The sequence below is a fragment of the Adiantum capillus-veneris genome, chromosome 18, assembly GCF_014529385.1.
Source record: "Adiantum capillus-veneris isolate H3 chromosome 18, ASM1452938v2, whole genome shotgun sequence".
Taxonomy (NCBI): domain Eukaryota; kingdom Viridiplantae; phylum Streptophyta; class Polypodiopsida; order Polypodiales; family Pteridaceae; genus Adiantum; species Adiantum capillus-veneris.
In genome coordinates this window covers 31,838,264-31,910,099 of record NC_140948.1, presented here as the reverse complement: position 1 = coordinate 31,910,099, position 71,836 = coordinate 31,838,264, and the positions used below count along the sequence as shown (strand labels likewise).

At 42.9% G+C, this 71,836-nt stretch overlaps 1 protein-coding gene across 7 annotated transcripts; it reads right to left on the bottom strand.

Annotated features, from left to right (window-relative positions):
- Window positions 1–11,525: 11,525 nt before the first annotated feature.
- LOC147435437 (pentatricopeptide repeat-containing protein At2g33680-like) lies at window positions 11,526–39,083 on the bottom strand. Of its 7 annotated transcripts, none has more exons than XM_086488503.1 (3): window positions 38,923–39,083; window positions 38,416–38,780; window positions 11,526–16,638 (listed from the first exon to the last, which is right to left on the bottom strand). In XM_086488503.1, exon 3 carries the CDS (start codon window positions 16,051–16,053, stop codon window positions 13,474–13,476), a length of 2,580 nt encoding a protein of 859 aa, XP_086344629.1. In that variant the 5' UTR covers window positions 16,054–16,638; window positions 38,416–38,780; window positions 38,923–39,083; the 3' UTR covers window positions 11,526–13,473. The 7 variants fall into 7 exon arrangements, with proteins under 7 accessions (XP_086344629.1, XP_086344630.1, XP_086344631.1 ...); XM_086488504.1 differs by having other exon boundaries at window positions 38,592–38,780; XM_086488505.1 differs by having other exon boundaries at window positions 38,624–38,780.
- Window positions 39,084–71,836: the final 32,753 nt, after the last annotated feature.

Below are 71,836 nucleotides of genomic sequence, written 5' to 3'. Positions count from 1 at the left end.
CACACGATTTGGGTGTTGAAGTTTGGCATCAAATTTACCCTCAACAATCCTTGGGCATCAAAATTGATTGTCGGCATAGGAATTTGATTTTGGGAAGGCCAATCAAATTCCATTTACTCGTTTTCTCTATACCGGCAAAGCTTTGCAAGGTAGCTCTTATACAAGGTACTTCTCTTCTTCACCATGGATTAAAATTTTAGCCTTGTAGACATGGATCTCCTTGATTTAGAGCTGCCCAAGGATTATCTTTTTTATTTCGAGATTAATCCCAGTATATCCTCTCCTCCTCCCCAAAGTGCATTGGATAATTTGGAGGATGACGACGGTCTGCTTGAAGCAAAAGAATATCTTGCCTTGTGCGAATTTCAAGCTTTTGAAGCCCATTTCATCGGTTGGTAGTATGTGTCTCTTTACTATCGAATCAAGTGGAAGACTCACAAAGGAAGAGCCAAACACTATCATCCCAATTACCTAAGGGGTAGCTTTAGCACGTATTCACCCAAGTCCAAATCAATAGCAAATCACCCCTACATCAATTGTGGATGTCTTGTATAACAACAAGGCAAAGAGGAGGTGAAAAAATTATGTTTCAATTGTTCAAGACCGCATCAGAAGAAAGATTGTCAAGAAAGATTGTCCTCATGCGCTTGGTCTTTAAAACCCTCATCCATGAAACTTCAGAAGATGCATTTAATAAGTTGCAGTTTATGCTTTGCAAATAACCATTCAGGTACTCAGTTTTTTGTATAAAATGCCAATTTACTAGTATATATATATATATATATATATATATATATATATATATATATATATATATATATATATATATATATAGAATAATGTTGCAAGGGCTTTGCAAAATATGCGTCCCTCTTTTCATGTTTTCTTCTTCAATACATACAATAATGATTCTTTACCAATGCATTCATTTCCATTGTTTGGAACTTTACTTTCATATAAGTAGGTGTTAGGACACGTAACTTGGTTGAATGACAGGCATGTGTACAATGTTATTCGTTGTAGTTTGGTTCCGAGCCATACACTTTAATATTATATTTGACCTAGAATGGTAGTGTACGTACATATTGTTAAGGTCTTATGCTTCTTAAAATGCATGAGAACTACTTAGGCAACAAGCTTAAATCATACCAACTTTTCATTGTGATGCGTATCTATCAGATGTCTCCTCCTCTATTTAATCATGTGGTAGTAGTACAGCTACGAGCTACACTATTATTCACCCCATGGATAAAGACTTATAAATTTATGCTACACATGCATAAACAATACAATAGGAAAATGTATATGCACGGAAGAACTTTGTATGTTTCTCATGGAGCTATACATTCCATCATCAATATGATCGAGCAACAAGAATGTCATATGGAAATGATGGAACCAAGACATAAGGATAGTCCATGGGTTCACACCATGACCTTAAAATATTCTAGTGTTGAATACAATTCTTGCCTATCTAGCTTTAGTTGTGAATATAATTTCAACTTAAACAGGTCATATGTATGTTCTATCAGCATTGTTGTGCATGTCCGATAAAAAATATAGCTTGTGCAAAATTAAGTTGATGAATTAGGCTTGTCTTTAGAGAGCAGTTCTGAAGTAAAGAGAATGAATCAGGCTTCGATTCAAAGAGAAATTTTAAAGTATACAAGAAGTCCTAGCTAAGACAATTAGGATTCTTAATTAAATATTTGTTTATCTTCATTAATCTCTACTTTTAGTCTTTAACAAGTTAAAGAAATACTAGGCCTTTTGAGGTTGGGATTTTAATAATGTACCTTTGGGGCTTGCAAATTTCCCTTGACCTCGAGGTAAGTATACAATACTTTTCACCTCGTAGTAAGCTTTACAAGTGGGAAGTGTATGCTAGAATGCTTTTATCCACTGAACTCTTTAAACACATGATGTATGAGCAATGGATTTTGGAAGGTGGTGTACCAAGTACCACACTTTGCAACTTGTTACTTTACCTATTAATTGTTCATTCCGATAAAATCAAGGGTTCACTCCCTATTGAAGCTATTATAGGCCTACAAGGTAGGGTTCCATTTGGCACATGTTGTTAGTCACAACGTGTGCAAATGGTCTAGAAACTCATGGAGTTCGGTTTAGCTAGTGTGGAGCAAGATTTATGAGGGTCTTATGTGGATCATCCTAAAATGAATGGACACACCGGACGTGTTAATCCATTGTGCTAGAGGATATGCTAAAAGCATACGTTAGCAAGAAGAAATCTTCTTGGGAAGGCTATCGCCCTATTTGAAGTTTTCTTATATTCATATACAACATGTTAGGATGAGGTTTAGTCCCTTCATGCTTCTATACAGTTCTCAACCTTCATCATCAATCGTAGTGGAGTTGGCTATTGAGAAAATTTATCAGGTTAAAGACTTTATCCACGACGACCAGTACCCTAAGGATATGTTGTTCATGGCTCGTCAAAACGTTCGACAAGCACATACAAAATATAAGAAGTATGTTCATGAGAAATGTTGGCAACATACTTTCAAGGAAAGCTCAAAAGAGGTAATCAAAAACCTTCAGAAAGTTTGAAAATTGGTCATCCATCCAATTTCTTATACAATATTGTACCATCTTCAATATACTCAAAATGAGCTGACAATATGGTCTGCACACTCTTGTATTCATAGGGTATTTCATGTGAGCCATTTAAGGCAATGCTTACTATAAGACAATAGTGAAGTCGATCAAGGAGTTCTTGTTAATTTTATTGAACTCCTTGATTTATCTCATGAATCGAAACAAGTTCTGGATTTTCATGAGTTATGTACATGACATCCAGATTTGCCAACATTCTTTAGGAAAGTGGAAGCACGTACCTGAAGTAGGTGCAACTTGAGGAAAACATTAGCGTTCTTGAGGAGAAATTTGCTGCTTTTGTTTTTTAGGACAAAAAACTCTTCCACAAAGGGGGAGGAATGTCAGGACAAGGGTCCTACAGTTGAGAGTTGGGAGCTAAGAGCTCTATCCTAAGTTCTAAGACTAAGAACAAGAGGCTTAGGGCCAAAACAGTGCCACAGGGAAAGAGGTTCCTATATACAACAGTCCTAGGGCAAGGCTTTGGGCCATATAAGGATAGAGTAGGATGCAGTTTTAGTGGCACAATTTCCCTCTACTTTACACCGCAGGGCTTATTCATAATGGTGATCAATCTATTGCTGAATTTTAGAAATTTCTAGAATTAATCTACACAACGGGTTAGTTTTATATCACTAAAAAATAAGTATCTACTCCTACTTTTCACAGCTTTGGGTTAGTCATCTAGCACTCAAAAATAAGTATCTACTCCTACTCAAATCCATACTCGAGTTGCTTAGAGCATAAGGGTGCCACGAGCTCGCAAAGGAGCTCCCTTTTGTCTCCTAGCTATCCCCTTGGGTTTCAAGATTAGTCTGAAGCAAAAATGGTCTTGGGTGATGGCTGGTTTAGAAGCCAATCTGAATATATGGGAAGGTTTCATGTTTAATATGCCTAGTAATGGGTCTTCACACATGAGTAATGGGTCTCCACACTACTTTTTGCATGTCGCAAATTCAAAAATGTATCTTTTACCAAAGAACTTGGTAGTTCTTTGTCCTTCTAGCTCTCTCCCAGATGTTGTGCTTCACCTAAAGCAAGGAAAGAGAATTATAAAATGGGTCCTAGAACTTCAAGAATATGAATTTGAGTCCAAAATTGATCACACTATGAAGGAATATTTAGCGGATATTTTAGTGTACCGAGGAGAGGAGGTTCCTTCTAATCCATGTGTTGATCACACCTATCAAGATGAGGAGCCCAACGTGGAAGAGGCCTTTATCTTATGGTTCAATGGAGCTTATTGGCATGTGCTTCAAAAGGCAAGTGGAGGTTTTGTCATCCAATCTCGTGAACATCAAACTATTTTCTCTAACACTTATGATCTTGAAGATGCACACACTAATAATGAAGGAAAGTATCTCACCTTATATTTGGGTTTAAAGCAATGTCTTAAGATTGGTATTCATAAACGATGTATAAGGTGATGCTCCTCTTATCATCAAGCAACTTCTAGGGTTATGGTGATATGAAAGGGACTCTCAAAAAGTGGTTTTATGGTATAAAGAAACTCTAACACCAATCAAGCATATTCTAAGGAGTCAAAATCATCTAACAAATGCACTAGCAAGCGGAAAACTTCATCATGCTCTTAAGCTACAACCTGCTTTATATTTAAGGAGGGAAGCTCTCCAAGATGTTCTTGATTTTTTTGAAATAGGGAAATGTGGAGAGCATATGTCCAAGATTCAAAGAAACAGACTTATCACGTGAAGGCCAAGAACAATACCATGGTGGGAGAGGACCTAATAATGCATGGAAAAGATGACATCTTAAGGATGGGGCCTTATGATAGCTCTCAACCTTCAACAATCTCATGAGGAGAGCAGTCATCAAGGTAAAGATCAAGTTACCTTTCGCATCTTGAGGGCTAGTTCTATGTGGCCATCTCTTAGGAGGGATGTGCACTTTTGGTCCAAGACCAGTCATCCACATCAAGAGCACGGTGATCGTTGTCTTATATCAGAGCCTCAAAAGTCCATTATTGCTTATGGTTCTTTTGAAAAGTGGAGGAATGATGGCATTGGTTCTCTACCAAAGTCGAGCAATGGAAAGAAGTACATCATATTCACTATTGATTATCTCACAAGATGGCTCGAAGATAAAGCAGCCAAGGGAATCAATGCAAAGAACGTGGCTTCTTTCCTCTATGATCACATTTGTTACTACTTTAAAGTGCCTTTTGTGCTTATTTCTGACAAAGAACCAAGATTTTTGGGTAAACTAGTTTCTCTTTTGGTTAAAAACGGTAGTTTTCTTCCGTCTACTACCCTCATGTTCTAGTAGAGCAAGCTCATGGAAAAATTATTGAAATGTTGGCAAAAGTAAGCTTCTATGTGCTTCTAATAACCATGAGCAATAGGAAAACTCAAGTAGGAAGAGAAGTTATCGATCTATCTATTGGCCTACTATACCTCTTACAAAGTCCCTACTCACTTCAATCCCTTTGAGTTGGTGTATGGGAAGGAAATAGTCATGCATATTCAAGTTCAAACCAATGCTCTATGTTTTCTATCTCATCAAGTAAAGATGATCAAACTCGCTTCAACAGAGAATGACATATCTTCAACTTGCATTTATGGATAGAGAACATGCTATGGGCTACTTTGCAGATCAAGCAGCTAAGAGGATTGCAAAGTCCATTTCTGTTTTTTCACCCAAGCACATCAAGGAGGAAGATCTTTCCATGAGGTATGATCTCTCTTTGGTCTTTACTTTCAAAAGAAGTTCAAGAACAAGTAGAATATTTCTTATAAATTCTTTAAAGCACACCCTAATGGCACATATGAGCTATTTGACATGGGAGGGATTAATGGACATTAACGCAAGCTATATTGCCCTAGTACTTTCACTATGGATGTCAAAGCCCTTTTGGTGGAGCATTAATGCTCCATATTGGGGAAGGGTAATCATGATGGAGACCATATTGCATGCTACCCATAATCACTCTCCCATCTCCTAAAGCATCTACCTAAAGCGTATGTACAATGTAGAGCATGTGTGTGGCATCTTAGATGCAATCTCTTGCATAGATTTCAAGTGTGATCTTATCTCAAAAAACCTAAACTTTATTTTTTGAGTTAGTTTGTCGTGAACATGAGGATTCAAGCAGGATGATTATGGACAAGTGTATTGGATGGACTGATAACTTGCGATTGGACTACTCTCACTTTTATTTATAGATACTAAAGCATGTTCCAAATACACCTTTGCATAGGCCTTTGGAAAGAGCCTTCGGATTATTGCTCTAGTGTAATTTTCATCATCTTACTTGGCAAATAAAGCATTGGAGTATGCACGTCTGAGCATTATGATCAACTTTTTATGTTTGTGGCTACATTGCTATGCGCCTCTACCTCAACAGGGTCAGTTTTGGGGAAGATCAAATCTAGTACTTTTGCTACAACCTTGCCTAGTGGTGACACATTTGGCCAAGCTGAAACCACAGATCTACCTTGACCAACGTATTTTTCTCGCTTTACTAACAAAGAGAATGCTACTGCAATGAATACCCAACAAGTTCATATGGAAGCCAAGGAGTTATCAACTAACATGTGTTTGTCTGATGAGATGATACATCTTTTGGAATGGGGCAAGTGATTCTCGTGCATTTCTCGAGTTATAGACTAGTTATAGACCAACCACGGTGAATTACCCCTTTATAAATTATTTTAAAATAAATTATGATCAAAGGTCAATTGCAAGTCGTTTTTGGAAGGTCAAATAAGGGCACACTTCAAACTCTTACAACTTTTAGGTCCAAATTTGAAGCATTTGAATGTATTTAGACTAAAACTTATAAGCAAAAATTTGGTTTTCTTAAACGGAAGCTCAAAACCTAGCTGGGACTTTGCAATTTTAGCCCGTTAAAATTTACATTAGCGGGATCTCACATATCATTGGGGAGAAGAGGGGCTACCAGGCTTGTAGTTGAGGGCCCGAGTTGTATGAGGGGCGAGATTGTGTCCAACTTGGTGTTTCCCCCAGTCTTTCATCAACGTGACCAAAAAGATTGCAAATCATCGTAATGGCTTCACACACAAGTTCATCCTTGGTGATGTCCACTAGCTCTTCCAACTTTATGGGCGGAGTCATTGGGAGCCATTTAGAAGGGGGACACACACACACACACACAATGCAATGACATCAAATGTTTATTTCCATATGAAAAAGGCCTGGAAGACCTATGAGACCACAAAATTTTATGATGGTCATATGATTCATATAAGAGAGAGAGAGAGAGAGAGAGAGAGAGAGAGAGAGAGAGAGAGAGAGAGAGAGAGAGATTGTATTATCATCCTTGAAGGTTAAATATGAACTTTGAATGGAACATGTCATCCATAGGTCAAATATGACCTATGAGACCAAATGGAACGTGTTGTGTGCATTGTTTTCCATACGGCAAACGCATACCGATACAAAATTACCAAAATTAGTTTGGTTTGGACCTCTCTCTCTCTCTCTCTCTCTCTCTCTCTCTCTCTCTCTCTCTCTCTCTCTCTCTCTCTCTCCAACATTCCATACTTCATATCATACGGCATGTTAAAAAACAACAAAAAAATATATTTATAATAATTGAAATTGATCAAGTGAAATAGTAGTGACTACACAATGAATATTTAACATTCAATTTTGAAATTTTGACATTTCAACTAGAAAATCTTGATTTGCAAAGACTATGCTATGAAGACAAAAGATTGAACTCAAAAGTTGGAATTAGGAGCCGAAACTCAAAATGTTCAATGAACTTTGAAGAAGTCCAAACTCAAGACTCGAGTCAAAATCTGAAAATAACATGGGCAAGACTCAAGACACCGTACAATGTAGACTACTACAACGAATTCTGACGACTGAGGATTAAAGTCATGACCTGTGGACATATAGTCACAAGCAAAGATGTCTTATATGAGAAAACCAATGACCACAAAAGTGGAGCCATGTCACTACCCATGAGAAAAGACATAACTCAATGAAGCATAAGTTGCAATGGTGCACAAGTCAAGAGTCAATACTAGACTCAAGTTTCGACAAGGCTCACTACCAAAAATAAGAATGCATCAAGAACTCTAGCTATTATCGTAGCTCTCCTCCTCGGAGTCCCCACCCTCATTTGCAAACTCCTCTTCCTCCTCCTCCTCCTCCTCGTCACCATCATCATCATCATCATCATCATCATTGAACTCGATAGCCTGAGTAGCAACCGAACATGAAATTCCAACATGATTGGAGGATGGTTGGCCACCTATAGACGGTGCATGGATGGCCAGAGGTTCAAAAGAATAATCATCTTTGCAATATCCTCTTGCAATTCTTGCAAGGCAACCAATCGTTCTCCATCCTTTTCATTGTTAAAGCATCTCTAATGTAATTTCCATTCCCTCAAATTCTCACTTTGATCTTGGAGATGAGTCTCAAGTTTGTGTATATGAAGCTAAGCTTCTCCTATGACAAGGGACCTATTTCTTCTTTGTATGAATTAGAGAAAATGTGCTTCAATTCCTTTCACATGGAGAGACAGATGTACCTTGGGAAAGCACTCTAAGCGCAAGAGCCTATAACCTAGGTGTGCTTGCCTTAAATGTCTCCCACCACTTCACACACTCCTGAAATTTTTTCTCCTCTTTTGCAATGGGCCAAGCAAATGTAACACTTTTAACACTAGAATGGTAACAGGACACTTTTATGTCCTTGGACACTTTTGTGTCCTGTTAAGTGACCATTTTTCTTGAATTATTTGAAGAGTATGAAAATGAATTTCTAGGTGCTATATATCCACAAAGTTGCCTTATGATTTCAAAAAAACTTAGCATTTTTTTTGGAGTATCGATCTCACCATTAACCTTACTCGTGCACAACATTTTTGAACCTAAATTGTGTGAAAAAACGAGTCCTGTTTTTGGCTTTTTTTCAATTTTTGGCAACAATACCACTCTAAACTTCATGTTTGTGAGGTTTAGATGGCTAGAGGTTAGCCCTTCGTAGCTCTCAACATGTTTTGATGCTTGTAGGGAGAGCTAAGTGTTAAAGTTGAAAGTTATGACCAATTTACAAGAATTGCATAATCATGTTTTTTGGCCAAAATTAGCACTTTTATGATTTTTTTGGTGGCTTTCTTGATGTCCAAATTAAATTTTGATTGTGTAAGTGTAATGTATAACATAAAGCTAATCTCTTTTGAGTTTTGGGGGACCCAATATGCTATATAGCATAGTATATGATGATGGTTGAGTTTTTTGATTGCTGAAGAATACGATACATTTAGAGTAGCAAGTATAACTTTCTCAATATTGCTAGTTTCTTAGGCCAATTGTGTGTATTTTGTAGGTAGTAACCATATCTAATCATAGACTACAAACTTGGCTAGATATTGAGTAGTTTCTATGGGTTTCTAGAGGTCATAATGCTAAACCCAGTTTTTTCATGTTTGCTGTATTTAGCACTTTATCATTGCCCCCAAGGTTCCAATTGTAAGAGATCCATTATCCTTTTGACATGCTCCATGGCTCCTTTTGGATCCAAAGGCCCAAAGGGAACTAAGAAAATATGTATATAGTATCTGTATTGAGTGTGACTATAAGAACTTTGATGATAGTTCCGCAGAATGGCAAAAATGCAACTTTTTTGTACCTTTTTCTTTTGCCCAAAAAAAAAATAGTGAGGTAAAAGCAACCATATGTTTTGGTCACCAACCCATTGAAGTTAACGGGGCATTTTATCTCATGTCCTACAAAAATCCCCACTCTTATTTATATGCAATCAACCGTAAGAAATTGCTGTTTTGGGCAAAATGCACTGGTCCATCAACTTTGGAGGCTTGTAGTGACCAAGGGATGAGAAAAATTACAAGTTTCTCATTTTTTCCGTATGTAGTAGTTATTGAACTATAAGCTCATGAAAGGATTTTTCAAAATGAGTGGATCTACTATGGTTTTGGAATTTTTTCCCAAAACCCTGAAAGGACATTTTTATGTCCTGTTAGGTTACCATTCTAGTGTTAAGCCTGCACTCATCCAACTCATCAACATCTTGCAAGTCCAAGTCTCCTTTATACTATCTCTCCATCCCTCCCTCAAACATCTATAGATCAGTATCTTGCCCTCTTCCTTTCCGCATTGGATATAGATATATCCCACATCATGCAATGGTGTGTGTATCATCTCCCATCTATCTATGGATAAATCCTTAATCTCATTTAATTTTATCACATCTATACCTCAAAATCTATAAAATGGGTGCACATATCTTCACAATGAGCCTTGCCTCTTGCCCAGAAAAGAGAGAAAGCAAAATCACATCAAAAGCCACGGGAGTCCTGGAGCACTTCATCCTCACAAATTTCTCATCAACCATAAGCTTAAGCGCAAAGACCTTGCATACACCTTTCATCCAAGAGATTTTGTGGCACAATGAAGTAGTATGCAAACTGCATAGTTATAGGCTTCACCAAATGTTTTTTGCTAAGATTTCTAAAAAAATGCCAAGACTGTGGGTTTTATTGTGAAAAATGTTACAGATAGTTGTGGCTTGGAAAACCAATTTGCAACCCAAGAAAGACTTCCAACGTCCTCAAGCAAAAGGTTCAAGCAATGACACGCACATCTAGTGTTGAAAATTATTGGCATGCTGCTCAACCAATTTCCCAGCACGAACACAATTCGATGCATTATCCATACACACTTGCACAACCTTTGCAAGGCCAACGTCATTTATGCCTTGCTTTAGGTGCCCAAAAATGATCTCCTTGGACCTTTACTCTCCCAAAGTGTCCACCTCTTTGGTACGCAATGCATAGTAAGATGGAGGCGCATGCATGTCCAATTACCTTCACCATGTCCAAAAAGTAAGGACTTCTTACTTTCGAATAAGCGATTTTCTCTCCATAAAAGAAGTGACGCAACGCAATGTCTGATTGCTTGCATGCTTCCAAGTCCCAAACCCCCTTTGGCCCACTTTCTCTTGTGCGCTTGACTTGATGATGCCACATTTCCACTTGCATGTGCACTTCCTTGTGTGGCCATTGACGCAGATTCCACACCTTGAGATAAATTTCCACCCAAATCATCGACCATAGAATCAATTATAGCCTCTTGGTCCTACGCTTTACTACCAACATCCATGTGCAATCTTCTAAATAGGTCTTTTACATCCTCTGAACATTCATTACATCTATCACCACCAAAGCCACTCAAACCAAGCATGTGTGCACTAATGCGTCGAGGGCCTCCATCCGATTGACACAAGCAAAAATTGCATTTACATGTACTACTCGAGAGCACCATTATAGTGTGCACATGCCTTTGCCCAAGACCCCCCTTGTAGCATGTAGGGTAAGGAGACCAATAAAAAGCCACCTTCCAATGAAAGGACAATGACACCCCCAATAATAAGACAAAGTTGGACTTATTTTGTACAATTCAAAAGGATGTTGAACAGGTCAGTTTATTTGAATTGAAGTCTTTTCATTGGGCAATGGGTGAGTTCAAGCCTTGTTGGCACCCGTGTCTCTCTATTGGGGTTGGTGTGTCTCCCTTTTCACACCCATTTTTGTTACACAGGATTGCACAAATGGAATTGTAACTTACAACTCCGATTGTCAAAAAATTTGAGATCAAACTTTTCGGAAAACTCTTGATGAGAAGAATCAAATGAGCTACTCACTCATTATAATTGATTTCGGAGACGAGAGATATAGAGTCCACAAGTTACGTGGGCTTATATTGGCCCCTTTACCCTAGGCGTTGTCATCAATGCTCCTGCACGCATCAAATTCCCCAAAGCAACAAGGGATGTGTATGAAAAAAACCAAGGAAATTACCAAAATACCCCTCTAATTTATGGAAATTCCCAAAATACCCTCAATATTTTGTTATACATTCCCAAAATGCCAATGAATCTTGGACACGCATGAGTCACGAACCTATGCACAACCCTTCAGTCGGCTCGTCTGAACCCGGTCTATGGTTCCGACTCGCATGGTCTATGTTGAGCTAATCAATGACTGTCAATCTTGGAGGACTGTGAATATGAGGATGGCATTTGAGAGTCTATGGAGTGGCTGGAAGAGTATGGAGTGGTCCACGTTGAAAATGTGAGGAAAGCAAGCTCGAATGTGATCAAAAGCTGAGTACTCAAGGAGGGTAAGCTGAGTACTCAAGTAGGGTATGATGCTCTAACTCTTGAGCTTGCAAGGGGCATCATAAACGATGTGACTATGCCCAAATGCTCCAATGCCCTTTCTCACATCCAAGGAGTGTGAGCTAAGCAGAATCGTTGCTTTGGTATGAATTGCATTTATGGGCGTGTACAATCTCCTCTCTCAAAGAAAACCACGCTTTTGTAATTAGGGACATTATGTGGTGTAATATAGAAAGCAAAAACCTCCAAATTTTTTCCTTGAAGCAAGTGTGTTGCATTTCATCTTCCAAGTCTTCTGAACTTTGTTATTGGTCTCCCATGCAATTCTAGGAATCCAATATGGCAAGCTTTGACACAACTTTATCATGTACTCCACAACCCTCTCCATGCATATAACCTCAATGAGAAGCGAAGCTCTCCGTTTGAATATAGTGAGGAAAACTGGAAGCTGTAGAGAGGGTCCTACCTCTACAAATGTAGGCATTTATTCTGAGGGGATCAACAGTTTTAACCTGCTTATGGCCTTGTTTGCTGACATAATTTAATGTGTGACCTTGACTTCTTGCAATCAAACCTTGCAATGATCAAGGTGCCCTATTGAGCACAAGAGCCATCCAAGAGTATATACATCCTTCTCTTCGGTATATGCATTGTGCATAGTGGATTGTACATATTTGGGGCCATTCATGGTTGCGAACTTTGATCCCCATTTTGCTGACAATAATTCTTGTAAGGACAAGTTTTAGATGCTCCTTAACTATCTTTGCATCTTCCATGAGCTTGGTATTTGTCTCCATATCCTGGTTTGTTTCGTAAAGTTATATATTGGCTTGTGTTTTACCTTGTCCATACCTCCAAGGTATTAGTAGAAGAATATGTTTACCCCATTAGAAGACTTCTTATGGCAATGAAAATTCTCTTTTAATGTACAGATCCGAAGGCCCTGCTCAAGCCAAATTTGCCTCCCAAATCTTAGCTATGTATTTGGTTAGGTAAGGCAAGCCATGTACCATAGGGCAAGAGCCGAGGATACGCATATCCCTTGTGCTCCTAACGGAATGCAATGGCAACATACAGATATGATCAAGACATTCACCAGGAGCCCCCCTCCTCGGGTCATCCTCCCTAAGAACCAAAATCACTCAATTACTCAAGGGTAAGAGCCTTGGAATGGGATCACACCCAATGAAAATAGGTGTCCATTCCTTGATGAGAGAGTTCAAGGGAGCCTGACCCCACAAACTTGGAGTTATGAAGCACTGTCGTCCGATTTTGTCCAACAATTATACTGTGGCTTATAACAACGGCCATTTCTCATATTGATGATTATACCGGTGCCACTTCCACCGAGGCCCACAAGCTTTTCATTTTGCATATTATGGTGCATATCATTTCCCACCTCTCATTGCTCATCACCTCTACCCTGTTCTATGGGGAGATCTGTCATAAATTTCACCATTTTCTCAAGCTTGATATTGTAGGCTTGCCCTGAAATGCGTTACTTGCTTTTTGGCAGACGAAATGTATCGAGACTCCTTAGTATAGAATGCATGTAATTTAACTTGTGAATTCCATTGTAAAAGCATACAAAACTCCTCAAATGGGGGTGTTTCAGTGCAGCCAGATCACCCTTCCCAGTGCTTCAATGTGAGATCACTTTCTTGATGGGTCTCATGCAATACCTCATTACCGTCAGACTTTAACCTCATGCCCTCTTCTGTGTCAGCCAGCATCTATATAGATGTTCGACATTGATATGTACGACGAGACATCCATTTCATCCAAAAGCATCACATTTTGAAAGGCCTGCTTACCAAGGTTTACATTACCTGACCTTCGACAAGCCCCTAGAACACTATGCCATACATCAAGGCCTGGAAAGAATGGAAATTTCCTAATTAAAGCGACTGCAGTGTCATCACGACCTAAGCGACCTAGCAGATCAACTAGGCAACTGTAATGCTCTGGAGACGGGTCCATGTTGTAAGTTTGCTTCATTGCTTGAAAATACACACACCCTTCGCTTAGTAGACCTGCATTGCTACACACGTTCAGCACACTCACAAATGTTATCATATTTGGCTGTACATTTGACTCTACCATCTTTTCGAAAAGTGAAAACACAGCTTCACTCTCTCCAAGCTGTGAATTTCCTGATATCAGCGTATTCCAAGACACCTCATCTCGTAGAACAAGGTTATCGACCACCACTTGCAATTCCACTAACAAACCACACTTGGCATACAAATCAGCTAAGCTGTTGCCAACGATAGTGTCCATTTCTAGGCCATGTAGAACAATCTTCTCATGAAGCTTTTGACCAGTATCTAAAGCTCCAATACTACCACAAGCTTTCAAAGTGCATAAAAATGTGACTGCATGCAAAGAAACTCTCTCATGCTGCATCCTTTGAAAACAGTCAAGGGCAACCTCACCATACCCATGTTCCACGTACCCTCCCATAAGTGCATTCCATGCTACCACCGTCTGATCTGGAAGCATGTCAAAAACTTGCTGTGAGTCCGCAAGCAAGCCGCACTTTCCGTACATTTCAACTAGGCAACTGCCAACAGAATAGTCTCCTTCAAATCCCTTCATAACAAGCTCACTATATATTTGCTCGCCCTTCTTTGCAGCCCTCAGTCCTCCAGAGGCTTTCAAGCTGCAAACAAAGCTGACAGCATCTAAAGAAACACCCTCATTATGCATCTTGTCAAAAAGCTCTAATGCCTCACGAAAACGACTGTGCTCCACAAATCCTGTCATTAATGCTGTCCAAGATGCAACATCTTTAGTTTGAATGTTGTAAAATGCTTCTTGCGCCTTTAAAAGCAGGCCGCACTTAGTGTACATATAAATCAAAGAGTTTCCAACAAAATGATCTTTCCCCAAGCCTCTTTGCATAATTTCATTATGTATTTCTTGGCCCTCATCCACTGCTCCTGCATTTCCACAAGCTTTTAGACTGCAAGCAAATGTCACAGCATCTGGGGAGATTCCTTCTTCTTTCATCTGCTCATAACACTCCAGCGCCAGGTCACTTAACCCATGTTCAGCATACCCATCAATTAAAGCAGTCCATAACACTACATCTCTAAGAGTAAGCCTGTTCAGCAGATCATAAGCCTCTGCAAGCCAGCCAATTTTGGCATACATGCCAACCAGGGTACTTGAAACGGGTATGGTTTCAAGTCCTCTTTTTATAATTTCTGCATGTATTTCTTGGCCTTTAGACAAGGCCTCCATGCTTCCACAAGCTTTCAAGGTACAAATATAGGTAACAGTATCTGGAGATATACCTTCACCTCGCATCTCTTCAAAACAGCTCAGCGCTTCCTTGCCACGGCCATGATCTGCATACGCTGATATCAAGGCAGTCCAGGAAACAGTTGTTCGAGAATCTATATTGTCGAATACCTCTTGAGCTTTTTCAAGACACCCAAACTTAGCATACATATCTATCAGAGAATTCCCAATAAGATGATGCTTTTCAAAACCAGTCCTGGAAAGTTCCAGATGTAACGTTTCCCCTTTTTCAATGGCCCTCAGGCTGGTGCATGCTTTCAAACAGCAAGCGTAAGTGAAGGTGTCAGGCAATACACCCTCATGTTGCATCTGTTCGAAACAGGCAAGTGCATTCACACTAAAACCATGTTCTACATAGCCGGTAATTAATGCAGTCCATGCCACAGTTTCGCGAGCTGGAAGCATATCAAGCGCTTGATGTGCCTCAGTAAGCGATCCGCACTTGGCATACATATCAACCAAAGCACTACCAACATAAGCATCCTTTATCAAGAATTCCTTCTTGGCAACATCAGTGTGTAGCTGCCTGCCTCTAACAAGATCTTTAAGCTGTGCACAGAACCGTAACAATTCCACAGCAGTGGTACTGCTCAATCGAAGCGTAATATCCAGTTGCATTTTGTCATACAGGAGAAATGCCTGTTTTTCATCCCTGTGCTTGATATAGCCAGAAAGGAGACAGTTCCATGAACACTGATAAGGATGTAAGAGCTTTTGAAAAACATTTTGAGCATCCTGTATACATCCAACCTCCACCAACACTGAGATGAGATCATTGCCAAGCGATGAACATGTATCCAGGCCATTTTCAGTCATGTAGGCATGCATACGCGATGCAAAAACAAAGTCCCTCCCCTTTCTGCATTTTTTCAACATGTAGGCACAGTCATTGACTGCAATCAAGGGCAGAGTTCCTGCTTTTAAAGAAGCAAGGGCATCTTCTACACTAGAGATGTTTAAGCCTACAAAAATGGCGTTCTGTGCTTGTGTCATCATGTAAATTCTTCCCAGTGCTTTTTACTTGACCTTATACCCATTCCGAATCCAGTTTACGGTGCTAACTCAATCCAACCATAAGCACTTGACCCTGAATAGATCCTTGAAATCTGAGGCCATGGGACTTGTCTGCAAACAATCAAAACCTCTCCCTCTCCACTTGCATTCTGCTCTATCTGCATGATCAACCCCATCTCTGCTCATTAGCACCTGTGCTCTCAACCAGGAAACCTGCACAGATTACCCTACTCTGCTCATCCAGACACATGCCAGCGCGCATAAGAAGATCCCTTCATTGCTTGCAAACAAGCAGGTCCCCATTTTGTTCGATAAGCAAGGACATTACCCTTGATAGGACTTAATAGCTAGCTACCACCACGGATTTCAAAATCATCTGCAGGGCACAATTAAGTATATTCTTCCTACTAGTTTCTGTTCATCTGCACCTCCCTTGGCTAGGTATTAACAGCTCCCTCTCATTTATGCTGTGTACCAGCACTACTGAAGTTATCTCTTCTGTTTCATTCATTTCAGCAAGTCTGCTAGCTTTTCAAGCACAGAAAAAATCACTGTCTATTTGCCTACCTGCAGACAAATTATCAATTAGTTACTCTGGAGTCTGCGTCGACAGTTGCAACGTAATTTACATGACATATTTTGGTCTCCATTAGTTTCTAAACATACCTTTTGGTTTCACTAATACTCCACCTACTTTCACAACAATGATGGGTTGTATGTTTTGGTCATATGATCAATTCATGCACACTTTCTTTAGATAACCTGATTGTGTCTTTCCCCATCTGAAGCGGAGCACATAAAAACATTTGCAGTATGTGTTTTTGACTCTGGGGAAAGAGCATCTCGTCATCAATGGCAAGAAGAGTAAGTCCTTCATGGAAACACTTCTTGGGTAACTCACTTTCAAGGGATGGAATGCATAAAAATGTTGATAATATGAAGGAAATAGAAGATTGGCCAGAACCTCAAAATGTTCATGAAGGTGGTAGTTTCTTGGGTCTGTGTTTACATAGGATTTCATCAGAATCTAGCAAGAATGGCATCACCTTTCCACAAGCTGATAAAGATGAGAGCCGAATTCCACTTTGAGGATCAACAATTGGATTCTTTAGCATTGCAAAAGGAAAGCTATCGTAGAGCCAATTCTTACATCCAGATTTGTCAAAATCCTTTCAGATTGTACCTGTTGATGGCAAGAAGAATGTGGTAGCAAATGCTTTGTTCAAAGAGTCACATTTTGCAGCCGTGCCCAATGATTACTAATCTAGCAAGGAGAGACTTCTTGTTGCGGCATGGAAAGATTGTTTTTATTGGATATATGCCATCACCAGACAGTGGCATCCTAGGTTGTATGTCATGTTTGTACGGCCATCTTGGCCCTGCATATGCATTTTGGTCCATTCTGGTCCACTATTATTGTCTTGGACCTTTTATTGGTCAACTAACCCTTTGTTGGTCCAGTTGCCCAATTTAAGGTGGCACATTTATTAGTTAGGCGCCCTCCATTTCGCACACATTTAGGTCACCTTTACTGGTATAAAGGTGACCTCTAAAAGAGGAAGATACCAACCTACAATCAGAGATATTGGGATACGTTCCTACGAGTGGCTTCTTTCTAGAAAATGTCCTTGCAGGAGCAGATTGAAAGATATTGTTGCGGTCTACCCAAAGAAATTCAATGATACTATCTGAAGAAAAAATCTGTGAGCAGTCAACAACTTATGGATCATTCTCTAGACAGTTTCTCAATGATGTTGACTTATTCCATAAACAAGCCAGTGTTCAAGGCTGCTCAAGAAGTTGGTGTAGAAAAAGATATCAACAACCCATCAGTTGTCTGCCAAGTAGAAGGTGAAATAATAGAAGCAAGGAAAGTGCTTTGAGTGTGGGTGTGTCACAAGACGGGCACCACGTGCCAATAGAAAAGAATAGACTAAATAGATTTTTAGCACTTCAATTACAACTGAACTGAAAGAGGCGGAATTCCACCCCAAAGAGTATTGGCCCCAAACCTGGTATTTCTTTATATTGCATCAACACAGTACAGGCCGGTGCACCAAGATCTGCACCTTCTTTCAAAAGAGTGCCAGAGAATGAGCCCTAGCCTCATATTTAAAGGCCCTTGGCCATTAAAAGCATTTTCAGTGAAAAGCTTCAAACTCAAAAGCAATTGGCCCAAAAGCTGGCGCTGAAAATCAGCCAGCGCAAATCACGGAAATCCGTACAGGCTGCCACGTCATCAGTCAACGTGAAACGCAGAAATCCATACAGTTCTGCCACGTCAGCAATCAACAGAAAATCCGGGATTCCATACAATTGCCACGTCATCAATCAACGTAAAATCCGGAATTCCGTACAGTTGCCACATCACCAATCTATCCACGTGTGTGTGTGGCCTTGCTTTATTTTAATGCCTTCATGTCACTTGGGCCCCATCGGACGGGGTCCCATAAGTTCGTGGGAACTTCAACTTCTTCAGCTGCTTCTTCTTAGGGCTTAGGCCCCTCAGCCAAGATCTGCACAGTGGCTCCGTTCTTCAGTGGCTTCACACGTCAGCAGTTTGCAACAGGGTGCTTTGAGTAGTGCCCTAAAAAAGAGGAGAAGACTGAGGACAAACTAGAAACTTCTCAAGAAGCAGAGGATAAAGAGCTAAGACCATGAAAACGAAGGACTAACTTGTGCCAAATTTTATGGGGATGCCCGAGGACCACAAGGATGCGAACACATAGCTCTATAGGGTGTGAGGCAAAGTACAAGATCAAAAAGCCCTAATTCTTTTTCACAACGGAGCCAAGGCTACTTTGATGGAGATGGCGGCTCCCTTGGGAATTTGCCACAAAGTGATGACATGACGTGCCCAGCTGAAAAAAACTAGCCAAGGGGACGAGGAACTGAACCCAGAAAATGGGCCGAGGGGCCTAAGGGGTTAGGGATTGAAATCTAACCCCTGTATATCTAACCCTATGTGCACGTGGACAAGCTGTAATTCCTATTTCTAGGGTTTAGGACAACCTAGGAAGTGTTCTACCACCCTTGTGAGCCTGTACGCAGGACATGCATGTCCAGGCACTTTAGAGTAGTTGCATACCCTCTTATTGCACATAAGCACACTTAGTGTCTACTAGATGTGGGCGCTAGGGAGTGTTTCCATACAATTGCACTAGTACTCAGCCTAGGAATTTATCTGCATGTAAAGCACCTCTATAAGCGAGTTTATTAACTCATTAATGAGTGACATTTTTTTAAATCGTGGGAATTTTATTGGCATTGCCCGATGTAAGAAACTTGGACACCCCAAGTCAAGATTCTACCGCGACACAATAGAGACTCACTTCAAAACAGTCCCCAATTCACAATTAGGTCGACACGGCCCGGCGTAGTTGTAACAAACTTGGACACTTTAAGTCAAGATTCAAGCACGACACGGCCTGTAACAGACTTGGACACAGCAAGTCAACAATCTACCGCGACACAGCAGAGATTCACTTCAAAACAGTTCACAGTTCACAATTGATTCGACACTGGCCCCACGGAGTTCTGTGCCTAGAGATATTGGCCCCAAAGACTTGCGCCCCTTTCGGTATTTCTTTTTGTATTAATTTGTTGCACAAAGTACACTGAGTGGTTGGGACTCACTCTCAGACTCTACATACCGATGCTCTGAGAAGTAAGAGCCCAACAACAAGTATAAAGAGATTACAAGGGATGCCAAAAGCAAAGCCCCAAAAGCTGTCCCGAAAGATTTCAAAAATAAAGCATGTTCTCTCTCTCTCACAAGCTCTCTTGGCAAAGCTTTCAAAAGTATAGCTCTCTCTCTCTCTCAAGCATTGCGTAAACAAAAGCAAAGTCAAAATGCTGCACCAGGTTGTCGTAAACAGCACCGCAAAACGCGTCGAAAATCGCAGTGTGTCCGTACGGCAGTGCCACGTCATCATTCACCGCATTTTTCGGAAATGTTGCCACGTCAGCAATGCTCAAACTTCCGCCACCACAGCCACAACTAGTGTGTGTGTGTGTGTGTCTCTCGGGTAGCCACGTCACCAATTTGTGACAGACCCCCCTCTTGAAAGCATTGTAATCGCACTCGATTACGCCTGCAAACAGACAGAAGCCATAAACTGTCTTAGCAGACACTGACTGTTAGTACCGACGCACTAAGAACACACATCTAGCACATGTACCAATCGACAGTCACATCACTTAGACATCACAAGACATCACATGACAAATCACATTCAAAATTCATTCGGATCTCAAACCATGATTTATCGGCAACGCAATTAGCAATCGCATCTAGATCCACTCAGAACCTCATAGATGCCCGATTGACTAATCCCTATTGCAACATGTCTATCGAGATCATTTAGACCAAAATGCTGCAGTCATTTCGTCTATCAGTTCCTACACTTAAACAAGTCAAGAACAAATCAGTATCATATTATCGGGAATTCCAGTTCATAAAGTCATTACAACAGAATATTGTTAGCTCCCAGTATCCCCGAAACTCAAAGAGATATCAGTGACTTTAATATCAAAAATCGAGGCAATCCGTTGACAAAGGAGTAGAGGGACTCCCCTCTTGTGCATACCCACTGCACCAGATTCCACCAAAGCTGAGTTCGGGGTTCCATTTAGAATAGACTATGCTAATCCAAATGCTTCAAGGTAAAGATTCACAATCTGAGGAGTATCTGCTAGGTCCTCCTCCTCTGTCCACTTCGCATCCAATGCAGGATAGTTCTTGAATTTAACCAAGAACCGCCTTATCATTTTACCTTTCTATCTTTATGTGCCGAAATCTATTCTAGAACGAGTATCTCCTCGTTTTCTTCCACTTCAGATTGCTCATCAGGCTCCCATCATCGGGCACATCGCCTTTAAAAGGCTTTAAGAGACTCACATAAAAAGCATTGTAGATTCTCCAAGTTTCGGGCAGCTTCAGTCTAAAGGAGACATCATTTATCTTTTCGAAAATCTGGAAAGGTCCGTAGTATCGCATACTAAGCTTTGGAAAAAGCCTCTCCTTTCCCTTTTTCTTTCTGAGACGTACCTTCTCAAAACGTAAGAGCACCCAATCGTTCTCCTTCAATTTCAAATCGCCACGATGGCGATCTGCTCCCTTTTTCTGTCTTTCTTGAGATTTCTGCAAAGCCTCGCGGACCTTGGCAAAAGTCGTGTCCAAGTCGCGCGTGTACTCTTCGGCTTCAAAAATCTTATCTTTCGAGCTTAGGAAGGGTGGAACCTTCGTAGCACCTTCAATACTTTCAAATGGCGCCTTCCCCGTCGAAGAGTGTATCGTGTTATTGTAGGCAAATTTTACCAAAGGTAAATACTTTTCCCATTGAGTCTTCTGATCCGAAATGTAAGACTTCAATAAATCTAGTACCATTGAATTGGCAATCTCAGATTGCCCGTCAGTTTGTGGGTAGAAAGATGACGAGAACTGCAACCGCCTGCCAATGTTCTCCCAAACAGCCTTCCAAAACAAACTCGTAAATCTGGGATCCCTGTCGGAGACAATCGTCTTGGGCATGCCATGTAATCTGAAGATCTGAACCACAAACAATCTCGCTAAGTAATCCGGCTTGATTATTTTCTTCACTGGTATGAAATGAGCTTGCTTGCTAAACCCAGGGGCGGGTGGGTGTGGGTAAAGGCTGTAACAATCCCTGTGCTTTATGCCTGTCAAACTTTGACCTTCTGGCATACCAAGCAACTGCGTACAAAATCGTCCACATCCTTCTTGAGTCTCGGCCAAAAGAAGTATCTCTCTACCCCTTTCAAGGTGGTAACGATGCCGCGGTGACCCGTAAAAGGTGGACAACAGTGGCATTCGGTCATAACCTTTTCCCTCAACAGCTGTGTAACGCACAACATGGTTTTCCTCATCAAGTAGCCATCTCGAATAGAATATCCCGCTACTATCTCCCCATTCCGTATCCGAGTGAAAATATCTGCAAAATCTATATATGTGGCATACTGATCGACCATATCCTCGAAGCTCATATGATGAATCGCGGAAATAGCCAGAACCAACGGCTTCTGAGACAAAGCATCTGCCACCAAATTCTTCTATCCCTGCACATGGACAATTTGGAAGTGAAATTGTGACAAGATGTTCGCCCACCGCATCTACTTTTCCGATAGCTGCTTCTGTGACAAGAAGTAGCGTAAACTTTGATGGTCTGTGAAGATAGTAAAATCCACTCCGAGTAGGTAATGTCGCCATTGAGTAAGAGCATGGATAACCGCCAAAAGCTCTTTCTCATGAATCTGTGCTATCAATTCCGGCCTTGAGAACAATCGGCTCTCGTAGGCAATGACATGGCCGTCTTGCATTAAGACCGCACCCAGACTACGACCACAAGCATCACAATGTACTTCAAATGACTTCTACAAGTCCGGCAAAGTCAAAACTGGTCTTGTAGTCAATTTCTCTTTCAGTGTCTGAAAGGCAGTCACCTCTCTGGGTCCCCACGAGAAAGGGACTCCTTTCTGTGTCAAGATATGCAAAGGGGAAGCAACCTCTGCAAACTTTCTAATGAACCACCTGTAGTACAAACACAAGCCCAAGAAGCTTCTAACTTCATGGACATTCTTCAAATAGGGCCAATCACGGATAGTCTCTATCTTGGCCGGGTCTATCTGCACTCCTGCTGCCTGCTGACACAATGTGTCCCAAAAAGTGTATCTCTGGTAGAAAAAATTCACTTTTCTTCGCATTAATCACCAACTTGTGATCTCGTAATGCCTGAAAGACCTGTAGCAAATGTTCTCTATGTTCTGCCTCATCCTTGGAGAAAACAATTATGTCATCAAAGAAAGTACCAACAAATAGTCTGTTGTCACGAGGACGTGGCAGTTATTAACCATGTCACAAGGATGTGGCTACTGCTAACCTTGGTTGTTGGTTTCTTTCCAATGGGGTTTATTTTATTTGTTTTGAGACCCTCTTTTTGAAGTAGCAAACGGTCGGACATTGTATGGCCAATGTGAACGGTAGATTCACCCGCAGACGGGAAGTGGTCGGCACTGGAATTCGTATGGTAAGAGGATGTCTAGGCTCAGAGCAAGATCATATAGGTCCCCCCGTCGCACTTAGCAAGTTGGTGATACTAGGAAGTGAACTCAATTAAGGCGTAAAGTCAAGGTGGGACTACCAACAAAAAGTATCCGAGAGTTGGGCCACATATCACTTTTGGATGCAGCTCCAATGAGGATAGATGGTCAGAAGACCAGTGGGAGCCCAACGGAAGCATCTCCTAAAATTTAGGGAACTGCTATTTTGGGCCGTGAAATGTTTTCGCGTCATTACCTCCGGTATGACTAGGGGAACACTTTATAACTCTGCCGCGAAGTCAACTGGGTAACCGGTCAAGATATTTTTAAGGGGCGAACCCGAAACGAGAAAATGCTTGTAAATGCGCCAAGTGTCACATTTTCGTGAGCTTGCCTCTTCCAGAAAAATGGGCGCTGAATTTTTAAGCTGGGAAGGCCTCATTATGCAATCTGTCACACAGGTTGAGAGCTATGGAGTGCTTCCTTTCCCTCTCATGTACAGTGTGGTGCTAGGAGTGATGCCCTGCACACTACACACTGCTCTCTCTCTCCCCTACGTGCAGTTATGTGAGAGGGCTACTCATTTGACTGATGTACATTTGTGTGGGTTCATGCTTTTGTGTTGAGGCAAGAGCCTCCTTGAGCAGGAACAGGGGTAGCTAGCTGCTGCTCCAAAGCAGACACTGGTGAGGGTCATAACCTCACCGTACAGGTGCAAAATCAGCGCTGTGTATGCGCTGTAATTTTACTGTTTTTCAGCCATACGGACACCAGGACCATTGGGAATCGTGCCCCACTGGCAGAGGACAGTTCGGGGACTGTTTGGGGCTGAAAACAGGGCAAAAACCAGTAATTACAGCGTGCTGAATTTACTGTCAGCAGCCAGATATCGCACCTCTGACGCAAAATGTGAATGGCCAACACGTGCCGATCATGCCTACTACAATGCCCATGTTGCAGACCATTCCGTATGACAATTTGGGGGCACTAGAGAAGCCGAAGGCTTACAAAGAAGGTGGTGCAACGGTAAAGTTCAGTACCTTCAGTGGTTTCGAGGATAAGACAAAGGCACTCACTTTCCTCCAACAGTTTGATACAGCTTATGCGGGAGGGAATTTTACAGAGGCCTCGAAGGTCAAGAAAGCTGCCACTTTCTAAAGGACAATGCGCTTACATGGTGGACCACATTGTTAATGCAAGGACAGGCACCCGCCACTTGGGTTTACTTCAAGCAAATGTTTGCATCTGCTTGGCTGTCAAATGAATTTGAAGGCGACGTCATGACAGATTGGCACCAGCTTACTGCAGCTTCGTGCAAGAGCTTGCTGGAGTACAATAGGAGGTTTTGTAAAGCATTACTCTCAGTGACCTCCTACAGATTTGTGCCATTGACAGAGCAGATAGAGAAGTACTGTTGTGGGCTGCCTAAAGGGCTTCGCGATTACTGTACAAAGAACAAAGTGGCTACCCTTACTCAGCTTATGGAAGTTGCGAACATTGGTCTTGCCTTGTTGAAAGGAGAGGACAGTGGATTTCCGAGCAATGACAAAGAAGGGCAGCAAAAGAAAAATTCAGCGAAGAAGCCCTTTGTGAAAACAGCTCCTGATGCGTCACAGGGGTCAGAAAAGGCCACCAAAGACAAGGATTCAGCCGGGACTTCTGGAGCGCAAGCAAAGAAACAGAAAAGGAAGCCTTTTGTGCGCAAGTCGCTCGAGGAAAAGAAGGCCCTAATGGCTGAAAACAAATGCTTTATATGCGAGCAGCCTAGTCACTTTTCTATCAATTGTCTACAAAGGAAAAGGCCAGCTGACTCAGAGGATAAAGAAGATCAGAAAGGCAAAAAGCCAAAACCCACAGCAGGTTTAGTGCCAGACATGGTGGGTGACAGACCCAGCACAGATGCCAGTGAGTTATGTAGGGCATGGGGTAAAGTTAGGGATCAGACGGCACTCATCTTCTTTGAACCCGGTGCCAAAGCCAACTTTATCTCACCAGAGTTAGCTATGAAGCTGGGCATCAGAGCTAAAGAGATGGGGTACACAGCAGAGGCAGGGTTGGCATGTCCTGGCCACTCAGAGTGTGTTACTCCCATCATTGGAAAATTGCGTCTGCATATTCAGTCGTATGTGGACACTGAAGAGTTTTACATCATGCCGCTAGAAGGTTGTGACGCCTTGTTGGGGATCCCGTGGATGTTCCGAGTGCATGGAGTCTTGGATGCCTACAACAAAAAGATCATTGTACAGCATAGGGGCAAAACTCACATCTTGGATGTAAAGCTTAAAGGAGAGTCAATCCCTATTGTATCTGCTTCTGCTATCACTTCTGTAATAAAGAATCATCTTTCTGTGTACTTGATTTTTGCACGTGATGTCTCAAATAGTGATCAGTCAAATTTATCTGTGTTAGATAAAGAAAGGTCAGCATTTTTGCAAAAGTTTAGTGACTGTTTTTCTTATTCATTATCGTCGCAATTGCCGCCAGAGAGACCTGAGGACCATCGGATAGATTTGGTGCCAGGGTGTAGCCCACCAAATAGACCTCCCTACAGGGTTAGTGAGGCGCAGCAGAAAGAGATTATGGGCCAGGTTGAGGAGTTATTAGAGAAGGGGCTGATTCAGCCTAGTTCTTCACCCTTTTGCTCCCCAGTGCTCCTAGTGCAGAAGAAGGATGGCTCATGGCGCATGTGTATTGATTACCGTGCGTTGAATAAGAATACCATCAAGAATAGGTTTCCTATTCCTCGCATTGATGATATTCTCGATCGTTTAGAGGGTGCTGCAATTTTCAGCAGGATAGACCTTATTACTTAAGAGTGGATACCATCAGATTCGTATAAGGCCAGAGGATGTGCACAAGACTGCGTTTAGAACGACATTTGGTCTTTATGAGTTTCTAGTGATGCCGTTTGGGCTAACAAATGCTCCTGCCACGTTCAACAGAATGATGGACCGGATTTTCCGCTCGCATCAACAGTTTGTTGGAACGTTCTTCGATGACATGATAGTGTATTCGAAGAATGAAGAGGAGCATAGGCGTCACTTGACCATTGTGTTTGAAGAGCTGCGCAGTCATAGGTTACTTGTCAATCCTAAGAAAAGTGAATTCTTCCTCGAAGAGATCCACTTTCTGGGCCACATAGTCTCAAAGGATGGTGTTAGAATGGATCCCGCAAAGGTCGAAGCTATCAAGACATGGCCAGACTTGAAGACTGTGCGCGATGTCAGAAGCTTCTTGGAATTGTGTTCCTACTATAGAAGGTTTATCAGAAATTTTGCAGAGATAGCATCGCCTCTTCACGCATTGCAAAAGAAAGAGGTCACTTTCAGATGGACCCAACAAGAGATTTTAGCTTTTAGTCTCTTAAAGGAAAAGTTGACTTCAGATCCAGTTATTGTTTTGCCAGATCTCAGGAAGTCATTTGTGGTCCAGTGTGACGCGTGTGGCAGTAGCATCGGAGCAGTGCTAATGCAAGATGGACGGGTAGTAGCTTATGAAAGCCGAATTTTGCAAGGGCCAGAGAGGACTATGCAAGTCTATGAGAAAGAGCTCTTGGTCGTGATTCATGTGCTTTCTAGTTGGAAGCACTACCTCTTAGGTGCTGATTTTGTTGTCCAAACAGATCACCAGACCTTGCGATACTTCTTGACACAGTCAAAGTTATCCGAAAAGCATATGCGATGGGCAAACATTCTTTCCATGTTCCACTTCCAGATTATGCATGTGGAAGGCAAGAAGAATGTTGTGGGTGATGCGTTATCAAGAAAGCCACAAATTTCAGCTGTGTCAATTCCTTATCATCATGAGTTAGATGACATGAAGGAACAGTATACTGCTGATGAAGATTTTGCAAGGATCTTTGAACAGTTACAAGAGGGGCAACATCACGAGCACTACCTCCTCAGAGATGGTTTTATGATGATGCATGGCAGACTTTGTGTCACTAGGCCACTACGACATAAGGTCATGGAAGAGAGTCATGTCCCACCGTATGCAGGGCATCGTGGCATTGATGCAACAGTTAAAGTGGTAGAGACATTCTTCTATTGGCCTACCTTGAGGAGAGATGTGGATGCCTTTGTGCGAGTATGCATAGTTTGCCAAAAGGTCAAGTTTGACAGGCAAAAGGCACCAGGGTTGTTACAACCACTGCCGATTCCGGATAAGCCATGGGAAAGCATTGCTATGGACTTTATCTTTGATCTTCCAAGGACGCCAACAAGGAATGAAGGTATATGGACCATTATCTGCAGGTTCAGCAAGCAGGCCCATTTTATCCCTGTCAGGAAGAAGATAAAATCTTATCAGATGGCACGCTTGTTCATGTACAATGTGTTTAAGTACCATGGTATGCCACAATCGATTATCAGTGATCGTGATCCTCGCATGACCAGTTTGTTCGGGAGAGGATTGTTTGAGAACATGGGTACTACGCTCAAGTTCTCGTCTTCGTTTCATCCACAAACTGATGGACAGTCAGAAGAGGCTAATTCTATTGTCTTAGATCTGCTGAAATGCTATGTGTCAGATAATAAGGGCAAGTGGGAACAATATTTGCCTATGCTTGAGTATGCGTACAATAATACGGTGCATTCGTCTACTGGCAAAGCACCTTTTGAGATTGTTGAAGGCGGCAAAAAGGTTCCTCCCATTTTGCATACAAAGGACAAGATCTTTGAGGCAGATCGATATGTTGAGAACATGGATGAGATGTATAAGAAGATTAAAGTTGCCTTGGAGAAGACTCACGCAAAGCAGAAAAAGGCTGCTGATCGTCACCGTCGTGAATTGCTGTTATCACCTGGTGATTGGGTTCCGTTAAGGTTCGAAAAGGCAAGGTTAAAGAAGATGAAGGGCAAGGAACGGTTGTTTCCTAAGCTCAGCATGCGTTACTATGGGCCTTTTCGAGTGCTTGACAAGATCAGCGATGTGGCTTACAGGCTGAAATTGCCTGATGCATGGAAGATTCATAATGCGTTTCACGTGAGTCTTCTAAGACCCTTCGTGGGTGATGTGCCAGAAGATATGCCAGTTGAGGATCAACCAGAAGTTGAGGAACTTGATGAGATCCTGGTACCTGAGCAAGTTTTGGCACATAAGGACAGAAAAGTTAAAGGACAAGTTGCAAGACGCTAATTGGTGAAGTTCAAGAACTATCCGCCTATGGATGCAAAGTGGATGGAAGACCATGAACTGTCAGAGTCACCAAATGTATTGCAGCTTTACCTTGAAGCCTTTGGGTTACAGCCTACTTATGCCCCAACCCAACGTGTGCAAAGGAGGGGTAATGATAGAGCTAGTACATCAAATGTACATATGAATTCAGTGCCATAGATGGAAATGGCAAAAGTATGAAGGCCTCATTAAGTCATTTGTATCTATGTATGTTACGACCTTCCTTGCGGATACATGCGATGATAAAAGAGTGTTAATAGCACATGATCATCAGTGGCGTGTATTTATGGTATGCAATCGAGGACGTTTGCGATTTCAAGAGGGGGGTATGTCACAAGGACGTGGCAGTTATTAACCATGTCACAAGGATGTGGCTACTACTAACCTTGGTTGTTGGTTTCTTTCCAATGGGGTTTATTTTATCTGTTTTGAGACCCTCTTTTTGAAGTAGCAAACGGTCGGACATTGTATGGCCAACGTGAACGGTAGATTCACCCGCAAACGGGAAGTGGTCGGCACTGGAATTCGTATGGTAAGAGGATGTCTAGGCTCAGAGCAAGATCATATAGGTCCCCGCGTCGCACTTAGCAAGTTGGTGGATACTAGGAAGTGAACTCAATTAAGGCGTAAAGTCAAGGTGGGACTACCAACAAAAAGTATCCGACAGTTGGGCCACATTGCACTTTTGGATGCGGCTCCAATGAGGATAGATGGTCAGAAGACCAGTGGCAGCCCAACGGAAGCATCTCCTAAAATTTAGGGAACTACTATTTTGGGCCGTGAAATGTGTTCGCGTCATTACCTCCGGTATGACTAGGGGAACACTTTATAACTCTGCCGCGAAGTCAACTGGGTAACCGGTCAGGATATTTTTAAGCGACGAACCCGAAACGGGAAAATGCTTGTAAATGCGCCAAGTGTCACATTTTCGTGAACTTGCCTCTTCCAGAAAAATGGGCGCTGAATTTTTAAGCAGGGAAAGCCTCATTATGCAATTTGTCACAGGTTAAGAGCTATAGAGTGCTTCCTTTCCCTCTCATGTACAATGTGGTGCTAGGAGTGATGCCCTGCACACTACACACTGCTCTCTCTCTCTCCCCTACGTGCAGTTATGTGATGCCCCACAAGAGGGCTACTCATTTGACTGATGTACAGTTGTGTGGGTTCATGCTTTTGTGCTGAGGCAAGAGCCTCCTTGAGCAGGAACAGGGGTAGCTAGCTGCTGCTCCAAAGCAGGCACTGGTGATGGTCATAACCTCACCGTACAGGTGCAAAATCAGCGTTGTGTCTGCGCTGTAATTTTACTGTTTTTCAGCCATACGGGCGCCAGGACCATTGGGAATCGTGCCCCACTGGCAGAGGACAGTTCGGGGACTGTTTGGGGCTGAAAACAGGGCAAAAACCAGTAATTACAGCGTGCTGAATTTACTGTTTTTGGGCAGGAATCAGAGGGTATTCGCCAGTGCAAGTGAGTTCTAGCAGGGGAATTGGTTTCACGCAAGTTTTGGGGCTGTTATGCTGCCAAAATTTGGCCAAATCAAATGGTATCTAGGTGGATATACGTGAAGGATTCCCAGGACCTTACCTTGTAATTTACCCTCCTAAAGAATAAAGAAATACCAAAAGGGGCGCCAATTTTGGGGCCTACAGGTTGTCGGTGTCTGCTCGGAGCATTCTAGCTTCCGAGCTGTGTGTGTTCAAGTGTTAATTCCCGTCGCAGGTTTCCTTTGCAAGGTGCTTTGTGTGTGTGTTTAAAGTAAAGAATTTCGGGTGAAAGCCAACGCCTACCGCCCTACGGGCCGGTTTCATCTGTACTCTAGAAAAATATTGTCCATCATCCGGTTAAATGTCGCAGGAGCATTGGTTAGGCCAAAAGGCATCACCAGAAACTCAAATAACCCAAAAGTCGTCCTAAAAGCTATCTTGTAGACATCTCCCAGCGCGGTTCGGATCTGATGATATCCACTCTTCAAATCAATCCTGCTAAAGCACGAGGATCCCTGTAGTCGGTCAAGAATATCATCGATCCTAGAAATCGGAAATCTGTTATTGATGGTGATTTTGTTGAGAGCTCTATAATCGATGCACATTCTCCAAGATCCATCTTTCTTCAAAACCAACAACACTAGAGAGCAATATGGTGAAGTACTAGGCTGGACAAGACCCTTTTCCAAGAGGTCTTTCACTTTGTTCATAGTTTCTTCGATCTGGGCTCGGCTCACACGGTAAGATGGCCGGTTTGGTGATGTGCTTGTAGGTATCAGATCAATGGTATGATCCTCAGGATGAGCGGGTGGTAACTCGCCTGGATGGCCCTCTGAAAAGCAATCGGCATGAGTGTGGAGAAAATCCTGGCGTTCTTTATCAAGTTCTGACATATTTGTCCTATACTCGTCACTCAACTCTCTCAAAAAGATCTAGTAGACAAACAGACTAGATTTCATTGATTTTGAAACGGCCGAAGCCGATACAATAGGGACAGACTCGCCCTTAAGTTTCACATCAAGTACAATGGTTCGGCCCTTTTCTGTAGTCAAAGTCGCTTTTCTCGCCCGATAGTCAACCACGGGATTGTTCTTATGGTACCAGGGAATTCCCAAGAGGACATAATAACCTTCCAAGGGCATTGTGTGAAGTCCTCGTGCCCCAAATACCGAGTGCCGCTAGAACTGCCTCTGCTAGCGGTCCCATCCGATCGGGTGTGATCTCGAGCCGCGCCGCCAATTCACGTGAAATGAAGTTGGCCTTGGCTCCTCCATCAAAGAAAATCATGGCTTCTTGCTCTTTCACTTTGCCCCAAGCTCGGCAAAGTTCTGTACTCTCGTCAATCGTGCTTGGGTCAGTACCCATGCAATCTGGAACCAGTCTTGCTTTCATCTTGCCTTTTCGTCCACGTTCCTCAACTACTTTCGAACCCTCAGGCCTATCTTCATCTTGTTGTTTTGTTCTTTCGGTGCCTTTTTTGGCACTTCGCGGAGATATGCCCAATTTCCCTGCATCCAAAGCACTTCTCCTCTTTGATGTAGAGAGCTCTATCTCGAAGAGTAAGCTTGGGTCATGCATCTTTTTCTTTCTTTTCTGGGTTGCTCTTCTTCTTTCTACTTTCATTGTTCGAAGTCTGTTCGGTCCTTTGCATCATGATTTCATCTGTGGGGTAGGTCAAACTGCCTGAATGAATGGCAAAACCCCGTTTCGCATGACTCATCAGTTCCTGAATGGATTTACTGGGATTGCTATATAAGCAACCCCTTGCCTCCATTGTATACACATTCAGTTATTCATTGCCAAGGTTGATCGGTTCAGGACTCTCTCTCTCTCTCTCTCTCTCTCTCTCTCTCTCTCTCTCTCTCTCTCTCTCTCTCTCAAAGTTACCCGGAACGGGAACGGGGAACGGGAACGGGGGCCCCCCGAAAAAGCGGAACGGGAACGGGGGCCGGAACGGTAAACTCGAATTATGCTTAAATTAGGGTGGATTCAACCTATATGTTAGTAGAGAGCCACACACACTCATTACTCCAAGTAGAATCCTATTTAGGCATGCTTTGCAATGATGCTTAAGTCTTAAGGTGCGGTCATGACTCATGACACGAATCCACCATTCACATGACACAGAAGCATCTTGATTCTTCATAGAAAGGACATTAACTTAACTTAAAATTAAAAGAGTCCAGCCTCAACACAAAAGCTTGGAGCAAAACAATGATACTAGATAGATCATGACGATGGCTTACAAGGCCAGCCAAGGCGCTACAAAAAGATATAAGGAGCAATCAGTCATGACTCATGAGTCATGCTTGAGAAGAGCCTCCTGCCTCCCAATCTGTAGTGGTGTCCTGGATCTCATGAATATCATCCCAATCCTCCTGCATAGGCTCATCCTCATGTGTAGATGCTGCCGCCTCTCCAAGCACCTCTGCCTCTGCCTCCATCTCCCACTGTAGAAAAGGGTCTGTCACTTTAGATGCTGACTTGCAAAGCATTCGTAAGTTTGCACTGACAAAAACAAGGTCATTTGCTTTCTCCATTCCAAGTCGGTTCCTCTTTCTAGATGCAATGTGGCTGTAAACACTCCACAATTGCTCCAAGCAAGAGGAGCTAACCGCTTTGCTGAGAATGCGGACAGCAAGTCGCTGAAGATCGGGACCATCTGAACCATTTTCTTGCCACCACAAGACCGAGGAAATCTTGGTGCGATCAATTTGGGCATCGGCAGTCCCAAATGATCCTCGCATGTCCCTGTAAAATGCAAGCTAATCCTTGATTTTGCGCTGCATGTCTCTATCAGGGTGAAGCCTCTTCAAAATAGTGTTCCAATGTGTATTTACCTCTGAATCGTGCTCCTGCACCTTGGAACTCTGGATCCAACACAAAAGCTGCACCATGAAGAGGTGAACTATAGGAGTTCCACCTGCTGTTGCATAGGTCTTTGATTTCTTCAAGCCTATCTGGGTCCTTCTCAAGATCTCCAAGCGCCTCCACCATGCGATCCATTGCTTCATAAACCTTGCTAACACAAGGTTGCATACCATCTATCACTCTAAGCAAGTGAATCACTGGTTTTACCATTTTGTCAAGAGTCTTGAGAGACTCCCAGAACTCTGGATCCTCTACCTTCTCTGTACAAATGATCCCTGCTGCTGTACGTGCATGGGAAGTCTCAGCAAACTCTGTACTGATGAAGAGCTGCCGCACTGCACTCTGACACTCCACAAATCGGCCTACCATAAGAAAGTTGTAGGCAAAGCGGGTCTCACAATACTTGAGAAGAACTTTCCCCCCCCGACCGCTTCAAGAACTCTGCTCGAAGGACGTTGTGGTTGTTGACAAAAGAAACCACTTTGGCTGTAGAGGCAAAGAGAGGCTCTATCCAAGGTAGTTTGCCAAAATCCTTCAGGAGGTTGTTAAGGCAATGCGCCATACAAAAGGACACCGTGATGTGGGGGTATGTGCCTTCTAAAATAGCCCCAGCTGCCCTGTTCGATGCCTCCCCATCAGTGACTAGCCATATCACAAGTTCGGACCCAATGGTCTCTATGGAGGAGGCCCACTATCCTGCAAGGACATCGGCTGATTTTCCTGTTTCTGTAGCATCATGGGAGTGGGCAAAATACATTTCCCCTTTGGAATAGGCAACAATGCCATGAATGGATCTCCTCCTGGTGTCACTCCATCCATCCGCAATGAGGGTCACTCCATACTGGTCCATTGCCTCTTCATGTTAAGGGTTGCCGTCTCCACAACGGCCTTCTCTCTATCGAGTAGAGTAGTGCGGAGAGCCTCGGAAGAGGGTGGCACATATCGTGCCCCATACTCTCCTATCCTTGTGCACATAGTCTTGAAGTACTCCGACCTACACATAAGAGGTAACACATAGGTATTAGGATTCAAAGTTAAATTAATAAACTGGTCAATATATCTAAATCCAAAAATGAAGGAATGTCTTACCGAGCCTTTATGAAGGGAATGTGGTCATGATAGAAGAAGCGTGCAACACTTGCATCCACATCCTCCTTCCTTTTCGGATCCCAAGTTGCATGTAGAGTGCGTTGGTGCAGCTTGGGAGTGGAGACCGGCGTAGTATTAGGGGTTGAGAATGGCGATCGAAATGATGTCGCCCCCATCTCCGCCGTCGCCGCATTACTATTACCACCGATGGATGAAGGTGTAGAAGAGGGAAAGAGCAAATCGTTGGGGTCGATTGCGGGGCGCTTCGGCTTGGCCGCATCCTTCTCTTCCTTGTTGGCTTTGATGGCGGCATCCTTGGCTTGAAAGACCTTCAACAAATGCTCGTTGACCTCCTTGCATATTGCCACTTGTTGTCCCTCTAGCTTAAGGAGGTGAGCGCGGACTTTGGTTGTGCCGGATTGCCTCTCGAAGCCGCATAGTTTGCACTTCCATGCACGGGCACCACCCGACTTTCCCAACACTCGGGAATTCACTTCGTCCCACCATGATACTTCCTCCTTCTTCTTCTTCGCACCCAAGGGCACACGTTCACTTGATGCGGAAGCTTGCGCCATGTGAGACTCGAGAGAGGGAGGGAGCTTGAGAGAGAAAGGGAGAGGGACTCGGGAGAGATAGGGAGAGGGAGAGGGAGAGATGGAGTGATAGGGAGAGAGAGATGAGGGAGATATGTATTATGGAGAGATGGCGAGCCGTGAGAGAGAGAGGAAAAGGGAGAGATGGAGAGAGGGAGAGTGAGCTTTCACTTGAGCCTTGAGGCTTAAAGCCTTGAGGCCCAAGGGAGAAGGAGAGAGAGCTTGAAGCCTTGAAGGTTGAGCCTTGAGGCTTGAGGAACTTGGAAGAGGCTAGAGCCGACGTAGAGAGCTTGAGCCTTGAGGGAAGGATGAGGCTATGAGCTCTCAACCTTGCCCTTGAGGCATTATATAGGAGTTAGAGTCTACCCCTCCCTCAAACGTTCAAAAACAGTCCCTAAACGCCCCCTGTTTTTTTTTAAAAACGGTCATTTTTTTCAAAATTTGAAATCTGCCGTTCCCGTTCCGTTCCGCTCACGCGTTCCCGTTCCGGTTCGTCTGTTCCCTGCCCGTTCCGCCCAGCCGTTCCGGTTACACCCAAGAACGGAACGCTGTTCCGTTGCCGTTTCCATTTCAGGGACCCAAGTTGGCCGAGAACGTGTTCCGGGAACGGGAGGGGTCCGTTCCGCCCGTTCCCTGTTACTCTGCTCTCTCTCTCTCTCTCTCTCTCTCTCTCTCTCTCTCTCTCTCTCTCTCTCTCTCTCTCTCTCTCTCTCTCATGAACTGCTCTCTCATGAACTGTAAGGTGCAGCGGAATGAATGTTGTATTTTCTCAAGATTAGTGATCTTTATTGCTCAAGGTTCCTTTTAGTTCTTAGGGAAAGAGAGAGCTTTCCATCTTATGGAGAATGCTATGATCACGAACAAAGTGAGTGGATGTTGTGCGTGCAAGTGAATGAGACTGAGAGAAGGAGAGAGAAGAGATACGACACCGAGGGGTTGTAAAACCCTCCTCCGGAGGACCCACTCTCGTCGGCGAGAGTGGTCTACTTGATTGCACAAAGGTGTACAATGCGTATGCAATGGACTGATGCAATGGGACTATGCCGATGACGATGACGGTGATGACGACGACGACTTGGGCTGAAACTATGAATCTTCTATATGCTGGATTCCTTGGACTGTTTCGGGCTGAAAATGGACTGTTTTCGGGGCTGAAGATGGACTATTCCTTGCAGTGTTTATGGCTGCAAATGACTGCTAGAAAAACGTTGGATTTCCTGCACCTTTAGGCTGCGTTTTTGGGGAGGATCTTTGGCTGAGAAAACGCTGCCACAGCAGTGAATTTCTGGCTGAAAAACGCTGGCCCAGCAGGTCTCATAAGGCTGAAATCGCTGATCTTTGAAGGGGTTCCAAGGCTGATCAAAATCGCTGATGAAAGGTCCTGCTAGCATTAGTGACTGATGGTAAAAACGCTGGAATGTAGGGACAGAAACGCCAGCATACAAGGGTGATGGCGATGCTATGATGGGGCTGATCTGCAAGAGTTCAAAAACGCTATGCCTTTGGGCTGATCTGCTACTGTGTCATAGGGCTGAATTAGCAAAACGCTATTGCTGATGAATTCTGGCGATGGATCCACAATCTGCTAACGCTAGGGTGTTGAGGGTGATGGCGAGGACTGCCGGTGAGGAAAACGCCAGAGATGGGGTTTTACTGCTGGGAACAGAAAACGCTAGAGGTCTTTGGGGGGGGGTACTGCTGAGAAGTTGCCTCTTGAGCGGGAAGCTCCTGCTGCCTCTTCTGCCAGAAAGTGCTAACTTGGGTTTGCTTATATCTTAACTTAGCAAAATTGCCCTACCTACTTTCGTTGGAAAGTCACTTAAAAATAATAAGTGAAAATCCAAATAAATAGGAAAATAGGCTAAATGCACTGGAAAATTCCCCTAACTGATGCTAATGGATTCCGATGGGAATTCCGATGATCATGCTGTGTGCAACCGGAGGATATGCATCTATGCTAAGTGACTGAGCATGCACGGTCTACGAATAGACTCACAATAGTGCCAGATCACTGCTAATCTAAACTGACTGGACCCTGCTATGGTATAGCTTGTCCATGGACACATAGGGTTGGGATGTGTCACGTGACATGAACCTTCATTCACAGTATCATTCTCTCCTCTCTCTCTCTCTAGTCTTTGCACATCTCTCATGAAGTAAAAGGAACCTTGAGTACACACTGAGCACTCAAGCATTCACCATAAATCACTTCCGTTGCACGTCACATACTAACTTATGGAGCATCGGTCGAGGGGCCTAAAACCTAAATATCAAAAGCTTGAACTTTGGGCAAGATATTCGTAAATTGCGCTGACTGTGCTGGCGTGGCACTTGTGTGGATTTCCACATTTTGCGCTAGCTGCGATTCGACAGTTTTTATGCAATGCTAGTGCATGGTTTGAGTCGTCAAATACATGTACACATATAGTCATTGTTTAGTGTCTATGAAGCTATTTTATTGCAGTAGATTGTTTCTACTTAGTATTTAGAGAAAGATTGTCAGCTTCCTTGTCCTTGCAAGGTGGGTGACAATCTTTCTCTAAATACTAAGTAGAAACAATCTACTGCAATAAAATAGCTTCATAGACACTAACTAACTGCTTTTGGTGACAATCTGGTAAATTACCTCCCGCTGAACGGTGGATCTTTTCGATTTCTAGCATAGAGCACACACACCAACTCATCAAGAACTTCGTATGCTCTTGTAGAGATGGACAACCGACATGCGCCAAAGTTGCTTGCGGTTATGCACCTTCAAAGCTCGACCTCTAGCCCAACTCTGGGGGATCCTAGTCGTGCTTGGAAAAAAGCTAGGTTTAATGTAACCCCACCTTAAAAATTATCTAAATTTTCAATTTACAGGTGGAAAAACCTTTTAAAAATTGAAAAAATTTGGTGTAAAACATTCACTAACATCTTCCATGTATAGGTTGTTGAGGTTTTAGAATAAAGTTTATTTCGAGCATTTGATCATGTTGTGTGGCTATGGCGAGATCCCTTTGCCTCTCCCAACCACTAAAGGATTCTTTCAACTTGACTCGGCAGGCAAATATTGATGTCCACACGACAATAGCACCAACATGGCTCACATATGAGTTCTCGCAGATTTTTGAACTTGGCTTTGGTCTAGCCACCAGGCTCATCGGACTATTGTCTTTCAATGGCTAGTGACGCATTGAAGGACCACAATGGGGATCTAGCTTGCACACAAAGGACACTCCTTGGTTTGCCTTGCTGCAGGAATCCTTTGGAAACCCAGAGGCACTGCCTATGGGATTGCCCACAGCTTGAGTAGATTTGGCTCAAGATTCTCTGGGTGATGCCAGATGGCCTCCCTTCTGCCAGGGATGATTTTCACTTGGGGAGTAGTAGCATAGTTGACCTATACAAGGCCAGCTCTCGGATATGAAACAGGAAACAATCATTTTTGGGGTCCTGTATTCCCTTTTCCATTTTCTATGCCCCTTCCATATGACAATTGTGAGTATGCTGTCACAGAGAAAGAAAACTCTTGCCTGTTCTCTTTCTCGTTCCACGTTCCCTGTTTCGATTTTGTGCTCCATGTGGCTATGCTCTCAAGATGAGTTAGGCTAGGATATTTTGCTCTGCCTCTTGCAGGCGATGTCCTAGTGAGATTGAAATAGATCATTGCACAAAGGTATCAAAATCTCAAATGGCCAACATGGTACAATTGAAATTGAGAAAGGTTTGAAAATAGAATATTGCAAAAAGAAATTTGGCATAACAAAACAATTAATACTAGCTGGGATAAATATTTTTAAAAGAGTTGTATGCTTTAGCCTTTTTCAATATATGTATCTCTCCTAACGGCTTCCAAACGAATAAATTCAATACATAACATAGTACAAGAAACTCAAAAGAGGCAAGCAATAAGGGAAAGGTAAACCACGCATTGCATGCATGCTAGCACCAACTTTATGTAGCGAGTACAAAGTCTTTTAACTTTCCAATGTCGTGAGGCTTTTCATCTCTACACTATCACCCTTCCATTTTGCATTTCAGATGTTTTGGAAAAAAAAAATATCCTCCAGTATGGTAGAGACCTACTCACATAATTGAGCTTTTTCTTGAAGTTAGGGAGGTTGTTTTTTGACCAATAGATCTTCTCACAGTAACTATAAATGGCATCCATTGTTTCCCAAATCTCTTAAACAACAATTACCACAAAAACACCTCCATGCACGCAAAGATTGTAATGGCATGGCGTTATCAAAATCAGAAGTTTACAAGGGATCTGCTCTGATGCAGAATTTCAACACCTCACACAGATTTCATAGAAAACCTCGTGCTACTTGCACACGATTGACCGTCATCATCATCATGTTTCGGATGTCATTGTAACATGCGGTGATGCTTTTACAGAATGCAAACCTCCTGCTACGTTCAACAACTCCATTGTTACGCTTCAAATGAAAACTGTAAAAATGCAATGATGGCGTTACAAGAGCGTCTCTCTCTCTCTCTCTCTCTCTCTCTCTCTCTCTCTCTCTCTCTCTCTCTCTCTCTCTCTCATACATACATACATAGATACACACACACACACACACACAGAGCGCACCTTGAGGCCTCAGTTTTATGAGGAGCGATCGCGTGCGGTCGAAAAAGTCGCTTAACCTGCTGCCTGTGTCACACACGGGCGACGCCAATTCATGACGGCGCACATGAGGCAGGCATGTTCGGTGAAAGCAATAGAACAAGTGATAAAATCACAAGGCCTACCTGGGCTAATCCCACCATTGCAATCTTTAACAACTGATAAATCACAAGGCTTGCACATATGTACATATGCTCACATCTTTCAGTGACATACATAAATATCATCACATCTATGCTTCATATTCATGCATTGCCCACCTGGGATTTATAATAGGCCATACGACCAACGCGTTGAGCTCCATTCTCCAACAAAATCAAAGCTTGAAAAGAGTGGTCATGCATGCGATGAACCTAAGCACAAATGGAAACAAAGGTCGTGATGATGGAGATGGAGAGTAGTGCCTTTCCTCGATTATAGACGAGGCATGCCCATATGATTGTAAAAAGGTGATAAAGGTAATGAACAAGTTACTCAATGACAACGCATAACACCATGCAATCCCCATGTAAAGACATTGATCTAGTAGTAGTGCCAAGTACATTTTCAAGTGTTTTTTAAAACACCTTGCTTAGCGCCTTGCCTTTCAGAATAAAAAATGGCAAAGTAGAAAATAAAAGGGTTGATCAAGAATTAAGAATACCATTTCTTCTTCTTTTATATTCTTTGATATGAAGCCAAAGCCAACATTGAAGATTTTCTCCTTGGCAATATATGCAACTTTAGGGATACTGCCTCGAAGGGACGGAGCAGTAAATCACAACCCTATTTTAACCCACTTCGATCAAAGAAACTTGCAATTGCATCTAGCTCTGGACTTGTAGTCACACGACCAATGCCAAAGAAAAGAAAAACAGAGAGCCTAACCACACTTCACGTAAGAGCGACACCTCCACAAGGAGAAATCCCTATCTTCTTGAGAGGGCCAACAATCCCCTTGTTTATCACCGCCATTGTGCAACCCTTCCAGCATCATCGTGCAACACACCAACCCTTTTTCTACAATGATGACTCATGCAAGGGTGTGTCCTTAGCATGGATGGCATCTCAGCACAAGGAGAGAGGAAGGGACGTTGATAATTCCTCACAGCTCACTCTTTTTCTACAATGATGACTCATGCAAGGGTGTGTCCTTAGCATGGATGACATCTTAAGCACAAGGAGAGAGAAAGGGACGTTGATAATTCCTCACAGCTTAGTAGTCTCGACCAACTTTCTAGATCAAGCAAAATGTTATATATCACAACTCGCACGCACGCACAGCTCTTTGTGTGCAAATCTGTAGAGACTCGTCAGGTGCATGTCTGATGGGGTATGAAGGTGGAGGGCGTCAGTTGCTTCTTGATACTTCCTCTCGCAAAGATGGTGTGGATGTAAGCGAGTACCATGAAGCTGGAGCATGTCAGTGGGCCAAAAAAGTTGAGAGAGGACGGAGATAGCATTGTGGGAAACCAACTGTTTTCCCCTTGCAACCAAACAACAGCTCCAACAACAACACAATCATCAACAACATCATCAATAGCACAAATTGCAACGCTATATTGAAGGGCAATAAAATGCAGCATGCCTACAAATGAGGAATACAAGGCAATTGAAAGGGCCACTATTTAAAGAGTCCAGATTCTCAATATTCAAAAGGATTTATGACTTGAAGCCCATCTTCTCCTTTGTTCTAGCAAGAACCATTTCCACTCTGATCCCATGACCACTATATTATGCGCTAAGAAGATTACAACGCATGTCGTAGCCACTCAGTCTGTTAACTCAGGCCTAACCCTCACAAGGGCAAGTAGTAAATGTTGGTCAACCTGCTCACTCAGGCCTAACCTTCACAAGCATTTTGGAGGGTGACCATATGCTCTTTTGTCTGCAAGCCATGGAGTTGGATGTCATTCCCGGGAGTTGGACTTGCCTAGCAGCATACGAAGAAACCAAAAGGGTGATAGGGAGAGAAACCAAAAGGGAAACAAGGCATGCATCGCACTACGGGCCACCTCTATGAAGGTGCCATCGACATCATCCTCTAGACTCGTAACATTGAATTCCATAAGCTGGGGTAACAGTTTGCCACACAGCAAAGAGGCGGCACACATTGGCATGGTGGGAGAAGAGGAAGGGGTCAAAGCTCAAGATGTGCTAGCTGACCTCCATTTCCACCTGTGGTACTGTGCACCAGGTCGTGCACCAACTCTAGGGAGGAGAAGTGCCCGAGCTGCTTGGGGGACTTCTCCCCTTTGACCGACTAGTAATGGTAATTAGAGAAGGAGAACCAATCTATATGGTGGAAAACCGCATAGACAATATTGTCGATCATGGTGGTTTTTGCATCGCAGAAGAAGGTGAGATTGAGCTTGTTGTTCTGGGTGGTGTAGGCTGGGTTGACATGGCTGACGGTCGAGTAGCCAAGCGGGGTGAAATTCCATAGAGGACTTTGGTAGTGAGGCTTGGCCACAAGGTTGAATAGGTTGGAGGAGGCTATGGGGTTGCCCAGGTTCTCAAAAAGGACGAATGACTTGCAGAGCGGGTTGGGATGGAGGGCAGGCCAGAAACTTCCAGGGGTAACCCAGAGCAATCTTGATGGTGGTGAAGACGTCAGACACACCGAGGATGCGGCTAGTGCTATCTGCCTAGTCTCAATAGGGGAAACGTAGTTGGTTAGCTATCTTGGCAACCTCCTTCTTCTCAATGGCACGGAGAGCAACACCGTCACAACCAGCTTGGCCGCACTTCACAATTGGCACACAGGACCACCCCGACCCCTTTTGCACCAGCATTGTTTCCTGATTGACTCCTCCTACACACAAAGACGTGAATGGAAAAAGGCCCACTGGAAGGGTTCAAAGCTGCAACGTGCTAGTCCTATTGGTCATGCCTAGCATTTTGATAGGCTCCCACCATGGCTGTAGTCGCCGAACAGTTTCTCTTGTGGCGTTTTGAAGCACTTCAATGGCGTGCGCCATGCAACTTCACAGAGAGAGAGAAGAGAGATATATGTTCAGAGAGTTTATCAAGAGGTTCACCAACCCTCGGGAGTCGGGACTCTGTAGTCTGCGGCCTTCTAATTTTTCAAGCCTTCTAACCTTCAAGGCGAAGAGAGATGCTGGTCAGCCCGTCAATTAGCAATGCCCAACAAAGTTGGAAGGGAGATGAGAGAGAGTGAGCACTGAGCACAGAGATTCTCAGAACAAAGCAACATTGGTTGCTAGCCTGTAAGCCATCATCCATGAAAACACGAAGTTTGAGTAGTGGGAGTAGGGGCATGAGCTTTGGAGAAGACTGCAATGCAAGCTGTCTATTGTGCCCTCTGCACCCTGGGTCGGGACTAAAGAATCTCTTTATGTCTTCAGCAAAAGTTCTTGCATGGTTTTCAATATAGAGGACAAGGTCTACGCAAACATCAAACTTCAACTGCCACTTGATTTTTTTCCTTCTTCAGCTTCTCTATTTCATCTGGAAGGGAAGGGCCCCGCGCACTCCTCTCAGATGATGATATGAGAGAGAGAGAGAGAGAGAGAGAGAGAGCAAGCTCATTGTAATGTCGTATGCTTGCAGGCTACAGCTCTCTCTCTCTCTCTCTCTCTCTCTCTCTCTCTCTCTCTCTCTCTCTCTCTCTCTCTCTCTCTCTCAACACGCCCTGCAGCTTCAAATTTAAATTCCCTGGCTACGCATCATCCAATGAAGAAGGTGGTGACGGCTTGGAGAGCGAGAGAGAGAGAGAGAGAGAGAGAGAGAGAGAGAGAGAGAGAGAGAGAGAGAGAGAGAGAGAGAGAGAGAGAGAGAGAGAGAGAGAGAGAGAGAGAGAGAGAGAGAGAGAGAGATAGGATGTGCAGCTTTCGATGCAGAAGGTGGCAACGGCCATAACTCCCCCGTCCCTAGTGAACCAGCGGCGGGGCAGACTCTCACGCAGAGAGAGAGAGAGAGAGAGAGAGAGAGAGAGAGAGAGAGAGAGAGAGAGAGAGAGAGAGAGAGAGAGAGAGAGAGAGAGAGAGAGAGAGAGAGAGAGAGAGAGAGAGAGAACATGACAGGTGCAGCGTGCTTGGGACACTCGGAGAGAGTCCAACATCGATTTATTATGGCCAGCTCATCTTTCCTTGGGGGGAGAGAGAGAGAGAGAGAGAGAGAGAGAGAGAGAGAGAGAGAGAGAGAGAGAGAGAGAGAGAGAGAGAGAGAGAGAGAGAGAGAGAGAGAGAGAGAGAACATGACAGGTGCAGCGTGCTTGGGACACTCGTAGAGAGTCCAACATTGATTTATTATGGCCAGCTCATATTCCCAGGCGCTCATCTTTCCTTGGAGTTTAGCCTTCACAAGCTAGGATATCCTTGGAGTTTAGCCTTAATCTCTCTCCCTCGGAGCCTCTCTCTCTCTCTCTCTCTCTCTCTCTCTCTCTCTCTCTCTCTCTCTCTCTCTCTCTCTCTCTCTTTCAAGCTCAAGCTGGGATATGTCGACATCTAGGCCACCACACCCACCACTCATTATTTTGATGAGTGTTTTATTTATTGAGAGTATCAACCAATTCCACCCAACCATAAAAACATCATTATCTTATCTCGGAGGAGTCTTCCTAATGAGAATATTTTATTTCTTTCATCTAAAAATAATTTGTACAAATTTCTAAGAATAATCTTCCCTTTTTCATTAGCAAAAAGGGAAACCATCACTAAGGCCTTCCCCCTTTGGGGTAGGCCAAAAAGAATGAAAATATTCCACGTTGCAAAAATTTGACGAATCAGAAATGTCAAAATGCTTCTAGTGAGAGGTACTCCGGATGTGTGTGAGAAGGAGTTGGCCTCAACAAAGCGTCAAAAAGAGGCGTCCATACGTGTCTACATGGGCCCAACTCTTGAACCCGTTTCTTCTTTCAAAAACTTGGTTCGGTGTCGGCGGGTGCTAGCTCAATTGGTAGAGGCATAGCCTATGTGCCTAAGGTCTTGGGTTCAATCCCCCCTTGGCGACCTGAAGACGTGATCTAAGTCCTTAGGGATTGTTCCCATATGCGGGTGTGTGCGTGTGATGGGATGCCTCTCTCCCTACCTGTGAGGCCGTTGTACATATGTGTGTGTTTCAAAGTTCTTGTACTCTCCTTTTTCTTTTTTTAACTTGGTTTGGTCACTAGGCCCATTAAAATGGGGGAATGAGTATCCAGGGAAGTCATCGTGTGTGTGCTATGGCACGGGCAATCCCCCGATGGTTGAGGTAAATGGATCTCTCCGCATCATCCGAAGTTTTTCAAGCGGGTAATGACTCCAATAGTGATGTGGAGGTCATAGGTTGAGCCTCTCCTTGATGCAACATGTCACGAACCCAAAACAATAGGACCACTCCTTTTCGCTTCCGTAAGGCCTTAGTAAAGCACTAAACTTTTGGGAACGATTGTAAGCCATTGGTTTGTTATGATATTGTCCACCCTCCGGATTTTCATGTTCCATGTGGTTAGCATCAGCATGTGTATCGGATAGTTGGGCTTTGTAATGGTAAATTTCTCTTTTGATGTCTTGTTAAACTAGTGGTTATCTAATTGTGAAATTGATGTTTGTGTAGATCGAAGTTGAGAAGACGATTGCAAAGTCAAAAATCTTAGTCTTTGGTATTTGATTTTTGGTTCAATAAAGTCAACCTAGAATCATTTTGTACAGCCAAGCTAAACACGATATCCGATAAAGTGGAAACCAATCCTTATGTGTGAAGCCCCTAGTGGGACTGCCTTGGAATGGTCCTCCCAACCTCCCTTTATATAGCCCCCTTGGCCTCATTCCCTATCCACACTAGCAGCCAGCCCCTTGGGCCTTGACCACCAGGCTTTATGCCCTTGGCATGACATTACTCCACCCCTGAAGAAGCATTTTCGTTCTCGAAAACAAGAGTGGTGATACACTAATGTGCTCCACAGTGGCATCCTTCATGGATCCAGCTGTGCATTTGACTGGAACATGTTTCTGCGGGAGGTGCAACGAAATCATGAATAACATCTTGATTTTCCACATTGTTGTCCCTTTGTAACCATCTTGGTGTAACCGTCTCATGTACAACATAGCGTATAAAATCCATTTAGAACTCAGTTGAGTATGCTAAACGAGTTATCACAACTAAGATGTACCCGAAAGAGTACCTCTTTCTCTTTCCATGAAAGTAACTTGCTGACGTAACTCATCGGCCAAGTTTAAGTCCTTCACTTGTTATCTTCTCGTATCAGTAAACAACCACACCATTATCGGTGGTTAAGGTTGAGAACTTGAATTATACTGGAAGAGACTAAACCTAGTCGCAAACGTGCTTTAATTTATAGTAAGCAAACTCCAACTAGAGCAATACATGCTTACTAATTGGATTGCTTGGTGATAATGACCCACTTTGCATATCCTTTAGCACAAGATTACGCTTTGTAATCTACCTAATTTGCCTATCCTCGTGGATACTGACAGTAGCATAACGGGTGTAATATATGCCTATCCCCTTGGATATTGACAGTAGCATAACTGTTGTAATCTATATATCCCCTTGGATACAGACAGTAGCATAGCTCTTGTAATCTTCCTATCCCCTTGGATACTGACAGTAGCATAACTGTGGTAATTTGCCTGTCCCCTGAGATACTAACAATAGTGAGGTGTCTAGGATTCCCCACGGCTTACAGAGAGTCTTCAAAATGGCTGGTAAATAAGGATCACAATGTCGTACAAAATTGCTAAGAAAATGACAATGGCATGAATAACCATCTTGGTTAACTTGAAAGATCCACAAGCACCCAAACCAAGCCATGACCTCTATTGGTGATTGGTAGATCCAAACATAATCTCATAGAGATACTACACATAGAGTGCAAAATACTTCATAGCACTACGGTGATGAATATGCATGCCGCTCCAAATTAGCCTTTGCTAAACACTAGGGCCCATAACACCTAGTGTGCATGCATTTAGCAAAAAACAGATCCAAACCTATATATTCATGACTATCTTTGCCAATACTTATGGCCAATGTGATGTTTCTAGCACACATAAAAGAGGAGTGTAAATAGTTCTGAAAAGAAACTAAATACTTTCTGTTGCAGTTATTTGCAAGCCTTGCTAAAACGTTTGAACCATAATAGAAGGTGAAACATTAATCACTTCTAGGGACAAGAATGAAACCTTTTCATTAACAACTCATATTATTGCTATATGCATAAACAACTATCCGTTAATGTTGTTTAGCAACACTTGTACCATAACAAGTCATTCTGTGTATTCGACAATTTCTAGCCACTGAAATTGTTCCTGACACGTCGTGTTGAAAACGGTCTATAAAACGAATTTGACTAGCACCTAGGGACATTGTCGTGACACGTACTTGAAATAGTGGGTGCCAGTGTGATTCCAAGAGACTCATATTCTCCACATGTGGAATATGTCTCATGTAAGGGGGTCGGAAAAAAGAACAGCCTTCAGGTACAAGATGCACTTGTGCGTGGAGGTAACTGCAAACACTCTACGATGGGAGTGAGAGGGACCCTCATTAACCTTGCTCCACAATGGCTAAACCAAACTCCTTGAGTTCCTAGACCATGTTGTATCTCATGTGGCAACATGTGCCAAATCAAACCCTACAAGTGGGTCCGTAACTATGTAATGCAAAAACTTATTTTGGACACTACAACCCAAATTGCTTGGCTTTTAGATGCATCACCTTGTCATTTCTCTTAGGAGCAAAAATGGATGAAAACATAGTTTATGCATCCTAGGTGGAAAAGCAAACAAAAAGAAACAAAACCAAATCAGACGTGTACCTGGAGGTTTGAACATAGTGTTCACTTATTCGTAGCGAAAGGCACCTGCCCAAATTTCCCGCCTGCAAAGGCCTATAAACACTAATTGAAAATTAGTGAAATGCAAGTAGTATTCCACATGTAACCTTGGATGTTGCCTTTACAATCCAAACCCCTTGATTAAAAGGGGCCATGGCAAACCCCTTAGTTAGACCTCAGTATGGAAAGTGCTTAACTAGCAGCCAATAGTATCTGAATTCAACTTTGGAAGTTGGAATTATCCACTAGCCCTTAGCAGCTTACGGACCTTTCCTTGAAAGTGCAAGTGTGAAGATTCCAAGAATTGACCATCACACTTAATAAGTGATTTAGTAATTACTGGTTGGGTCTTACCCCCAAACTATATGCATATAGACACTCTTAGTGCTATAGATGAAATAGGAGATCCACTGAAGATGGAATCGTATTCACCACTAGGTCTTTTTCAAACCTAAAAAATTGATAAGCTTGGTTTTTTTGTGAACAGTCGTGTTGTCTAAAACGATGGTTGCATCTATACACCTTGGTGTTGGGGTGTAGGCCAGGTGGCCGTGGGAAACCACCCTTATACACTTGCTTTCCCCTATTCAATATAGGGAGAGAAAGAAGAAGAGTTGACTCTTCTCTTTCCTCTCCACTAACCTACACACAGTGGCTGCCTGTGCATCTCCCCCTTCCCCATTCTCTTCTTCCCTTCTCTTGCACACACTCCGTACACGCACACGCGCACTCATCAATTGGTATCAGAGCTACGATAGCAAAGCGTACGCGTGACCGCTCTCCGACAATCGACTCGGAAGCGATAGAGCTCGCCGGCTATGGCGGAGCTCGGAGCTCAAGCTTGAGCTTGGCAGTGTGCAGCAGATCCGAAATTGCGAGCTTGGCTTGGAGAAGCAAGGAAATCAAAGGCTTTGAAGTCGAGCAAAGCAAGGAGTGAGAGCTTTGGGAAGCTTTGCAGCTTCTGCAGGCAAATCGGAGCCATCAAATGGTATCAAGGCACCCCGATCCCGAGCCCCGACTACCCCGTGTGTGTAGCTCTCCTTGTTGAGAGGAATCTTTGAATGCTTGGAAAGCTCTGCATAGCAAGAAATCGACATCAGAGGCAGTCTGTTGAGAATAGTGCAGAGCTTGGAGATTTGGGACACCGAGCAACTCGTCGAAAGAAAAGTTGAGTACTAGCTTGGGAAAGCCCTGAAGAGGAAGCAAAGCGCTGTACAGCTAGAGGGGCATGAGGAGGAGAATAGAGTCGAGGGGCTTGAGTGAGCAGGATGAGCAAAGTCGAAGCACATTTGCTAAGCATTTGAAGCATTGAGTGCAAGCAGAGTGAGCATTGGAAGTCTTACAATCTTGAAGCTCGTAGACAAATTAAAGCTGGAAAATACTACAAGCTCGTGAAAGAGGACAATCAAAGCCCATAGCGCTGGAGAGAGCTTTCGGGTCAATACAGCCTGCCCGATTGTGTGTGAGTAGGGGGAATTCTGTGTGTATCCTCACAAGGCAAGCCAATTGAGCCCAGGTAGGAGCGCTCCCAGATTCCCAGTGTGTTGTCTCTCTCTCTCTCTCTCTCTCTCTCTCTCTCTCTCTCTCTCTCTCTCTCTCTCTCTCTCTCTCTCTCACACACACACACACACACACACACACACACACACACACACACACACACACACACACACACACACACACACACACACTCTCTCTCTCAAAAGAGCCCGCCGAGGATCTTGGAATTGAGAGCTGTCGGCAGTCAAGAGCTAAACTTGTGAGCAAGTCAGCAGTAGAATTGGGGCCGCCAGAGAGCATCAAGAGCAGGAGTCATGGCAGCGCTGAGCAGGGAAAGCTTGAAGAGGCAAATATGGCAGGCCCTGACACTGCTTGAAACAAGCGAGGCATAGCAGCTTGTGGCAATCAAGGGTGCAATGAGACCTACGCTATGCCTGGAGGTAGCGCTGGACGATAGCCAATTCAGGCAGCGCTGGTAGGCTGCAGATCCGAGCGCGAGCATCCACACACACAAACATTCAGGGTCGACTCTCTGCAACAGGCAGTCGTCAAAAAGCAAAAAAAATAAATTGATTTTTGCTTGTTTGTTTGACACATTATAGTGTGTGCAAACACTTGTTCCCACAAGTAGTGGCGAGCCACAAATCAAAAATATTCACAAGCTGCAATTGAATGTGTGTGGTAGTGTATACACACACACACACACACACACACACACTCAAGAGTTGGAGCTGCAGTGAGTCCATTGGCTTGGGAATTGAGCACTGAGCTGAATTGGGTAGCCTTTAGCTTGTAGCATTGAGGAGAACGTACAACCATTCTCCGACTTCGTCATCGACTTTTCTTTTTTTTTTTGACATCGTCATCCAACGAGCTTGGAGCGATCTTGACATATTGGCTTCGAGCATTAGCGTTTTACGGCTACTCGGCTAGCCACTTCCGCCCGGCGGCGGAAGGCGACATCAACATCGACACCGCTCATGCGCACCGGCTCGACACTGCTCATTGCGACGGATCTCCGACATCCAACCCAGACACCGGGCGTTTTTCCCAGACGAGTGCATTCCCGCGATCAACGATCGAGCTTGCGACATGCGCGGGTGAGGTACCTCTGTCATAGAGGAGTGACACCCGGCATCGGCACCGAGCACACCGATCGCTCTGTATGACACAGTTTTTCGGATACGACACCTTTGGCGGCTATTCGACTAGCATATTTCTGCCCGGCGGTAGAAATCGGCACATACACCGACACGCAGGTTACAAGCTACAGGGGGGTTTTTTAGCCCATTCACTCACAGGTTCTCCAGGTTACCAGACACAGTGCTTTGACGATTTGGCAGTCATTTTGACATCAGATTCTCTGCAGACACATGCATTGACAGATGCATTTTGTTGTGAGCAACCTAGTGCTACTGAGCTCTTTTGAGAGCAGATATCCCCGCAGGGATCACTTTCACTGCATGCAGCAGTTCTTGGCGCCTGTTTGAGCGCGATTTTACTCATGTACGTTGAGTTGCAAACATTGCCCATTGTACTACGTGTGGAGCCATTTTTGGCTATTTTGGCAGTTTTTCCTGGCCGTTTCTGAGACTCGGACCGGAAGAGCCCTTTCTGAGACTATGGCTAGTCCATTTGTGTTTGCATTAGCCTTTGGAGGGTCGATAGTGTGAGGTTTTCTTTGAGCTGGGGTGTGCTCGAATGTTGAGACACCTTCCGTGATACAGGTAGTTGGAGTTCCCCTTTTCGGTACCCTCGCCATAGGATATGTATCTGGACGGTTATTTATGCTTTTGACGCCGAGTTGGCACTCACATAGCAGTTGTTTTGTGCAGCAGATGCCCAGTTAGTGCAGTTGGCACATTTATATGCATTTTGAGTTGAGTTTTGACTCCTCATACAAAGGAGACTCTGCCGGATTTACTTCCTGCGAGTCGTGACTTCCATTGTTGGCACTTTTGAGTCTATTTCGGTTGAGATTTTACTCCCGATACAAAGGTTACTCTGTCCAAATTTCTACAGCTTCTCGCCATAGTTTTGGCACCTCTCAAACCCTCTTGTCAGCGATGGCTTCTTCTTCAGAAAAGGAGGAGTATTTCATTCGGAAGTTCGATGGCAGCAACTTCACCATGTGGAAAGAGCGCATGAAAGATGTTTTGATAAACAAAGGACTCTCAGAACCGTTGAAAGAGCGCGCAGAGGATGATGATTATACACAAGCTCAATGGGAGCTTTTGGATGCAAAAGCCATGGCTACTATACGTCTACATCTAGCCGAGTCAGTCTTCTTCACTATCATCGGGAAGAAAACAACCAAGGAACTTTGGGATAGCTTATGTTCAGCATGGGAGAGCAAAAGTGCATCCAAAAAAGTTTTTCTCATGAAAAAGCTTATGAAGCTCAACATGAAAGAAGGTAGCACAGTTTCCAGTCATTTAAATGAGTTCAACTCCTTGTTCAGTAAGCTGACATCTCAGGGCTTTAAGGAGTTTGACAATGAACTCAAGTCTATCTTCTTATTATGCTCTCTACCTAGTTCATGGGATATCTTTTGCACAGCCATTAGCAATTCGGCTCCGAATGGCAAGTTAGAATTCAATGCTGTCACAGATGCATTGCTCACCGAAGAGATTCGTCGTAAATCTCTCGATAATACTAGTCATGGAGATGCATATATGGCTGGCAGTTCAACAAAGCCAAGAGGCCGTGACAAGAACAAATACAAAAGCAAAAGTAGAGAGCGCAATCCTCGTAGTCCTAGCAGACACAGGAACCAAAGTAGAGACCGCAATGCCAAAAATGTCGAGTGTTACAATTGCCACAAGAAGGGTCATTACAAAAAGGATTGTTGCAATTTCCTAAGAGATAAAAAAAACATGCAAAAGGAAAATTCTGGCAAAGGAAAAAGTACAGTAAAGATTGAGGAGCTCAATATTGTTGAGTCTCCCATACCTACCACTGCAGTAGAGGATGCTCCTCCTCCAGTGATGCTCATATGCCCACAGAGATTCATCCCGAGGTGACAGCAGATGCCTCCGATGTTCTCATTTTCACTTCAGATCTCACTCCAGATGCTTTGGTTGCACAGGATGAGGGTTATGCACATAATTGGATCCTTGATTCTGGTGCAAGTTTTCATGTCACACCGCATAGAGAGTGGTTTTCCTCTTATGCATCCATGCATGAAATAGTCAAGCTTGGTGATTCCTATGAGCTTGACATTATTGGCATTGGTGATGTGAAACTTCAGATGCATAATAGCACTACTTTTGTGCTGCAGAATGTCAGACATGTGCCCAAGCTTACGAAAAGCTTGCTTTCTATAGGGCAATTGGATGATCTTGGCTACACTACAGTTTTTGGTAATCGTTCTTGGATGATCCGCAAGAACAACCTTATCATGATGAAAGGCAATGAAAACGGATCCCTGTACTCTTTGTTTGTTTCGAGTGTCGACGAACACTCTATCTATGTTGCCAAGCTGCCGTCTCCTGAGTTGTGGCATAGCCGGCTAGGGCATATTAGCCAAAAGGGAATGAAAACACTTCAGCGTTTTGGCTACTTACCTGTGTTAGATTACACGGACTTTCCATTGTGTGAGCATTGTCTATATGGCAAACAGACTAGATTGACATCTTCGCCATTGAATAAGAAACTAGGCGAACCTCTAGACTTGGTACACAGTGATTTGTGTGGTCCAATGCCACATAAAAATCTAGGGGGGGCGAACTACTTTCTCACATTCATCGATGATTCTACCAGAAAGGTGTGGGTGTATCTCCTTAAGCGTAAGGAAGAAGTTTTTTCGACATTCCAAAAATTCCTCGCCATGGTTGAGAACCAATCAGGAACAAAGCTCAAAGCTTTTCGCACGGACAATGGTGGAGAATACGTCTCCACAGAGTTTAAGGATTTATGCAATAGAAGAGGCATTCGGCGGCACTTTACTGCTCCATACACACCTACACAAAATGGGATAGCTGAAAGAATGAATCGTACGATTCAAGAAAGAGTTGTCTCTATGATGTCTATGGCGAAGCTTACTCCAGAGTTTTGGGGGGAAGCTGTTCTGACAGTAGTGCACATCATCAACAGGTCACCTAGTTCTCCTTTGAATTTCAAAATTCCAGAGGAATTATGGACTGGCAAAAGGCCCAGCTATGAGCATCTACGTGTATTTGGATGCGAGGCATATGCACATGTGCCCAAAGAACTTCGTCAGAAGTTAGATCCCAGATCACACAAATGCATCTTTATTGGCTATGGTGCAAACAGAGAGATGGGATATCGTCTCTGGCACCTAGAATCAAACAAAGTCATTTGTAGCTCACATGTTATTTTCAATGAATCAAAAATGCACAAGAAGCCCATCAAAGATGTTGAGTACAGACGTGTTCGTTTTGAGGATGTAGCCTCCAAACCAACTCAGTTCAGTAGTGTTGCACCTACTCCTCAAGTGCAAGATACTACTATTGCTCCGGACAGAGTAGAGTCCAGCAGTCAGGCACTTAGACGCTCTGAGACAGTATCACGTGCCTGAGCGGTTTGAGCCGGGTATACACCACATTTTGGTCACTGACAGGGGAGAGCCAACCTGCTACAAAGAAGCTATACAAATGGAGGATAGCGTTAAGTGGGAGCAGGCTATGCAATCAGAATACAATTCGATTGTGGCTAACGAGACATGGGATTTGGTTAAATTACCAAAAGGCAAAAATGCTTTACCTTGCAAGTGGGTATACAAGAAGAAGTATACAGCGGAAGATCCCGAGCCTAGATACAAAGCTCGTCTAGTTGCCAAGGGTTTCAAGCAGCAAAAAGGTGTGGATTTTGATGAGATTTTCTCTCCAGTAGTCAAGATGACTACACTTCGCACCGTGCTTGGCTTGGTTGCTATCCAGGACATGGAACTTGTCCAAATGGATGTGAACATAGCATTTCTTCACGGGGATCTAGATGAAGATGTCTACATGAAACAGCCAGAGGTCTTCGTATGTGAAACCCAAAAACCAAAGAGGACAGAATTGGTTTGTAGACTTAAAAAGGCACTCTATGGCCTCAAGCAAGGTTCAAGGCAATGGTATCAATAATTCGACAAATTCATGCAGTCTCAGGGTTACATTAGAAGTCAAGAGGATCACTGCTTATACACAAAAAGGTTGAACGATGGTTCTTTAATCATCTTGATCTTGTATGTAGATGATATGCTTATCGCAGGCAAATCAATTGATGAAATTAATCAGTTGAAAAAGATACTAAACACTCAGTTTTCCATGAAGGATTTGGGAGATGCCAATCACTTTCTTGGTATGCACATCAAGAGAGACAGGCAACGTGGAATTCTTGAATTATCTCAAGAAAAGTACATTCACAAAGTCTTGCAACGTTTTAGTATGCAGGGGGGGAAGTCATTGAGTACCCCAATGCAAGCATACTCCAAACTTAGCAAGGAAGACTCTCCCAAGACAGTGGCTGAGAAAGAGGAAATGGTGAAGGTACCATATTCTTCAGCAGTTGGCAGTTTGATGTATGCTATGGTAGCCACAAGACCAGACATTGCACATGCAGTGGGAGTGGTTAGTAGGTACATGGAAAACCCTGGCAAAAAGCATTGGGAAGCAGTGAAGAAAATCCTCAGATATTTGAAAGGTACAGCTAGCAAGTGTTTACGCTTCGGAAACAATGATGCATCTATTGTAGGTTACACGGATGCGGATTACGCGGGTTGCGTGGATCGTAGAAGATCCACATCTGGCTATGTGTTCATGTTTGCTGGAGTAGCTATCTCTTGGAGATCGTGTCTCCTAGATTGCACGTCTTCATCTACCATTGAGGCAGAATATGTTGCTGCGTCTGACGCCAGTAAGGAAGCCATATGGTTGGCTCGTCTAGTGGGAGATTTGGGCATTCACGAGGTTCCAATACTACATTGTGATAGTCAGAGTGCCATTGCTTTGGCAAAGAATCCAGTGTTTCACTCAAAGTCGAAACACATAGAGGTCAGATACCATATCATACGAGATGCATTGGCTGGCAAGCGTATCGAGCTTGTCAAGGTTCACACTGACGACAACCCCACAGATGCTCTCACAAAGAGCCTAGCCTCGGAGTGATTTACACATTGTATAGAACTTATGGGTGTAGGATGAAGCCTCGGCAATGCTTCATCAATTTTGTATAGACTAACTATACTAATGCCACTATTGGCCACCATGACCTTCAAGTGGGAGGTTGTTGGGGTGTAGGCCAGGTGGCCGTGGGAAACCACCCTTACACACTTGCTTTCCCCTATTCAATATAGGGAGAGAAAGAGGAAGAGTTGACTCTTCTCTTTCCTCTCCACTAACCTACACACAGTGGCTGCCTGTGCATCTCCCCCTTCCCCATTCTCTTCTTCCCTTCTCTTGCACACACTCCGTACACGCACACGCGCACTCATCACTTGGTAGAGATAAGCCTTACGAGTTTAAGACATTCAAAAACTCCACTTGATCCTCACACTTAAGGTGTGTAGTGCGACAATCATGCACAAAAAATCACTAATGGTAGGACGCTTGCTTGTCCATTATAATTGATGGGTACTCCACCGAATAGAATTGTTCGAGCTTGAAAGCAATCACTGATGGATTACAAATAGATGGCTCTTAGCCATTCCCAAATAGGTGATAATAGATGGCTCTTAGCCCTTCTTGTTACCGTATTGACATAAAATCATGCGTAGTGTCACCTTTCCCGCATAGAAGGTAGAGAGAGAGAGAGAGAGAGAGAGAGAGAGAGAGAGAGAGAGAGAGAGAGAGAGAGAGAGAGAGAGAGAGAGAGAGAGAGAGAGAGAGAGAGAGAGAGAGAGAGAGAGAGAGAGAATGTTGGGATGAGGAAGACCCCTTATTTTAATGTGTTGTATGCACTTTACAAAAGCTTCTGTGAAAACATGGTCTGAATCATAGCTTATCCGATAAGTAGACGACAATGTGTGTGTACAACGCTCTCGTAGAGAGAGATACCATAAGTCACATCTTAACCCACCTACCTTGTAAGTGAGCGTGATTGTATCATGGTGACTTAAATATTGCACTTTATACCTATGAGTAAACATAAAAAATGTTTTAAGAGATTAGTCACTTACCTTGTCGTTGACAGGGTAGTTAGTATTATAGCGGAAGCGTAAATAGTAATGAGATGGAGTTATGTCATTTTCACTGGCATGCCATGCACGTAGAAATGTAAGTCCGAGGCGACATTGACGGCCTCAAATGGAGCCGATACCAAAAGGGCCGTGCCGTGCCCCACCAGGCATGGATACATCACAAGTTGTCTTTGTCTTACATAATTTGTGAGCTTATATCCGCACGGTGCCGAATGCCTGAAACTGTGTGCTAATGTCGCTGATTTGAAGTCAATGACAGGAGCGTGGCATGAGCTGGACGCCTTGCGTCACATAAATGCTATCAAAGCACTTTGATTTGTACAATAGGCAAGCGTTGCCAATTTTAAAGTTAAAATATGGAAAGACAAGAAAATTTGAAATTGTCTATCCTTGTTGCCTTGCTGCGGCGAGGTCTTGAGTTTTCAAAATAAAACTCGCTAGAATTTGGCTCATGGCCATATCTGTGATGGAAGAGAATGCCGTTGTATGCGCCATATACACTCTCTTGTGACGTAAAAACCTGCTATTAGCATAGTCCAAACCTTTGGAAACCACTATGCCAAATGGTGAAAGGCAAGCCTTGCTTCACATAAGTATTTATGGAGTGCTGGTGCTCATAGCTAATAGATGCTCCCGTTGACACACATGTGTCTAAATAAAGAAGAGTCGACCTTGTCAAAATCTTATAAAGAAGAAAAGCATCATTGTAACATATATCAGATCTTGACTAAATATGCTATGATAAGCAAGCTATTGTATATCATACAAATAACTGAAAAGTTATCTAAAAGGGTAGATAACCATCAAAGAGCATGCAAAAACAATTGATTGACTACTTAGTATCAGAATCCATAAAAATTCCTATGAATCCAGTACTTGGGGACAATGTTTCCATTGATGCTGTCCCATACAATTGAAACATAACTTTTGCAATTTGGCTTTCTTAAAGTCTACTGTTGAAAGTCTCCTCTCTGCCAAAATTGCTGAGGCTGGTTCAACAACTACCACAGGTGTAGATACAGCTGTAGATATCGTAAGGTGATCCACCTTTGTAGCAAGCAAGTGGGCACGAACAGCCAATTTTTGAAATCGTTCTTCAAACTATTGAAAGTCACGTCTTGTGATGTATTCTTTTTCGTCGATTAGATTGCTAGTATCCTCCAAAATTTCAAACACACTTTAAGGAGGAGGAGTAAATTCTCGTGAAGGAAGTTCAAAGTAAAAAAAAAGATTCTCGAAACGTTCCGTATCAAAAAAAATCAAACAAGGAATCCATGACGGTTTTGTGTGGTGCTACCAAATAAAGGGAAGAATACGTGAATATTAAAAATCTCATAGCCATATGATGTATCGGCATCTCCAATAATTAGCCGTGCTAATTAGGTCCGTGTAAACTTTATTCAAAGACGTAAGAGTGTCGACAATATCAAACCGTGCTGGTGTTGTGGAATCTTGCAAATCTTCCACTCGCCTCGCTTATGGCGACGAGTACAGATTATGATTATGGCCTCATGTATGTTCCCTTATGTTGTCCAATAGCCACTTTCTACAATCTCAGAAAATGCTAAAGTTTTTATTGCAAAAGGTTTTTCCGTCTTCATCGGAATTGCAACAACACCACCAAAAATTTGTAGCAAAGGGGTATATGTGGAGGGGAAAAGATCGTGGGCACCTTCCCTAGCCGTAAAAATGCCCTAAGGCCAAAGGCCTTGGGCGCCTCCCATGTGAAAAAGAAGCAATCATTGATGGCATATTCCTGCAGAGCAATGCCGCGAGGGAGAAGGGGAGATGAAGAGACCACGGTGTTGCTTGCCCTCCTTGTTTGCATGAGCATGCAATAAGAAAGTGGGTGGCTCCACACCCTAGGCCCAAAATAGAAGCTCTGATACCAGTGCGAAGCCCTTGGTGGCACTACCTTGGAATGGTCCTCCCAACCTCCCTTTATATAGTCCTTTGGGCCTGGTCCTTGACCACTAGGATTTATGCCCTTGGCATGACATTATGGTTTCATGCAAACGTTTGTGTAGAAAGAAGAGCCTTAATTTTTTCACACTAGTTCTACTTTTTGTGAATAAATATCAAATGCCCAAGATGTTGAGTGTATCATGCGCTGAGGGCTAGATTTAAGCTATTAGTTGGATGATTCTCCTATCTCTTTTTATAACCTATTTTGTATGTTAAAATCTAATCACCACCTCCATCTGTTGCACCTCTTATAGCTTTATGTCTTCGTGTGTGTGTGTGTGTGTGTGTGTGTGTGTGTGTGTGTGTGTGTGTGTGTGTGTGTGTGTGTGTGTGTGTGTGTGTAGTTGTTTTACCTTAGATAATAAGACATAATTGAACTTTTACATTCAAAAGACAACTGGCTTTAGAAAAACAAAAAGATAAGTACAGAAACAAATGAGTATTAGAATCATTTTTGTACAATGTTTGTAAGAATAAGTTCCCGAATCATAAGTGATTGTGCAATCTAGTGTAGGTCAGCTTGCCAAAGTAAAAAAAAAAATCTCCAAGATAAGATAGAGTCCTTACCTGCATCCATCCAAACAAGAGAACAATTTAGTTAGCCTTGAATGTGTTTTATAGGTATCAATGGACCATACCAGTTGTTATCCATGTCCATTTTACAAGCTTTTAAAAAAAAACTTTACCAAGCTACGTCCATAGATTTTTAGAAAAAATGTTAATTATTAACACTATCATTCTAATTAGAAGGTCATCACCCCTTCTAATCCAAGTGTTTGAATCCACCATCATTTTGAAGTCATTTAGTACGTAGAAACCAAATCAAGTGTACTAAAAGTGAGAAGTTTTTCCCAAAAAAAAAATCCAAGTTCTCAAACTTTAGTAAAAAAAAACAACAGGTCAGAAGTCCATTGCGGTAGAATGATCTTTGAAGAAACCATTACAACTTAACCATCTTATCTCTTTCCTGAAAAAAATATACCCATTATGTCATGTTATTTACCATGTCTATACTTACCTGAGTACTCAAAGTTTATGAGAGGAGCACCATCAGCCCAAGTAAATACATCCTAACTGAATACAGTATAGTCCTTACTGCGGCCATGGTACAATCGGCCCAGCATTTTTTACAAAAACAAACTACAGCGCAGCTGGACAAAGAACATCACAGTTAGCCAACATTCTATGTATTTTTAGGCAATGCAATGTATAACTAACCTAGCCCATTAGGTAGTAAGAAAAATCGGATGGTGCAACTGGGCTCAAAACATTCCAAGAGCCAGAGCAAAGTAAGATAGAAAACTCCAACCCCTTAAATAATTATATATGTCTAGCAAGTTCACAAAATCCATGTACTAACAGGTCATCAGTAGGCCCTTAAGTGATTACCACCTAGAACTTTTTGTCAAGCAAGGTAACGCAACAGCAATCCCAAGAGGACAACCCACTGCTAAAGAGAGTAATCACATACTCAAACTAATTAATGGCAGAATTTTATCAAGCGGCCCAACAGTTGGTAAATCATACCCAACTAACTGAGAAGGACTGTTTTTACGACCAGTATCAAAAATAGCAACAGTATCAGCTAATCCAAGTAGTATGTTGAAGCCCATTAGGCTACCTCGGTATGCTTAGTTACCCTCAACAAATATAGTCAGGTTTAGCAGAGCGGCAGACAAGAGCCCTCATAAAAAAAAACCAGTGAAAAGCCTCATGCCATAAGCAACCAGTAAATATGAATAACACCTTTATTTTTTACAGTGCCCGCAACTTACCATAGTCATCATGACATAGCATGTTTAGCCATATATGCTTCCCACCATGAAGTATCACAACAAGGTTTTAGAGTAAGAGCAAAACACCCTCTACATCAGTTATTTCAAAGTAAACAATGTTCCCATTTTCTTTTTTATAAGAACAAAAACCTGCAAGGAAATACACAAGGGCAAGGAGGCCGACCTGTGTATCAATAGTGGTGAGCTCCATGCTTCAATGTCAAAACACAACATAAAACTTTCCAAGCAAAGCAACAACCAAACAAAGCTAAATGAGGGCCAGAGAAGTGCCCTCACCTCTTTATATAGAGGAGGGAGGCGGCCCGCTAGATCGTAGTAATGAGCAGAATCGCCATGAGTGTACCGACTCCATTACACGATAGTGAGGCCACCTATGGTTGCAGAGAGAAATCCCCTGCGCCTTCACGGCAAGTTTTGGTACTTAGGAAAAAAACTACTTGTAAGTATTAAAGACGGGCCTAGTCCCATGGTGTGGAGGTGAAGTTAAAAAAAAGCCAGGAACTTCATTAAGTACCACTATGTGTGTGTGTGTGTGTGTGTGTGTGTGTGTGTGTGTGTAGCCATGAAGTGTTCACTTCTTGATTGTGTATGTGTTTGAGATAGAGAGGTGGTGAAAGGTGAAAAGAATCATGTGTAAAATAGCATAGAGTTCCCCTTCCTTCAACACAGGTATCGGAGCTTTAATGTGGTGAGGAACGACTCTTAAAAAGCTTCAAATTGGTAAAGAAAATTACGATAATCGGCTTTTGTGATTAAGGCTTGGATAGTTCTTTGTATTTGTGAAGGAACTCAAGAGAAAATTCCATTTGCATTGATTGGATACAATTAACTCAGATCAAGAAAATTGTGATTGACTCTATAGATTTTATGATGGTTGAAGAATACCTCTGGAAAGTTCATGATCTCTCTCTCTCTCTCTGTCTCTCTCTCTCTCTCTCTCTCTCTCTCTCTCTCTCTCTCTCTCTCTCTCTCTCTCTCTCTCTCCAGCTCACAACCCATATATTTCTTCTCCACAATCTCCCCCTACGCGAGGGGTGACCCTATGGGGGTGTCCATCAGTCAAAAGAGCGTGGGTTTGGTAAATCATGACTCCCTATTCTTTCAAAATTAAACATGGGTTTGGTAAATCATGACTCCCTATTCTTTCAAAATTAAAAATGTTTGAAGAACTCCGTATTCTTTCAAATCATGTTTGGTCAAAAGAGCGTGGGTTTGGTAAATCATGACTCCCTATTCTTTCAAAATTAAACATGTTGAAGAACTCTCCATTCTTTCAAATCTACCTATTTAGAAATGCTTTAGTAAGCCATGATAAGGAGTATAGAAGGGAGTCTTCTAGGTTTTGGGTGAAATATTAAAGCATTTGACAGTATTTGCAGGCAGGCTTGTATTTTTTTCCGGCTTTCTTCAAGACAAGCTCAAAATCTAGCTAGGATTTTTTAGTTTTAGCCGATTTTAGCCAATTGCAAAATACCATTCACTACACAAAAGAATTTTATGGTTAAAGAGGTAAGAAGAGGGACTCTAGATATTAGGTCAAGTCTCAAGCTCTGTGTGTGAAAAGTAGATCTTATACACAGACACACCAGTTGTTGACATTACTCAAACTTGTGACACATTGAACTAGAATATATATTATTGCATATTGCATGTACTAAAATTGCACCAAACCCACAAAAGAGTAACATGAATTGTAAAGCTTTCAATTTCAAAGATTTGACGGTACCAATGATGCAAGAACATTGTTGGCATGGGTTACCAATTAGATGATTATTTTGATGAGACAATTTTTTGAGCATGACAAAGTTGAATGTGCATCCAGGCATCTTACTGATAGTACTATATTATGGTGGAATGCTAACAAACAATATGGTGAACGTCCACACACATGGTCTGCATTTCAATAGCTATTTTTTGCCATAATATTTATCTATACAATATAAATCAAAGGCACACAAACATTGGAATTTAGTGCCATGGTGTAAAATGAAGGTGTACATATCTGTGCCGATCGATTTTGGAATTGCTAACCTCCATTGCAGGCCATCGAGCATATCAATAGTAGTAGAAAATTGAAGCATAAATTTATCTCAGGTTTAGCACCCCACCTTTGTGTTGAAGTTGACATGTTTGAACGTGAGAAGACAATTAAAGATCAACGACATGCTATTGATTTTGAGTTACTAGCACGAACAAAAAGCATACTTTTCCTTTTAATTTTGATAGAGCAAGAACCAGAGTCATACATTTTCAAGAGATACATAATTGATTTTTCTCCATCTCATCAGCAACAAACAAGTTTCAACATACCAATACCAATCCTCAACAAATGCAACATCCAGATTAAGTTTACAATGGCTCCAAGAAGGTGAAATAATTTAAGTATTTAGAATTTGGTCATTATGCTCATAAATATCCAACCAACAACTTAGGTTAAATATTGGCCAATCTAATGGTCAAACAAATTGTGGCAGTGGCAACAACCAGCAAGGCTACAAAAACAACCATACGAACAGTGCACCACTCAACCTAATTGAAGAAGCTTTTCCAACTAACATCATAATTGAAGCTACCTATGATGAGGGGTATGGTTCTAATTATGATGGTAACATAAGCAATTCTCCATGTATCTCTATCTCTCGAGTCATACTTTTCTTAAAATGAAGGGCACAATGCAAGGCAAGGATGTCAAAGTTTTGCTTGATGATGGTAATACTCACGATTTCATTTTTGCACAACTAGCATGGCAACTCAATTTACATCATGATTCATCATTGTATGAGATTAAGACTATATTAGCCTAAGGAATCATTATAAGAACCAAATGGAAGTTGAAATTTCTATTGGTTGTTTTACTCAAACACGCACCTTTGCATTGAATTGATGTCATTTTGGGTATGCCATTCCAACCCAAATTTCATCCACCAATTGATTTTAAAACACGTTGACTCACTCACACGTAATAATAAAAAATTTGCATTCAAGCTTTACTTGAGAACCAAAAAATTTCCCTTCTTTCATACACACAAACTAAGAAAGCTATCAGAAAGCAAAGCAAAACATACATTGTGCTTGTTGTTTGAAGTATTTTCCCCTCGAATTTCCAACCTCACAACCTGAAGAGTATAGGATAGATTATTTTTTTTTGGAAAAGTGAACCACCCTTTAGAGTACCTTATGGAGTAAATCCTATGCACATATCCAAGTACAAGATTTACTAAATAGGGGATTCATAAGACCTAATAGCTCACCGTATGGGATTGTAGTTTTTTTTGTAAAAGAGAAGAATGAAATTTTTGTTTGTGTAATGAGATATCACTTCATACGCACTCTTTTGGAAGAGGGATAGCTAAAGCTAGGAAAGGTCTATACAAGTGAAAATCATGCAGACATGTTTACAAAGGTGTTCAACAAGGAGAAGTTGAGCTTTTGCTCATCTTCGGCATTCAAGGATAAGAAGCCAAGATGGAAAGCAATCATCATCACAGGTTTGGTTTGGAGATTAGTCTCCAAGTGGGAGATTGTAAAGTATGGAGCCTGATTTACCCCTTGTAATTTTCTATATTAAGAATGCACATTTGTAAGGCCTCCATTATGAGGAGAAGCCATAGTGCGTAAGAAAATCATTCGCTGGAAACCAAAATTTTCACGCCAGTCTCAAGCTATATTCATCTGCAGGCGAAGATCTTCCCATGTACCTTGAGTAGCAAGGGACTTTTTGATCTTCCCTCTATCACCTCAAAAGGTGCTTTTCTCGTGAAAGTATGTACATTGTTATTCTAAGCACACTCCACTAAGGGTAAGTACTGCTTGTGTGTAGCCTCAATCTTAAGACCTCACACTGGTGAGAGCTAGCAAGGAATGAGTAAAGATGAATTTGGGCCATATGGTGCTAGCTATAGGTGTTTCATGGAAGGGATATGTACATCCTATGGATTTGGAGACATAGGGTGCTAGCTATAGGTGTTTCATGGCGGGTATATGTACATCCTATGGCCTTGGGGCCATATGGTGCTATCTATTGGTGTTTCATGATGGGTATACGTACATCCTATGGCCTTGGGGCCGTAGGATTCTAGCTATATGTGTATCATGGCGAGTATATGTACATCCTATGGCCTTGGGTCCATAGGGTTCTAGCTCAGTGTATGGTCATCACCCGAAGAGGAATGGGTTTTCAAGGTTTTCTTGTAATTATTGAAAGCTTTCCATGTTCCAAAGCTTTCAAATATTTTTGGCACTCTTTGAAAGTGTATTGTAATGTTTCAAGGTCTTAAAGTATGATAAAGTTGTTGTAATTTCAAGTAGAATATCATGGAATATGTTGTAGTTTGTCAACCATTGTAGGATTCGATGGCCATATCCAAGAAAATGGCTCTCTATTGTGCATGGTTGTTTTCTTTAGCCATCTAAGATTTGCCTAGCTTTCACAATGATGAGTCCATAGTGCAAACTTGGTTGCATGTTACTGAGTGCATGACATGGTCTGTAAGCCTTCAGAAGATCGCCAACCAAAGGAGAGGTCATGAACGACGACGAGTGTGGGTATACCCACATCCACAAGACTTTGTTCAATGCTATCTTCTAAGTGCTTATAATGCTAGCATGTTCAAGAAACGTCTAAGGGTCAACAAAGAAACCTTTATTTACCTTTGTGGGAAGCTTGCACCATTCATGCAAAAGAGATCCACAAAATTTTGCAAGACTGCTCCCATTGAAGATAGAGTAGCCATCCCTTTTAGTAGGCTTGCAAAGGAGATGGACTCTTGGGCCTTAGTGACACTTATGGATGTGCCGAGAGTACATCTTGTGGAATTGTGCTTGATTTTGGCAAGGCAATTGTGAAATCTAACCTAGGAATATGTACATCAGCAGATTACCTTCAAGCTCTTGGTTTGCAACATTGGCGTGCAAGTTTGAGGTTGCACGGGGAATACTCTTTGTTGTTGGTGCGATAGATGGTTCCCACATCCTCATCATTGAACCAAGGGACAACCATGTGAACTACTTCAATCGAAAAGGATTCCACTCTACTTTGCTACAACTAACCGTACCCGCTAATTGTTCAACCATGTCAAATACTTCAATCGAAAATGATTCCACTCTATTTTGCTACAAATAATCATAGCTTCTAATTGTTCAATATGGAATTTTGATGTTGGATGGGTCGAATCAATGCACGACTCCTAGAATTTCACTAGAAGTGAGCTAGGACAAAGATGTGTAGCACGACCATACATGCTAGTGCCCTTCAAAGGGTGCAAGCAAGGTTTGTCACGTTTCAAGTACTATTGGAATTTCATACAATCAAGTACAAGGATTCTAGTTGAGAGAGATTTTGGAATGTTAAAGGCAAGGTTTCACATTTTGTTAAAAATATGTGACATGAATCTACGATATGTGCCAGATCTTGTAGCAGCTTGTCTTGTGCTTCACAACATTTGTATTTTCCATGGAGAATCTTTTGATATGGAGTGGGTGTGGGAGGAAGAAGTAGAATTGGTGGGTCATGGTGGGCGTGCGATAGTGGATCGAAGAGTAGATGCTAAATCCATGATGGAGCTTCGGGCAACACGCAAAGTCAGAATAGAGGAGGCTATGGAGCGTGCTCAAGGCGGCAATGAAGGAGGTGCCAATGAACTTGGAGTTGGCTCCGAGAGGCAAGATAGTATTGCAAAGGCAGGGTACAGAGAGCAAGCAAGGATAAATGTCCAAGCTATTTTTGGAAATGCGACTTTAGAGGAAATGGATTCATTCATCATCATCTTCAACCTAGATCTTTGTAGCCAATGCATCCGATTTAATAAAATATTTGTGCTATGGTTTGTACTAAGGTTTATTGGTGCAACTGGTAAATATTGCTTCCTTTCACTCTTTTTCCACAGCCGTCCAATGTTCATAATAGACAACAAAAGAAAATAGAGTCACTCTTTGTTCCACCCTCTATGTGAACAAATGGGTGGTAGAAGTGTGCATTCTGCAACTCTTCCACATGGAAAAGCACCTTTTGGAGTGTTTCTTCCACCTCTCCAATGTGAACCCAACCTCAATAGTGATGCAAGCGCTCTCTCTCCCCCCCCCCCCCCCCCCCCCCCCCCCTCTCTCTCTCTCTCTCTCTCTCTCTCTCTCTCTCTCTCTCTCTCTCTCTCTCTCTCTCTCTCTCTCTCTCTCTCTCTCTCTCTCTCTCTCTCTCTCTCTCTCTCTCTCTCTCTCTCTCTCTCTCTCTCTCTCTCTCTCTCTCTCTGGTCTTGCGGGCTTGTGCTACTGGTTGTGCAACTTGAAGGACAATTTTGGGCAAGTCTCCCTAGTGATCCGCCTAAGTTCCCCTTCTCAAAGGCGGAAACAACACGGAATCTGTGTGTGTGTGTGTGTGCACGTGCGCGTGCACGCGCGTGCACCTATTGAGGTCCCCCTTGCATGTTACTTTCTCTCGGTGGAATTTTGACCTCCCTTGATTGTGCAGTTTGATCGAGGTAGCTTCTTGTGCCACAAGGAGTCTCTTCAACTGCTTCACTCCCCCATGCTCTCATCCCGACAGGCCTCTTTTTACTTAGTGAGCCAAAGGCTCTTTCTACACCATCTAGAGCCACAAGACACCACGTGGCAGGCAGTTGCTTTAGATTGAAAAAAAACAAACACCGTGAAACAAACGACGTAAAAAGTACTGGCGCTGCACACCCTAGGCTGCTATATGAAAAACAAATAAATCGCTATGCACTATTGCAATTGTAAGAGAAGCGGTCAAAATCACAAGAGAAGTGAGTCAAAATTCTGCATAAGCAATTCCAAATTCTTTAGGTGTGTCACCACTCTTAGAGAGCGAGTGAGCGCGCGCGCATGAGAGAGAGAGAGAGAGAGAGAGAGAGAGAGAGAGAGAGAGAGAGAGAGAGAGTAGATAGATTATCATCCACGGAGGTCAGATATGACCCATGCGACCAAAAACAAACACTACAACGGTTACATCTAAGAAGAGGATGGCGATACATATAAGTTAAGGACTGAGGGTCCATTGAGAGGGTAAGAAGGAAAACGGAAAAAGGGAAAACAAAACCTAGGGTGGTGGGTCAGCTATGGGAAGAGCTGATTTGGTATTTCAAAACTCTTGAATGATGTCTTTTCCACTGTAGTAGACCTGCCCATTTCCCTTGTTTGTGAGCTTCGTGTACCTTCTTGAGCTCGCTTGCCTTATCTTTGAGTTGATTTGTGGTCAATTCTTTGGCAACCCAAAATGGTTTTCCCTTGAGGAGGTGGGATTGGCGTAATAGCTTCAGCCGTTCCTCTTTGTCCTTGAAGGTGAGGATGTAATGCTCGAGTGGCACTTGTCTATGTGTGTCGTTGATCCAAGAAATGGTCTCAGGATTGATGTGGATAGGTTGAAGGATGTCATTGAGCTTGACGATTGCTTCTTCAAGGGTGTCCTCACTAGCACACCATGGTGAGTGAAATCCTCCATTCTGGACCTTAAGGCCCAGGAGGAGGCTATGAGTTGATGCCCCCCCACACGGCTGCCCTCGCCCAGGGGGAGACATAGAGGGATAGGAGTTAGGGTTCGGAAGCAGAGAGAGAGAGAGAGAGAGAGAGAGAGAGAGAGAGAGAGAGAGAGAGAGAGACAGAGCTGCTTTTCGAAAGGGATCCTACCCATTCTTCTACTCCTTTGGTGGCAGTCCAAAGTACGCTCTTCCTTCATCGCGCTTGTTAAATGGCATAGGCATTAGGAAGGGAATGGGGTCTAAGGGGGACCTCTTTATTTGCCATGGGATTAAAAAGGAGATTATGGAAGGGGCAAATGGGTGGATGCCATGTGGACTGAAATGGTGGGTATGGCAGGTCCTAAAAGTAAGTAGTCAAACTTGTGCTCTTTTATAAAATACAAAGAGAAAATCTCTTATAAATTCAAAGAAATGAACTTTTCTCTAAATAGTTGAGTAAAAACCAATACTTTCTCTCTCTAATGGCTGTCAGTTTCTCCCCCCCCCCTCTCTCCTAAAAAGGGGTCCCTCCAAAAACGTGCTGACCATTCCCTCCCTCTCTCTCTACTGTACCATCTCTCACTTCTCTTCACTTCACCTTGCAAGAGTTGCTTCTCTTTCCTTCCTTTCAATTTTCCCTCCCAAAAGCTCTGCAAGCAGAAGTTTGAACCTCCTTTCCCTCCTCAAGCTTACTGCATTCTCCTCAAGCTGAAGTTCTCCATTTCTCCATGAGCCTCACTAAACACCTCTACCTGAAGCTGAAGATCTGCAGCATATCCTTCTTATAGATAATCCCTCTTTCTTTCCTCAACAAGTTTCCTGTTCCTTCTCCATTGTGCTCTCTAGAGAGGTTCTACTTTCCTCTCAAGCTTTGCAACATTATCTTCCCTATTAAGCCAACAAGCAGGTGGAGCAGTATAGCAGTTAGTGGCATCCTTCGTCTGATGTACCATCAAGAATCTTACTCTATACAACTGAGAACATGGATGTGCAATCTCTAATCATAAGTGTTTGTCTGCAGGTTGTGCCACTATTCTCCATGGCATCATTAGGTACTCGACGACCTAGGAGTGTCATTGTCTCCATTTCATGCAGCAATGTACAAGACGACATTGGACATTGGGTGACGATGGAGTTCAAACGATTCATGTGGGTGGTGACAATGTAGCCCAGCTCAAGAGGTGCACACAAGGTCTCAAGGAGACACATGGCTTCTCCAGCACACCATTGGAAGGGAAGGATCATGGAGTTCAAGCAAACCCATGACGGCAAGCATCTTGCAAAGGTGCAACATGTGTATGTTGCTTCACAACTGAAGTTAGAGACAACAATGGCTTCATCGAGGTTTCCTGCAAACTGTAATTTCACTCCTCTGTCAAGTTTTTAGATTGTATATTTTGTATTTCTGCTGTATATATTGCTTTGATGTCTATAAGTCTTTCATTGCTTGTTCGTGTTTGCAGATGTATTCCCATCCATATTTGTAGAGTGGGAGCCAATAGAGTCTTTCATAGAAACTTTTGAGGCCATCCACGTTGACCTTGGCAAGCTGCTCTATGTTGGTTGTCCATCCGTGGAGCTTGTCTCATGGGACATTTTTTTTAATAACCATACTTATGTAACGCCTAGGCAAACTGGGTAGGGTAATCTTTCTCCGGTTCATCCACCAACCTTGCAGAGTATGGAATGGCCTAAGCCTAATAGTGGCTTGATCATAGCAACCAAAAGGAGAATCGAGGTGGATGTGTATTCAGCAATGAAGTGTACCTATGGTTCCCATAAAGCTTCCCTAACTTGGTTTATGTCCCTTCATGTGTTCGTGTTTACCTTTCGACTGCAGAGTGTTCACAGGACACCAACAATGTGGACTTGCAAAGGGGGAAGTGCGTTCAACAGTTTCATTGCAGTTGGATGGGAGACTAAGGTGGTCAACCACCAGGGAGATACAATCAAATGCTCTGTAGTTGCTGAGAATGTGGTGTGTAGATACCATATTGCGAAGCAGAGCTTGTCAATTGTCTTTCCCTACAGAAGATGGAAGTTGAATAAGGGAGAATGGGAGGCACTAGACTCTGATGTCGCTCCTAGAGAATCAATTGATCTGCAAATATACCTCCACGATAATGCAGTGCATGACATCTTGGTGAATAATGACTGGAATCTCAGTCACCTTCATGAGTATCGTAATCTTAGATATACCCTTTCCAATCAATATGTTTTTGAAATCAATGAAAAGGTTGTTCGTTCCAAAAAAGAGAAAAGCTTTCTGTGTGAAAACATTGGTTTTTCATGATGTATTAATGTAAAAGCTTGTAACTGAAAGGATTTCGCTCCCATTAATACATATGGCGTTTTGAATCTCTGTTTCATTTTTAATTTTTCCAAGATTAAGTTTGAAATATGCAAGTTTTTTAGTTTCAAGCGTGAAGACTTTCAATGTTGGTGTCTTTCAATGCTTGTCGCGTGATTTTGTTTATAATTATAGATTTAAGTTAATTTGACGTTAATTTTTAGTGCTTTAAAAAAGTGACATTGAGTATAAAAGTCACTCTGTAGGTTTTTAAACTTCATTTCTCACATTCACAAAACACAAGCTTTCAGCTCTCTTCCCATCTTCTTCGCGAACAGACCCATGGCAACATCTTCTGATGCACTTTTCACACAATTACAGAAGATAGGACTTGCAGATCGTGCACATGAACTAGTCAGTGTGTTTGAGGGGACCATCGACATGCATCCCACTGCTAACCTTCATGTAGAGGGATTCTAGACCTCTCTTGACTACATGATGGAGCACATGGAAGAATATGCAATAGTCTTCGAGGGATCCAACATGGCGTGGTTGCCAGTGGATTTTCTCAAACACCTCTATGCGGCTGACAAAAACTTTTGCTATTGCTTGTTGAGGTTTATAAAAGGTCTTACTGAGCGGGACTATAGGACAGAGGATGAGGATGACCTCATAGACTTGGGCATGGGGTGCACAAGCACCCAATTCATCTCTTGGGACATGGTTCTGGTATTGCTTGTGCTTGAGGGCATGGAGAAGGGAAAATCAAAGGAAAAGGCCGACCAGAAACCTCCTATAACCATTGTGGAGGAATCAAATGAATTTATTGAAGAGGTCGATGAGAAGGTTGAAGCATCTATGGCACTTGTCCTCTTGCAAGATCCCAGCTCCACTAAGGAGGAAGATGGGATGATGGAGGGAGACGAGGTGCCGGAGGAAGCTCCTGACCTCCAAATTCTCACTTTGCATGCAGTGGTGGTGGATGGTCATCACTTCTTGTTCCTTGATGACATTGCAAAGACACTAGGACTCAGAGAAGATGAGTCGCTCTCTGTGCTGGCTATCTATGCGGGCATGAAAGATCCCAGTGGAAGGCAAGAGAAGGTTAACTTTCAAATTGACTTTGAAGACCAAGGTTTCCCACCAAGTCACTCATTCCTCCCTAGTGACAAGGAACAGAATTTAGTACAAATTGTGGCAAATACACTTATGGAAATCAAATCATGTGCCTCATTTTATGAAAGCATCCCCGAAAGCGCTTTTCTTCCACACAAACCGCTGATCATTATGGGTGGAGAAGATCGCTCTAGCATCGACCTTACAAGGAAAACTCTTGAAGAGATGGATGAGGAAACTGAGGTAGCCACTTTTTAACTTTATCGATAGTAAATTGTATCCTATAGCAAGTGTTGAAGTTGTTTAAAATGTTTTGCAGACCACATACTATGTTGATAAGTTTGCAATGCGTACTAGAGGTTCACACAACAATCCTATGGCTAGAGATAGCTCCCTGTGGCACTACCTTGGCCATCTGGGGCCATCCGTTCTTTGAGTTGCACACACAGAGTTCTCCAAGCATGGTTCTGCGGAGCTTCTCAAGTGCAATGTATTAAGTGCCATCCTTGCTGAAGATTCCCTTACCCTTAATTCTCACAAGTTATCTTGGTGGATCGAGAGGCCGCATTGTATGCCTTTACATGAAAGCACCCTGGGTCAGTCCTCTCCCACTGTGCCTTAAGCTTAGGTCAAGGGGTGACAAACCTAGAGGATATTGTCAAAACTTTTGGTGTCAAGTCGGTTATTCGCCCTATACCAAAAGATGTAATTTACAAGAAAATCAACCAGACATAATGTAATATCCAGAGCAACATACAATAATTTTGTCTTCTGCATTTTGTTTATCACTTCATGTACTTTTTTTTTTCTATTGCACATATTGGCCAATAAATCTTTTTCTTCAACACGTTCACACCTCCTCGACCATCCAAGCACCCGTCTGACGTGGGACGCCTATACCGGTGATGCACAGGGCATTTTTTTGGCCCGTTCTACGTCGTTGGTCATCGCCATGGCTTTTGGTCGTCCCACGGCCTCCGTATGCACTCGTACGCCTCTGTACGCACCCTCCGTACGCACCCGAAACGGCTCCGTTTCACAAAATATTCACCGATGGACGTCCCACGTCAGACGGGTGCTTGGATGGTCGAGGAGGTAATATCTAACTACTTGATTAATTCAAATACTTCAACAATAGAAAGTACAAAATTAACTATTAGAGTTACACCGAACGAGAGAAAATCGAGTCATTTATATTATATTGAAAGATTACAAATCTCATAAGCAGAGGTTACATGGGGAAACTAATTCTTATGGAGGCACCCTTCATTTCTCAGATTGAGCGCTAGAGCTAGATCTGTATTTTTTAATGTAACTCGCTTTGTATGCACCATACAAGATACACCATCTTGGAACAACTGTACCAAAATGTCCTCGGCGGCATCCTATAAAGACAAAAGAGCCGCACATTGGATACGTGTAACTGAATCTGAATATTCGTCCATAATTTCTCTTACCACCCAAGAAAAAGCTGCCTTTGGTATTATTGGCTCCGTGGTCTTTTGATATTTGTGGATCTCACGTAGAGCAACTGTTCCAGGCTTCCATCACCTTTTCTTCTGTGCCGTTGGAGGAGCCGCTTGTTTGGCCCATTGAGGAGGGTCAATTTTGTACTTCTTCCTCCTCTCTTCTTGGGCTTGTTGCTCTTCAGGTGTGAGCTTGTCCTTTTTCTTTTTCACACATTGTTTTGCTCTCTGAGGAATTTTTGAAGGTATGGAACTCCCAGCCTTTGCTTGTTGGGCGGCGTGAGCCCTATCCTCTTCCTCTCTCTTCTCGGCCTCTGCTCGTGCTTGTAAATTAGCCAAGTGGGCTCCTCTC

Bases quoted from the DNA above. Each gene is read 5' to 3' on its own strand.
- LOC147435437 (XM_086488503.1), bottom strand. From the start codon at position 16,053: ATGATGACACAAGCACAGAACGCCATTTTTGTAGGCTTAAACATCTCT.